This window comes from Adiantum capillus-veneris, chromosome 9 (genome assembly GCF_014529385.1).
Source record: "Adiantum capillus-veneris isolate H3 chromosome 9, ASM1452938v2, whole genome shotgun sequence".
In the NCBI taxonomy this organism is placed as follows: Eukaryota; Viridiplantae; Streptophyta; class Polypodiopsida; order Polypodiales; family Pteridaceae; genus Adiantum; species Adiantum capillus-veneris.
In genome coordinates this window covers 159984108-160056196 of record NC_140939.1, presented here as the reverse complement: position 1 = coordinate 160056196, position 72089 = coordinate 159984108, and the positions used below count along the sequence as shown (strand labels likewise).

Genomic DNA, 72089 nt, shown 5'->3' with positions numbered 1-72089 from the left:
GGACATCCATCATTCACTTGCTTCCCTCTCAACCTTTCTCCCTGACCTCTTAATCTCCGATCTTAGGGAATGTATATATAAAGCCTTATACTCACAAAAACAAGATAAAAAAGTAAAAGAGCAAGAGCCATAACACAAATCATAAAAACAAATTATGCACAAGAACACGACCCTTGTAATATTTGCACTCTAACCATCATCTATTTGCGTGTACAGATATGGCTAGTACGCTAGAGTCATCCACTCCTGCCTTGGGTGAGAGGTACCTGTTACTTTTCACAAATATTTCACATGGTCTTTCCAGTGCTTGCATGTGAATGGGATTTGATAGGTACGCTAGCATGTGAGAGGAATTTTGAGGAGTTAGAATGGTTGATACGTCTCTTGACCACGTCTGATCCATACTTAGCAGAGAGCGTTTCTCCCATTGCACAAGCCTACCCTTTTGACCAAGATGACTATAGGCGTCTAGTGACCTTCTTAGTAAACATGGGCACCTATGATGAAGAAGAAAATTTACACGACTACACGGATGGCACATATGGTCTCATGGATGATGACTTTGTTTATCTCGACGAAGAGGATAGGGGTTTAGCCTTAGGGTTTTCCCCCAACCTCTACAATATCCTATTCCCTTGACTCTCTAGGGGTAGTGCAAATAATTAGGTTAGGGTTCCTTATGTTTTTTGTTGTGTTCAATAAGTGTTAGTACCTTTTTCCACTAATGTGCCTCCTGGAGGTATTCCTTTTGTTTCCTAGTGTGTACAGGAGCGTGTTGCTATTGGTAGGATTTGGACCTTCAAGGAATCTTTATCTCGACTCACTCTTCAAATCAAGCGCGACCATCGACACAAACAGGTGTTTCTTGTCCATTAGCATTGCCCCTTATCTTTTTTGCATCTATGATTGTCAGCTTTAATTGTGATTGGTAGCCTAATATTCACCGCATTTGCTTAATATCAAACATTTAATTCAATGTAATTTTTTGTCATAATCACTTGTCTAGGTTTAAAAATCAAGCAGTCCGACAAACTAGTTTGATCAAGTTAGGTGTTAGAAATCTTCTCTTAATACCATGGGGAATGCCTTCCTAATAATTAATGGTTACTTAGGTTCTTAATTCGATTTAGGCAGCATTGTGTGAAATGTACTAGGGCTTTCTAGTGGGCTTGACCCTATTAACCTTTAGCTTAAGTATTATAAAGGGAGTTTACTAGTGTGATGAGCCTGGGGAGGTGTATCAGTGTTATATGACCCCCCAAAGTTACAAAATTAAAATGCTGAAAATGAACAAACAAAAAATCAAAGTGCCACACTGTAAAATCTTAAGCTGGAAGAGAAATCTCAGCTTGATTTGGTACTTCACTCACATGTATTGCCTATGGTACTAGAGCCCTAGAGGTTCCCAGTATGGGCGCTTTTAATTGAAAAGCAAAAAACCCAAGGCATACAAAATAAGCACACACATCAAAATTGAATCACTGTGAAAAGACTTTGGGGGGTCAAAGAAAAAGTAATCAGTCAGGCGATGATTTCATGAGAAATTCCTTTTATGGTAGCTTAACTACAAGGTCTTCTAGATGTAGCCTCTAGTCAGCCCTCGAATATGAATACTTGGCTCTCGCGATTAAACAACTTAATTGACCCAGAAAATTAGGAAGCTTACCCATGGTATTAATATTCGATCTCTAGTGCCTTTCGACCGTCAAATTAGCGACCCCAGACTTGTTTAATTTTTTACCTTTACATCTGTTTATGCATTTGATTACATTGCAATTTAATGTTCATTGCTGACAAATTGTTTGAAATTCTTTTACCAATCAATTTGTCTACCTAAAACTGCATATGCTTTTTCATCACTTATGAGAATGCAATTACTGTGCCAATGTTGTTTGATTTTGCAGTGACTGAAGAAGGCTAAGGACATTCATCTCAAATGCTCTTCCACCTCGACGAACGAGCTTCAACTCAATAGCTTCCGAGGACAGAATCTACATCAAGAAGGGGGGCATGTTAACCCTCACGGCTCACGGACACCCCATCACCTACGACGGACGTGTATTATGTATTTGGTAGAGTCAGGTACCGGGCTTGTCGGACCAATAGGAAAAGGGTAAGAGTGATCGCCGATGAGAGGCGCACTCTAACTGGGACATTCAAGGGATTAGTTGGCTAAGCATGGGTGCCCAAGTGTGAATGGGGTGAGCTCATATAAAAGCCAACTAAACCTAAAATTCACTCATTCTCTCATTTGTGCAATAGAAGAGTGCTCTTGCTCCATCTCCATCTCCATCTTCTTCTTCTTCACCTCCTTGCGTGTGTGTGTGTGTGTGTGTATGTGAGAGAGAGAGAGAGAGGGAGAGTGTGTGTGCGATCGAGCATTACGAAGGCACGACGGCGGCGAAGCGGTTGAGCGTGGCACGACTGTAGCTTCTTCTTCATCGCGGCGAGGAATCCTCCATGGTAGGAGCATAGAGCGGTGAGTGACACACCATTGCCCTCTTTTGAGCTTGCTAGATTAGTCTTGTTGTGTGCTTGGAGCCATTTGTGGCTCGCACACGGTGTATCGGCAAGTCCCTTGCTTCGACAGTGCGGCAAGGAGTGCACATTTTGCCGCACTGTCGAAGCAAGGGACTTGCCGATACACCGTGTGCGAGCCACAAATGGCTCCAAGCACACAACAAGACTAATCTAGCAAGCTCAAAAGAGGGCAATGGTGTGTCACTCACTGCTCTATGCTCCTGCCGTGGAGGATTCCTCTCCGCGATGAAGAAGAAGCTGCAGTCGTGCCGTGCTCAACCGCTTCGCCGCCGTCGTGCCTTCGTAATGCTCGATCGCACACACACACTCCCTCTCTCTCTCTCTCACACACACACATACACACACACACACACACACAAGGAGGTGAAGAAGAAGAAGATGGAGATGGAGATGGAGCGAGAGCACTCTTCTATTGCACAAATGAGAGAATGAGTGAATTTTAGGTTTAGTTGTCTTTTATATGAGCTCACCCCATTCACACTTGGGCGCCCATGCTTAGCCAACTAATCCCTTGAATATCCCAGTTAGAGTGCGCCTCTCATCGTCGATCACTCTTACCCTTTTCCTATTGGTCCGACAAGCCCGGTACCTGACTCTACCAAATACATAATACACGTCCGTCGTAGGTGATGGGGTGTCCGTGAGCCGTGAGGGTTAACAATGTCCTTTCTCGAAGGCACTAAGGGCTTATGCTATGATTTATCAAGCCAGCCCTCTTGAAGAAGTGCTTCATGGCTTCTATGCTAGGGTGATGTTTCTACCATCCTACTACATGCAGACATTTGAAGAAGCATTCTACACAGGCTTCTTCACTTATCGGTCCAAGATCTTTGGCCCCATCATCACCAATTTGCATGCAAGATTCATCAGTTACTCCACATTTGAGCAAATAAATAAAGTAACCATGCAGTTTATGTCCACTAAAGATAAAGAACTCCACCTCAGATAGCAACAAGGTCTCGAGCAGCACGCACAAAAAACACCAGTAAGAAAGCCCGACCACTACTTAGCACCCTAATTAGTTGTGTCGCGGACAACACAGGCAAGGAGAGGGGGAATGTTAGCTGCTCTGCTAACAAGAGCTGGAGAAAGAGCATCAAAAGGGATGCCACTCATTTTTATTAAAAAAATCAATCAAATGTATTAAATTCCATTGTATCATTAAAAAATTCCACAAAGTCCAAAGCCATTGTAATATTATTGATTGCCAAGAAGTCTAAAGGGGTTGAGGGCCTCCAAGTTTGTAATCATATGCAGTTTCTAAGCTTTGTATTGAGCCTAAATAGCTAGAAATCCATTCTTCGAACCTTGGCTAAGGTATAAAGTCAACTTTTGTAATTAAAAACCTAAGTTTTTGGATAATGGAATTAAGCGTTTGCTTCAGAAGCTCAACGTGAGTCTACTGTTTCTTTGATTCTTTGTGTCTCTCTCGTATGGTGTTGCATTGCTATTCCGAGCATAGCAACGCGTTCTTCGTAGGTGAAAGATCTTCCATTTAACATAAGTTTCTCGTGATGAAAGTGTGATTTTTAGTCGTGTTGTCTACAAGCTAATTTTGTTGTCTATGCACCCTACAGGCACCAAAAAGTGGTTTTTGACCTTAGGAATAGGTAGAGCATGTCTAGAGGAAGCTATAGAGAGTGCTTCAGAGTCCGAAATTGAATGGCCTAAAATAGGTTGTTTATCTTAGGTGCAATTTTGTATGAGTGTTAGAAATGACATTTGAATACACAGGAGCAAGATACTATTCTCATGCTAGGCATAAAGTTTCATTGCATTTGGAGACTCGTAGCTATACCAAATCATTACAACAAGCTTGCGGGAAGGAAAGTAGCTTTTGATGTCTGACACACATTTGAGATTGAGATAGGTAGGAACGGCTTAGACTTGGGTTTTTTGAGAGATTAGCTATCTCTTGTAACCTCCATGCACTAGTCGGGTCAGCTACATCCCATAGATTGACATTTTATGTATGTGGTTCTCGCTTTGCTAGCATCGATATGGTGAGGCTTGGCAGTCGGCCAACATGCTGGCTCAAATCTCAGTGCCACATGAGCGTTCAATTTCAAGAAAGCTGCTTTCTAACATGCACCACATTTGGCTTAACAATAAGGCATTTTCCATGACCAATTCTGAGATCTCTTACACTCTGGGAGTTGGTGCTCCTTGGTCAAAATTGATTTTCCCCTCCCAGATTAGTGTTTTCCCAAGTACCACATGCATTCAAGATGCAATTTCAAGTGATTGCGTTTGGAGAGTTGCCCTCGCTTTGCCAATCCCAGAGCTTGCTGGTCCCCCCGCCTTTTTGGGCAAACCCCACAATGCCTCTTCATCAAAAGCCTCTGACTACCATGTTCCAGACAAGAAGTTCTTGAAGCACCTTTTGTACTTTCTGACATGCACCACATTTGGCATACAAAGGGGGCATTTTCCATGAACATCTTGTGTAGTGCCACATGCCCTCAAGATGCAAGCATACATGAATTCGTATGGAGAGAGACCCTCAATTTGCATCCAACCAAGAGTTTCCTAGCCGAGGGCTTCCTGGCCCGACACTCCGATGCAAAAGAGCCTCAAACCAGAATCAGTTAAGCATATATAACTTGGATAGACAGGTAGAGAATCACACAAATCACACAACCATAGCCAACACTGACAATAGCTCACAAAGAGCACATGTGATCGCATTTGGAGAGTTGCCCTCGCTTTGCCAATCCCAGAGCTTTTTGGACCTGCCCTTTTGGGCAAACCCCACAATGCCTCTTTATCAAGAGCCCCTGACTAACACGTTTCAGATAGGAAGTTTTTGACATGCACCACATTTGGCATACAAAAGGGGCATTTGCCATGAACATCTTGTGTAGTGCCACATGCCCTCAAGATGCAAGCATACATGAATTCATATGGAGAGAGACCCTCAATTTGCATCCACCAAAAACAGCCAAGAGTTTCCTAGCCAAGGGCTTCCTGGTCCTACCCTCCAATGCAAAAGAGCCTAAAGCCAGCATCAATTAAGTATATATAACTTGGATAGACACATAGAGAATCACACAACCATAGCCAACATCAACTGATAATAGCGCGGCACAAAGAACACCACATACAACATACATGACCATAAGTTCATAAAATGTGAGCATTTAATGCATCTCGTGTGAAAGGCACATTAGAGGCATCCGCACATCCAAAAGATACCAAAAAACCACATAAAATCTCGCTGCCACGTGAGCCTTCAATTTTAAGAAAGCTGCTTTCTGACATGCACCACATTTGGTCCTGATGCTGGCTCAAATCTCGTTGTCACATGAGCATTCAATTTCAAGAAAGCTGCTTTCTCACATGCACCATATTTGACATACAAATAAGGCAGTTTCCATTACCAATTTTGAGATCTCTTACACTCTAAGAGCTAGCGCTCCTTGGTCAAAATCGATTTTTTTCCCAGATGAGAATTTTGCCTAGTACCACATGCATTCAAGATGAAATTGCAGGTGATTGCATTTGGAGAGTTTCCCTCGCTTTGCCAATCCTAGAGCTTGCTGGCTCTGCCCTTTTGGGCAAACCCCACAATGCCTCTTTATCAAGAGCCCGTGACTAACATATTCCGAACAGGAAGTCCTTGAAGCACCTTTTGTACTTTTTGACATGCACCACATTTGGCATACAAAGGGGGCATTTTCCATGAACATCTTGTGTAGTGCCACATGCCCTCAAGATGTAAGCGTAAATGAATGTATATGGAGAAAGACCCTCAATTTTCATCCACCAAAAACAACCAAGAGTTTCTTGGACGAGGGCTTCCTGGCCCTACACTCTGATGCAAAAGAGCCTCAAACCAGCATCAATTAAGCATATATAACTTGGATAGACACGTAGAGAATCACACAACCATAGCCAACATCAACTGATAATAGCGCACAAAGAACACCACATACAACATACATGACCATAAGTGCATAAAATGTGAGCATATAATGCATCTTGTGTGAAAGGCACATTAAAGACATCATCACATACAAAAGATACCAAAAAACCACATAAAATCTCGCTACCACATGAGCATTCAATTTTAAGAAAGCTGCTTTCTGACATGCACCACATTTGGTCCTGATGCTGGCTCAAATCTCATTGCCACATGAGCATTCAATTTCAAGAAAGCTGCTTTCTCACATGCACCACATTTGACATACAAATAAGGCATTTTCCATGACCAATTTTAAGATCTCTTACACTCTAGGAGCTAGAGCTCCTTGGTCAAAATCGATTCTTTTTCCCAATTTCAAGAAAGCTGCTTTCTCACGTGCACCACATTTGACATACAAATAAGGCATTTTCCATGACCAATTTTGAGATCTCTTACACTCTAGGAGCTAGCGCTCCTTGGTCAAAATCGTTTTTTTTTTCCCCCCAAATCAGCATTTTGCCTAGTACCACATGCATTCAAGATGCAATTGCAGGTGATTGCGTTTAGATAGTTTCCCTCGCTTTTCCAATCCTAGAGCTTGCTGGCTCTACCCTTTTGGGCAAACCCCACAATGCCTCTTTATCAAGAGCCCCTGACTAACATGTTCCGGACAAGAAGTTTTTGAAGCACCTTTTGTACTTTCTAACATGCACCACATTTGGCATACAAAGGGGGCATTTTCCATGACCATCTTGTGTAGTGCCACATGCCCTCAAGATGCAAGCGTAAATGAATGCATATGGATAACGACCCTCAATTTACATCTGCCAAAAACAACCAAGAGTTTCCTGGCCAAGGGCTTGCTGGCCCTACCCTCCGATGCAAACGAGCCTCAAGCAATCATCAATTAAGCATATATAACTTGGATAGACACGTAGAGAATCACACAACCATAGCCAACATCAACTGATAATAGTGCACAAGGAATACCACATACATCATGCATGACCATAAGTGCATAATATGTGTGCAAAGAATGCATCTTGTGTGAAAGGCACACTAGAGGCATCAACACATCCAAAAGATACCAAAAGAACGCATCAAATCTCACTGCCACATGAGCATTCAATTTTAAGAAAGCTGCTTTCTGACATACACCACATTTGGCATACAAATGGAGCATTCACCATGACCATTTCTGAGATCTCTTATGCTCTCGAAGCTGGTGCAACTTGGTCAAAATCGATTTTTCTTTCCCAGCTAGCATTTTGCCTAGTGCATTCAAGATGCAACTACAGTTGATTGCATTTGGAGAGTTTCCCTCACTTCGCCAATTGCAGAGCTTGCTGACCCTCCTCTTTTGTGCAAACCCCACAATGCCTCTTTATCAAGTGCCCCTGACTAACATGTTTTGAACAGTAAGTTCTTGAAGCACCTTTTGTACTTTCTGACATGCACCACATTTGGCATACAAAGGGGGCATTTGCCATGAACATCTTGTGTAGTGTTACATGCCCTCAAGATGCAAGAATACATGAATGCATATGGAGAGAGACCCTAAATTTGCATTTCCAAAAACAACCAAGAGTTTCCTGGACAAGGGCTTCCTTGCCCTACCCTCCGATGCAAAAGATCCTCAAGCTAGATCAATTAAGCATATAGGGCCCAAGATTATGCTTTTTGGCAATGCTTCACATTTCACTCCTCTCTCTCTGTCCCTATCCTCCCCCCCCCCCCCGTGTGTGTGTGTGTGTGTGTGTGTGTGCATTGGTCAGTAGCTCACATCACCTAGCATTCACATCTAAGCTCAAAATGGATACAACTACCATACTTGTCCCCATTGTCGGCTTTAAGAGCACTATGACCTAGAGGAGGGAAACTTTTGACAAAGCTAGCATACATGGTGGAAACAAAGGACGTTGGTTGGGCAGTGGTTAATAGCTACAGTGCATTGAAAGGATAAACCTTTACTATGTAATGAGGATAAGAACCAAAAACAAAAAGACACATAGCAATAGAGATAATGTGTCACACTACATTGTGGAGATAGAAGATTGCTATAATAGCACACGTACATTGGAAAGCTTGCATGCACACATATATTATTGTAAATTAAAAATTGTGAGGGGGAGGGGGGGGGGGGGGGGAGGCATGAAGCAATGAAATGGGGCGGCCATGAAGGACACTGTACACACACACACACACACACACACACACACACACACACACACACACACACACACACACAAACTTACTTGATGAAAGCTGCAAGTCGGAGGCACTGGTGGGCACTGTAGAGGATGACAGTGATGGAACATCTCCAACACTGAGTTGGTTACCAAATATTCAAAGTCACGGCGTTTGTCATCGCCATCACAAAATTTTTCTTTTTAAAATAATGTTATGGTTTTACCTACGACACCCACGTGGCACTTCCTAGAGAACCCTTAAGTTAGATGCTTGACAAAATGAAAGTATTGAAGGTTAGAATTGTGTGTGTAGAATTTGAAAATGCCATTAGCTCCATCCATGAAACCTTCAAGGATTTCAACGTTACGAGCACCAAAGGTTTAGGCGTAGAGTGGTGTGTAGACTCGATGTTAATTTTCAGTCATTTGATATTTGTAGTCTACGTAACAAATAACATCAGGGCCACCAAATGGTTTATCATGCACCTTTTCAATAGTTCACAAATGGAAATCTAATAACGTGAAAATTGTGAGTGCACACATGGGGTGCGTGTGTAGAGAGAGAGAGAGAGAGAGAGAGAGATTTTATTATCATCCTTGGAGTCAAATATATGACCTATGGGACCAAAGTTACATGTGATGTAGTATGTGTATGGCTGATGAGTGACTCTCGATGCTCCAAAATTGTGGTGATGAGAGTCACAATGGAGAGTCCACACTGTGGCTGGAGAGGAAAGTGTGTAGGTCTAAGTTATGGCTGAGAATGTGAGAGAAGAAAGTTCGGATGTGACCAAAAGCTGAGCACTCTAGTAATGTGTGGTACTCAGACTCTCAAACTTGCAGTGAGCATAATGTGCACAGTCGATTTGACTCTTCTTCATTTCCCCAGCGCCCTATCTCGCATCGAGGGAAATGGGAGCTAAGCCGAATGGCTGTGATAGCGCGTATCGTTGACAAGGGGATAGGCTCAAGCATGTAAGTGTGAGTACGATTTCCTCTTTCAGCACAGAACATGGTTTTGTAGTTGGTGGCAATATGGGTGGTGTAATGTATGAAGCGTGACCCACCGGATTTCTCCCAAGCCGTAATACATTGCGTTGTAGAAAAGCTTCATTCACTTGAGAGTCAATTGAAGCATCATGTAGCAAGTGTAATGCATTCCATCTCCCAAACCACTTCTTTATGTCTTGCACTCATCCTGTGCTCAAGATCTTGCTTTTATGCGTCTTTTGAACTTTTTTGCTTGCTTCCCATGCAATTGTAGGAAGCCAATGTGAGGGGTTTTGACGCATCTTTATCATGTACTCCACAACCCTTTCCATGCCCATACCTCAATTGGAAGAGATCCCGACTCAAGAAGTAGGAACATATATGGTGTTTGTGTCTTAACTTGGAGAAAGTGTGTAAGAAAACGATTTTGGACATTCTCAAACTCTTTCCAAGTAGACTTTGAGATGCTCCCGCCCCACACCTCAACTCCATATAGAAGAACAGGTGTCACCAATGCATCAAAAAGATACTTCTTGAGAACCCAACACTTGATGTTTCCTGCATTACACATGTTCTCAAATGCATAATATGCTCTCTTTCCCGCTTCCAAACGACACATAGCACATTCATTCCACTTGTGATTGGACGGAACCTCAAGGCCAAGGTACTTAAAGCTCTCAACAACTTCAAATGTCTCATTGTTGTACACAATGCATGGCTTCTCCTTATGGTTGGTATTCACAAGCATAACCTTTGTTTTGGATCCATTCACAATCAGCCCACTATGCAAGCAAAAGTTCTCGAGGACAACCATAAGCTTTTGTGTATCTTCTAAAGTGTGTGCTAGAAGCACTACATTATCTGCATACAACAAAAGATGATTACCGCATTGCAAATAGTGACCTCTTCAATGCCTTCTTCTTGCATTTGCTCCAATTAACCGATGCATAGACCAAAGAGAGTTGGTGACAACGGACATCCTTGTTTAACCCCAATATTTCTTACAATAATCTCCAAAATTTCTCTTCCCATGATGCAATTGACAAATCACCTTCTCATAGCTTCGAGAAACCGCAAGCATAAACTCACTTGGCACTTGGAGTTCTTCCATCCTTCTCCACAAATTGTTACGTGGAATCATATCAAAGGCTTTCTTAAAGTCCACAAAACAACAATACAATCATTTGCCTTTCAATCGACTTTCCTCCATGAGAACACGAAGAGTGACAAGATGATCAATGGTGCTATGGCATCGATGAAAACCCGCTTGTCCCTTTGCACGCTTGTCATTCTCTTCAGCCCAATCACTCAATTTCATCTCCATTATGTACTCAAACAACTTTGCTATAAGAGACCCAATCATTATAGTCCAATAGTTGTTTACATTCTTTACATCCCCTCCTTTATGCAAAGGCTTGGCCCAATTAGTACTCCAATCATAAGGTATACCATGTTGAAGTGCAAGGTTGAACATATCACACATCCACTCATGGGTAAAATCTCCTGTCCATTTGATCATCTCTGACTTGATACCTTGAAGATCTTTTCAAGCCCACCGCATACATCCTCAATAGTAAAAAAAGAGGGCATACATGGGAGTGAACCATAAAATGGTATTTTTTTCAGCATTTGCTTGCTCATATAATTGCCTACAATGTGTGTACATATCCACAAGACTCAAGTTACCAAAATTCTCAACCCGATTGCCCCTCAAGTTTCTCCAAAATCTTCCACGACTTGAAAAAGTTGTTGCTTTACTTCCCATCTTCTTCTCTTCTTTTGAATCAGTGCCTTGTACGTATGCAAATGACTTTGATAGTTTTCTTTGTCCATCGTTGCATCAAGCTTTATCAAGGACTTTCGAGCATCTTGACATTCTTTATCAAACCACCTTTTGCGTGATCTATCGTTGTTGATACCATGGAGATGCTTTATGTCAAAGCATCTTGAAAGCTTCCCATTTAATTTCCAATGGTGCATCATATTGAAGCTTTGTCATCCATAATTTTTGCTCAACCATTTCAATGTACATTGGTGCCTGTTTGAAATTCATACATAGTGATAATTTCTCTTTCCTTTGGCTGAGATTATCATGCTTAGTTGCTTTTCCACATGAAAGGTCAATACATAAGGTGCGATGGTCGGTTTTTTGGGGTCCATTGGCCAAACATAAAACTCTTTATGCAATACATAATGGCTTCAGAGAGTAGCATATAGTCAATCACACTATCCCATTATGTCTCCTACATGTAAATCCATTGGTTCCACTCCACAAAGAGACACCATTGGCAATGAGCATACTCGTGCTATTACACATGTGTAAAAGTAACTTTTCATAGTGATCCAGCTCTTTCTCATCCATTGAAGGACGATCATACAAGTGAACTTCCTCCAAGTCCCTTGAAATGTATGGCATGTCAAATTGTTGAGTATCATGTTGCAATGTTTTTGTGCGAGCATTCATATCCCCAAATACAATAAAATCACCTTCACCTTTGAAATAAGCAATGTCCTCTTCTAAATCAAAAAATGGATGATCTGTATCCATGCAAGCATAAAAGGGGGAATCATGATGAGGAATGTAGCAACCGGCTACAAAAATGGGTGCTCTTTTTGGTGTCATAATTTTAAGTCGTACATAATGTTTGTACTTGTCATCTTTCACAATTGATACAAAATCTTCCAATCCTTTCTTAACCATACATGCTACCCCTCCTTGTCCTCTTCGTTGCTTAAGATTCTTTGACCACATCAATGAAGGCACATTGTAATCCTCCAAGCTTTTAATCCTTTGTGTATCATGCTCCCAAGTTTCAACAAGAAGTACAACATCGGATTTGCTTGTTTGTTCATCAATGCCAACCCCCGTATTCCATGGGTATCCATTATGATTACAAAAGCATATTTTCAATTGTACCTCGGTCTCATAGGTCACGCATCCCTATTTGCTCGAGGGACTTTCCTCCTCCTTGGTGGGCACATTTTCTTCATGAGAGGTCTCCTTGTTTTTCTTATTCTTTTCCTCATATGCCTTGCGATGCATATTTTGTTGCTTAATAGTACGATCTTCACATACAAAACATTTTGTATCCCTCAAATAGATATAACTATTATCAAGGATAATGTTTCGCTTGGTCTCATCCGGCATGGTGCATACAATTGGCCGTTCTCCTGAGCGAGGAGCTCCTTGCTTCCCCACTCTATGTGCTCCATAGACCATAACTCCCGACATGCCAAAGTGGGTTTTGAAGAAATCTTCGATAACAATGGCAAGAGAAGGAGGTGTCTCTAACTTCTCTTTGGGAATTCCATGAATAACAATGTTCTTGGAACGTTGCTCCCGTTCCTTCAACTCCTCCACATCCACATTTTCAACATTCTTTGTTGAACCATAGCTTGCATGAGTGAGGAATTAGAAACCACATGGCTACCACATACATTAGCCCAAGACTTGTTTGTGCATACATTTTTCATATCACTTACATCCCGGCTCATGGTGTCAAATTTCTCCTCTTTCAATACTTATCCGCTCCTTCAAAACATTCAAGTCCACAAGTAAGCGTTTACATTCCTTGACTTCCTCTTCAAGTTGCATCAAACGTGTTGTTTGCATTCAAGTGTCCTCTTGAGATTCTCATTCTCAACCACAAGTACCCTTAGTGTGCCATTCTCCATTGTAAGTGCTCGTAAGTCTTCCCCCTTGTTTGTTTACGATCTCTTGCAAAGATACCAAGTATGCCATAATCATGGTTTTTGATATCGTTGTTTGGGTGGTTGTGTTGCTATCTCCACACTTCGGAGATTTTGGATCATTTTCCACAATGGTTGTGGACCTTGTTGAAGAAGAAGAACCCTTGCAAGTGCCAGAAGACATTGTGTGTAAAACAAGAGGTGAGAGTCAATTTTCTTGAACCTGTTCACTTCGGAAACGCTACTACAAAAATGCCTTCCATAACTTTGAAAATTTCTATTTTTAAATCAATGCGTAGAGGGCTTAGTGCTCTTCAATTGAGGCTGTAGATCACCCAAATCAAAGTTTGGATGAAGAAGTTATGATCAAAAGAGTGAATTGTTGTCTACTAGGTCAAAAAACGGCTGCATTTTTTGTTGGAGAGAGAGAGAGAGAGAGCACATGATTTGGGTGGAGCAACTGAACACAATGTGTGAGAGAGCCTCTTTTTCCCTACATAAAGGAATAAGGTGTGAATAAGTGATGGGTGGTCGGACGCGTCTAGCATGTCCAACGAGTAAGAGACACAACACCTTCACCCCAAAAATATTCCAATTAAAGAGAATGTGTTGATAAGTGATACTACTATAGGACCTAATAGTATGTACAAGAGATAAGTGATACTACTATAGGACCTAATAGTATGTACAAGAGATATAGGGAGGAACTCATCTCAACCTATGTCCACTAGCTCTCTGGAAGTTGATGCATGCTGCCATATAGGCTCTAGCGATGTGCAAAAGTGTGTATCCCTACTAGAATCAACATGCATATTTTACACGAATCTTGCAATGACCTGCACTACTCCATGATGCATCATGCTAGTGTCAACCATCGCTCGACTCACCACCTCAACTACAAACGTTCCCAATACAACTGCGATGTCGAGTCTCGACACTAAGAGGTTATACATGAGAGTCCTGAAGGCTGATGATGAACATATAATCTCTATCAACATATCTGTGCCAATCACATCAACGCCGTGCACAGTGACCTCTGCCAATCTATCCACATTAGGTATCTCAACGGCCACTACATCACCACCAAAACTAGTTGCATATGGATTGCGTCAAGCCTGACTCCAAGGTAGTCATCACTCCCTCATCGTCCATAGAGACTATATCCACATGTTTGAGCATCACCATATCCACATGTTTGAGCATCACCATATCAGTCTCTAGCATGAGCATATTAAAGGGCTCCATATCGCTCATCTCCATGGTAGGAAGAATCTCTATCCTAAGAGGATGAATCTGATGTGTCTCACTAGAGAATTTTTGCTCTAACTCTGCATCTACGGACATGTCGTGCATAGCACTCTAGAGCTCATTCGTGAAAAATATGTGACTAGTCCTTGCCAACATGACTTAATGTAATCAATACTATGCCGTCTCGCACCTTAGATACATGCATAGGTTAGACCAAGCCAATCCCGGCTCCTCTCATAACGAGTAGCGAGCCACAACGCATCTAGAAGAATTGCTCTCTAAGAAATACCTCACATCCTTTGTCTCTGAACTGTCTCATCAAGATCAAAGTCTGTGCGATCTCAGGAACATAACACACATATCATGGGATGTAAGATGGGTAATAACAAGCATACATCTCCTGCACCCTCCCTCCCTGTTCATCTGCAAAGCTTCAAGATTGATAATTCGATCTTGTAGCATCCCCTATTGTGTGGCATTGACTCACCACATCCCTTTTAAAGCACCCAGTTGTTGCATATACAATGGAAACACAGCCTCCTTACCATAGACCAACTTGAATGGAGTAACATTGGTCGTTGCTTTGTAGGACGTGCTGTACACCCATAAACACTTTTCGAGGTTTGATTCCCACTCCGTTTCCTGCTTGTAAACATACTTTGTCAGCATCTTTATGATTTGAACATTTGCACTCTCTACCAAACCATTGCATTGAGGGTGATAGGGTGAAGAAACTGGCCAATTTCTCCACCAAAGCCTTCATAAGTTTTCTTCTAAACCCGTGTCCTCTATTTGACATGAGAACCCATGGTACTCCAAAACGACAACAAATGTTATTAAAAACAAACCAAGCTACAACATGAGCATTGACCTCCTTCACATCTTTGGCCTCGACCCACTTAGTAAGGTAGTCAATAGCCTTCACAACGTATTTCTTCCCACTTACTGATCTCGGGAGTGGACCAATTACGTCCAAACCCCATTTTTCAAAGGCATTCTGAGCAATGATAGCTCCCTACAACTCGGCCCTATTAGCCTCCTCTCACCCATAGTTTGGCATTCATGGAAATTTTTGCACCAATAGTGAACATCCCACACTACTGAAGGCCACCAAAAGCCTGCTCTTAGAACTCGAAACAAGACCTGGTCTTTACCCTGATGTCCACTTTCCTCATGACACTCCTGCAGCACCATGCCAATTTCTTTTTTGTAAAGCACCCTCCGTAGCACTTCATCCACTCCATAGGTCATAGGATCCTCCCCTATCAATGTAAATATGCGAGGCTTCTGCACTATCCTCCGCTTTTGTAGCTTGGAAAACCTTTTTGAACACTGGCCCATGCTCAAAAAGTCCTCAATATCCTTTAAAGTCTCACGACCTGCACTGAGTGGTTTGGGGCCACATATATACCTGTAACTTGCACTTGCACTTTTCTACTTGCAAGCCGATCCGCCTCTTGGTTTTGTTCCCTTTTAGAATGCTTGAATTGAACCTCTTCAAAAAACTTCAACAACTTCTTAATGGCATAGAACCAATGCTTCAACAAATCTCGCTTCACCTACCATTGGCCTAGCAACTTCTCCTTTCACCACCAACGTGGAAATACCAAACTTGAAACACTGCTTCAACCCCAAGTGCAAAGTGAGATACTCTGCCTCATTATTGGTATGAACATCTTCCAAGTCGTAAGCCTTTGAAAAAACCACTTTACGTGTGGATCTCATATCACCACACCTCCACCTGCTTTCTATATCACCCTTCTATATGCACCATCAAATCACATGGTAAAAGCTCCCACTAAATCAGGTTCCTCTTTAGCTTCATCTCATACCACCCTGGGATAGATTGACAAATCAACGACCTTGCTGACCAAGATATCCACTAAGTGAGACCAACTTGTATGGTCGATTTTGAACTTAAAACTCAAATTCCTGTAATTTTATCACCCATTTCATGATTCGCTTCCCTGGCTTCAAATGCAGCACCACTTTTGACAACAAATTGTTGGCCATCAAACACATAAAACTTTTGCACGATGAGATACACCTTAAACTTCTTGTAGGAAAAAACTAAGGCCGTGACCCACTGTTTTGCTTTGGTGTAGGTCGCCTCTCCAAGACTTATTACCCGACTTTCAAAATAGATGGGTTTATAGCGCCTTCCTACCTTTTGCAACAGCAATACTACTCCAATGACCACCACATCTACCGTCATGGCAACGTAAAAATCATCTTCTCGATTGGGGGGACACACCATTGGTAGCTAGCACAAGATTTCCTTCACCCTGTCAAAAGCTTCTTTAGCCTCTTCATCCCATTCAAAACCATGCACCTGCTGCACCCTCTTTTGAACGGGGTATACATACTGCGCCAACATCTAAAAAAACTTGATAGATACTTCAACTTGTGCACGAATAATGTCAAACCCTGAGCATTGGAAGGGGTCTCCATCAGGACTAGAGCCTTGACCTTTTCCAAATCCCCCTTAATTCCATTTTGTGACACCACATGGCCTAGTAATGATGCTCAAGGCTAGGTTAACTTGCACTTCTTGGGGTTCAATTGGCCTCCTTCTTCATCACGCCTTTGAAAACATAGTCGCAACTTCGACAAATGATCCTCCCTTGAGCTATAACAACCTATGTTGTCCATAAGAACCCTGATAAACCTACCCAAGTAGGGACCAAACACCCTATTCATCCAATCCTAAAAGATGGCATAGGCATTCACCAACCCAAATGGCATCTTGCGATAGGCAAAACATCCCCATGGAGAGATAAATCTTGTTTTCAGTTGATCTTCAAAAGCAATCCCTATCTAAAAGTACCATGAAAACCCATCCATGATGGAATACCTCTCATGGCTAGCTACCTGATGTAGGATCTCATCTTGAAACGGCAATGGGTAGTGATTTCTCTTGGTTGCTGCATTCATCCACTTGTAGTCTATGCACACCTGCCACTTGCCACTCTTCTTGGGAGTGATAACCACCGGGGAAACTCACTCAGACTCCTTCATGGGGTACATAATATTTGCATGCAATAGTCGATTGATCTCCTACCAAAGGGCTTCCTTTGGATTTCACCCAACCTTCTCAACTTTTGCGCCTTAGGCTTGTACCCTTCCTTGAGGATTATCTTGTGCTCAAAACCTTTGGATTCTTGTGGATCCTTCTACTCTGTCGCAAATGAATTTGGAAGGAGGCACACAATTGGACATAGCTTTCCTTTTCCTGCTTGGTAAAATCTCCACTTAGCATATTGACCACTTCTTTCGTACCTATGTCATGAACCTTCGGGTGCACCTCCTCTTTTGCATGAGAGTCTTCCACCATGACCCCAAACAAATCAACATCAATCTTTAACATATTGTCTTTGCTTTCCTCTTCCTCCATATTAATATAGCCCTCATCAAAGGCGGTCTCAATCTCATATTCATAGCGCGTGGTGCCATCTTCGTCTCTTGCGGCCATGGGATGGAAATGGCTCTCTTTGGTCTTGAGGTCTATCACCACCTGTCTTCCTCTCTCTTTGTCAAGAAAGGTAAACACCCTACTCTCTTTATCTTGTTTGGCACCTATTGCCAGCAGCCATGACCGACCTAAGATGATAGGGTATGCATTATCACCTACTTTCATCACAAAAAAGTCAATTAGGCACTCAATGCCCATCACCTTTATGCTTACATCCTGAGCCACTCCCAAACACCTAGCTTTAGCATGGTTTGCCATCCTCATGCGCACGTTTGACTTGGCCTTCGCGTTAACACATGTTTCCCTCATTGTAGTCTCTATCATGATGCAAACCTGTGCACCACCATTTATATAGGCCTAAACCTGCATCCTCCTTTTGGTGACAACATCTACCAAAGGAAGAACATCAGCTGGGCTACCCACCCTGAGTGCCATAATTTGCACCACATGCACATTGCCTTTAGCTTTTGGTAGCCTTCTGCTCACACTCGCAAACCATCATCTTCTCAGTTTAGGGTTCAGAGCTAACAACTGACCAAAAGTTATGTTAGCCTTTTGGTTATGTACATCACTTACCAAATCATATTCGGGGTAACCACGCCCTAGCTGGAAATTTGCTTGCTTGATCTCACGATTTCTTGCTAGTTTTTGGTTGCTCCCTGCCCTCATGCACTTTCTCCTTATCTTTACATGCTCTAGTTTCTCACTCGATTTCTGTTTCCCTTTCCATTCTTTCCCTTTTGTTGGCCAAAACTTTGGCATCCTGCTTATCCACGCCAATGATCTTCACCCTAGGAACTTCACCACCATTTGGAGGAGCTGGCTACATTGGATTCTCAACCGCCTGCTCTCTCGGGCCATTAAGTTGTGGTTGACCTCTCCCTCTACCAAACAACGGGTAGATACCGCCTCTTTCCCTTGGTAGATGAGGATAGCCTGGTGCATAATGCCCTTTCTCACCGCAATTATAACGCATGCGAGGCAACGCGGTCTTGCCCTGTCCCTTGCTCCCCTTGGCAGAGAAGGAGATTGGAGCCAACGAGGGCCTCGACAACATATGGTTTTTTTCTTGCCGCTCTCAAAGAGGGGAGCCGCACGGAGGTGAAGCCGAGATTGCCCAAAAGTTACGCTTGTCGTGCTTGTTGCCGATGGAGTCATGTTGTAGCAGTAGGTTTCATGGTGTTATAGTAGTGTTTTGTTGCCAAGATTGAAGTAGACCATAACCAATTTGTGCAATGTTTCTTCCCCTACCCCCCCTTCTTGTCTTTGCTCTATTCCCACTGTTTGGTGCCGGTTTGAGATGTGTGTGCCTCCTTGCATGTGTGAGTGTGTAAGAGAAAAAGAGAGAGTTGTGTGTACCATGTAATGATTGTAAACAGGAAAAATTGTGATAGTGTGTTGTCAATTAATTATGCAAAGCATGTTGCATTGGTATGTGTGCAAGCGGTGATCTATATGCTCACACGAGCCACAGGTCCTAGATAAACATACAGATCATGACATGCCCTTTTAAACTTTATACGAATATCTTTTCAACAAAACTAACCATGCTGCTCATGGATTTTATATTCATAAAGATAATTGGTGCACCATTCAAACTTCTTGGATACACAGTCCATTGGTGTTGAAATGTATAACTTTAGGCCATGCATTTGGAAAAAAATATTTGAAACCAATGCTGGTTGAAAGGCTTTTTCCACCTAGGAAGTACAAGAGTAATTTGAAAAATTTATGACATTATGGCCAAAATTTGGACATTATGCCAATTTTGGTATTAAAATTTTACCAATCATAGCCATTGTTTGTAAGGGCAAAGTCAAAATTTTTACTCATTTTCCATAGTGGTCCTTTTTAAAATTGGCTCAAGCACTTGCCAAATCATTCATAACCCAAGAATAATAAGAGCAAAATAAAGCTGAGGAGCATTTTTAATGTACTTTGGAAGGACCGCTTTTGTCTAAAAGGAAGGAAGTATGTTGCTTTATTATTGAAGCTCAAGCACATGCTTTGTGTACAAAGGCTTGCCAATTAGACAACACAATGCTTGGATTCCATATCATCCACTACAATCAACATCTTTCAACTAACAAGGCATCCAAATAGAAATTAGCGCACTATACCTAAAACTCACAAAAAAAATTAATAATGTCTATAATTAAACAAAGATAATCTTTTTTTATTTGAAAATAGCTCAATGGATTGTTGAATACTGGCTTACCTTTCAACGAGCGACATACATGTTTTTACGATAGTGCATGCCAAATGCAAGGCACAACTGTCTAAAAAATATAAATTGCACGGCAAAAAGTGACGCAAAAAAGTAGATTTTTGACACGAGCAACTTCTTTGTAGACAAGCAAACGACTAATTTGTCAATAAAGCGAGATGATTGTTGAATCCGAAGCTCAAGGTAGACCTATTTTGCAATTTTGGGACACTTGTATCTCAATTCTGGACGCAAAAATTGACTATGTCTAAAGATTTTTCTGCAATTCTTATAGGTTTTTCAACTCTAAATTCAAAATTTGAAAGAAATCTAGGAACTAATCTTGGGAAAGGGGATTAAGGAAAATTGGGCTTATCTCAAGCTCAAGTGATTTAGAGCTTTTCTTCTCAAAGTATATAGGTATTGGAAGTGGTGTCTTAAGATAGAAGGCTAGGTTCTATGCAAAGGCTTCAAACTTAAAATGGGGGCACATGGTCCACTTGAAGCTTTAATGGAGAGGGTGGATACATGGGTTTGACAAGTCTAGATTCCTTTGTTTTTTTTTTTTTCTCTCTTGTTGCATGGGGTGAAACAACCAAGCCCATGCCCCACTCCCAAGAAGGATGCTCCATGTTGGAAAGGTGTGCCCATCATATTCCAAAGTATGATTAGGACTTGAGAGTTGGTATTAGGCTTCAACAAAGAGCACCCACTTCATTTTTGGATAGCAAGTGGCCCCATCCCAAGGGCAAGACTACCTTGATGTGATATGCTCTTCATTTCCTGCCCCCAATCCTTGTGTTAATGGAAACCTCAAGGCTCAAACATTTGTTATAGGCTAGAAGAAGATTTCCAATGCAAAATTCACACCCACCCCAAAGCTTTTGCATGATGATGATGATGGTGAGATGATGCAAACAATCCTCTTCATTTTAATATCTTCTATGTAGATCCTCATAGTTTCCATGATGAGCTCCACAATTCCAATGATTTTCATGCTTAGTTCTTAGCCCTAGGCATTGTCCATCTTTAAAAGTTACTAGGTACTAGATATGCATAGTTTCTATTATGAGTTTTTGCATTTGCAATGATTTCCTTTGTAAGTAGTATTATACCTAGGTAGACCTTTTGGACATTGTCATAAAAATAATTGTCGGGCTTCTATATGAAAAGTTCCACTTATTATGGTCTCCATAGAAAGCACCTAAGGACATGTGCATACATGGATAAACTACGCACACTCTTGCCTTTTTTGCTAGCCTCAAACGTCCCTTTAACTTTGGCTCCACATCCTTTATATTTGGACCTCCACAATGCATCACCATCACCCACCTTCAAAGCCGTTGTAGGTATCCATTAATGGAAGCGGTGAGACTCAATAAACTTCTTCACTCCATGCCTTGAATTATGAACGTCTCCACATTTATGTTTTCATTGAATTTACTACTATCATCATCTAGCTTCCTAGAAACAAACAAGTTCTTCCAAAGGAATTTAGTGTTGTTCTCAATTAGCTCCTCCAACAGGTTCAAACACCCAACAATTGTTGAAAACTTTCGAACCAACTAATGTCAAACACGACCGCCCTTTGATGGGTCACCATTTTGGTGATTTTCATGCTAAAAATGGCCCAATTCAAAGATAGGGGAACCTCTTTCCATGCTTTAGAGTGCTTTTACACTTGTTTATCTATACTAGCCTCTTGTTTCTTACATAATTGCTTTAGAGTGCTTTTAAATCTATACTAGCCTCTTGTTTCTTACATAATGTCTAACTTTTCATGCTCTCCAAAGTTGCCAATGTTGTCTTGTGCAAAAGCTCATTCAATTCAATAGTGAGCATGCCATCAATGTATTCATGCCAATCAATGTCAATCCACAGAACCACTCCAAGCAAAATGTAGCTCTAGGACATTTCATGCCAACTCTCTAAGCCTTATCAACAACTACCCCATTTGTGATTGAAGTTAGTCAAACATATTTCTTTTGTCCTAATGTGTGATAAGATGAAGCTCCCATCAAAGCTACCCAACTCCACCTCTACTCCATTCCATGGAAACATCCTATTCAACTCACTTCTGGCCCCAACATGGCCTTTTCTATAAAGTTACATCCCTTTCCAATTCTTGAACCACTATTAAAGTGAGGTATAGCTTTCAAGAAAAAAAAGTAGAGAAAAGAATTATACGATTCTATTAATAAAATCAAACCTAGCTTTGTGCTACTTTATGTGTCAATTTATTGGGTGCTTATTCTTTCCTTTCAATGACATTAAGATATGTTACACACGACAAATGAAGCTACGCGTTGTGGTTGGTGGAGACCGTCATCCAAAGTTTGACAATAAGGTTGGATTCATATGGGTGTGAGGTAAAGTTACTATTTGAGGCATTTAGATGACATGACATGATGAGCATCAAGTTAATCTATCTTAGTTGACCTATTAAATCTTGACGAGTAGCAACAATAGAGGCGTTTGCCAAGTTTTTGTCCACTCAAGGATACTATTTTTTTTTGGTGTGTGTGTGTGGGGGACTGGGGTTGCTTCAATAGAAGGCTATTGCCAACATCTCATCACATCGTGCTTCCCATTCCTTTTTCCCACCTTGTCTTAACCCACCCTAAGATTCCACTGTTGTTCCACCTTCCGAATTTGTAATCGAATAATGTTTTGCTGCTTAGTCTTCATGACCATCTTGTGTAAGACCCCCCAGATGCATACTTGCAGAAAGGTGTTACAATTGCTACTGCACTATAAATCAACATGACTCTTAACACCAACATGAAACTTAGAATAATGTAATTTTTGAGATTATGTTCTTACTTTGCCTGTTTTGGCAAGCGAGATTCTCCAAACTAGGGGAATAAACCCACTAGTGCTTCTATGGACTATGTTCTTTCTTTTGGCGGTGTATCTAGACTAATGTGTATAGAAATTGAGTAGACTTACTAAGTCGTAGTACAATTCGCTAGCCCGGCTTGAACCTACCTTCTAACACAACTCACACATCCTCTAGGAACTATTTCTTGATGTGGAACTTATGGGAGGTCCTCAACACTAAGTCCCACGGGGTATTAATGGAAGTGGGAACAATGGGATCTATAGTTCGTAGTGTCAAACACGTATCACAAGACCCAAGCACATGTTCGATATGTTAAGGAACTAAACTTGGACATGAAAAATAATCTCAGATAAGGGAGGGGGGCTCAAGTTCATCATAACATTGTCGTGTTATGTTTACCCACTATGACAAAACACATGTGACACATAGCCTAGTAGACAAAGTTGTCGTCTGCCATGCAATTTCTCGTGACCTCAACATTCTTGAGATCCGTGATTATCCCCTATAGTTGTCAATCCCACCACCTAGTGACATTTAATTGCTCGTGAGGCAATGTTGTGGACGGGGGATGGCACCTTGAAAAATGTGGACATGGATAAGCTAACACTTATTCCAAGTGTTAGCAAGGAGGATGGCATGGCATGTAAAGAAGTAGTGGGACAGCATGTGAGCACGCTCTTGTATGCTCTGGAGGGTGTGTGGGGGAGAGCAAAGGCTAACAACATGGCTCTCAAGACAAGAGGTTAGGAAGAAGGGGGGGCAAATTTGGTTCGAGTGTAAGGCCAATTTGGATCTAAATCTCTATGGCGCGCGCACTCCCTCTCTCAGATTCTCTCTCTCTCTCTCTCTCTCTCACCCACACCCACAAAGACACGAGACTACGGTCGAGATAGCAGTATTCACCTTGGCCTAGGGAGGAACAAAGGGTATCCATGTCGAAAACCATGTGAGAAGCTTCTGAGTCCGAGGTGAACTCTCACTCACTTGTCCCTTGCATGGGTAAGCTTTGGCTATGGTGCTGCTGCAAGATTTGGTAGCTCATTTGACGAGGACGGCCTCCTCGGCTCCTCTTCAGCTAACTTGGGCTTGAGCGTCGCGATGCTAACTTGAGCTTCTTCTGGCCTCGCATGGCCGCCAAAGGCTCAGCTTTGGGAACGGACTGACAAAGCAAAGCTTCGTCTTAGCGTCCTTCCTCATGCCTTGTAAGCCGGTGACCCTCTGCTCTTCTCTTCTGTCTAGCCAGAAGAAGAAGCAGAGGGAAGCAGCCATCGCGGATGTAGTAGAGCCTGTGAAGAGAGGAAAGGAGAATGGCATTGTGTTGGGGAAAGGGGTTTCGCTCAAGAGGGCACCATCATCGACCTCGTCATCAACAGCAGCGACTGTGGCAGCAGAGAAGGGCAAGCCCTTTCGCAGATCTAGCTCGCAAGTGCATCGTGAGTTCCTGCGTGCAACTGCAGGAGTCAGTGATGGCAAGCTCATCTCCTTCTTTGACACCCTGCCCTCTTGTGAGGAAGCATATTCTCATTTCATTCAGTCATACCCTCGATTTGCAGAAACCCGGGCGCTAGACCATCTACGACTGCAGGAGTATACTCATCTTGAAGAAGAGGAGCTTGCCTGCCTTGATTACTGTGGCTTTGGCCTTTTCTCACAAGCTCAGCAAGATGACATTGCAGCAGAAGAGGAAGGATTTTCATCTACCTTTGTTCTTTCTGAGATCTCTGCTAACCTGTGGTCTCATGCCCTTTTTGGGTCTGCTCCTGAGGGTACCATGGAATGTGCTATTCGCGCACGCATCATGGAGTTCCTCAATGTGCCTAGCTCCGAGTACAGCATGGTTTTCACAGCTAGCCGGGGGGCTACATTCAAGCTGCTTGCCGATGCGTATCCATGGAGCACCAACTCGCGCCTTGTCACCATGTATGATTACGAGAGTGAATCTGTGGGCTGGATGGAGCAAAGAGCTGCTGATAGTGAAGCTAGGGTTTACAGAGCAAGGTTTCGATGGCCTTCTCTTAGGGTTTGCTCGACTGAGCTCAAGAAAGAGCTCATGGCAGGATCAAGCAAGAAGATGAAGGCCAAGTCCAAAAAGAAGCAGGGTGTGGATGGGTATCAGATCTCGAGCTCTTCATCGCGGCTCACTGTTGCATCATGGTTAGACAGAGTCTCGCTACAACAGCAGCATCCCATGAAGGAAAAAAAGAAGGGTTTGTTTGCCTTCCCTGTTCAGTCGCGCGTTTCTGGCGCAAAATACTCATACCAATGGATGTCTCTTGCGCAGCAAAATCATTGGCATGTTCTGCTTGATGCCTCTGCGCTGGGCCCTAAAGACATGGATTCATTGGGCCTTTCTCTCTTTCGCCCCGACTTCATTACAGCTTCATTTTACAAGCTATTTGGAGGTGACCCTTCTGGCTTTGGCTGTCTGCTAATAAAGAACTCAGTGGCTCAAAGCATTCAGGACTCATCAGGAGTACCTGTTTCTGGAATGGTGCGAATTGCCCCTTTGCCCTCTCAATGGACTTTTAGCTCCTCTTGTACATCAGAAGATAGTAGTGAACGGTACGATGAAGGTCGAATGATCAGCTCTTTCTCAGGACCCATGCCTGCAATCGATGAAGTTGATATCCAGACTCCGCTTGAACTAGAGGCTGATGACAATTACAGCTCTGCTTGTGAAGATCCTGAGTTTGCCTCTGTAGGGGGTTTCAGCCGCAGCCCTGTGTTTAGTGAAGATGGCCATGACGACCCTTTCTCAGCTGATGCAGGCCCGAGTCCGGTAGGCACGGGGAGCTGTGCCTCTGCTTCTGAGGAAGGTTTCAGCGGTCCTCTTCAGGAGGATCTCTCCCATATTACCATTCAAGAGAGTCACCGGTTGCCAGGTCGAAGAGATGGTTTTTCTTCAAAGAGTAGAATCAAAGGGTTATGCTCTGGGCTGCTTCACTTGCACTCCGGACGAGTGGGTAATAGTGGAGACAGTATTGGAGAGGATGTCTCTGTTTCGAGAGATGTAGAGAAAGTGAAGAAAACAACTTTGGTAAAGCATGTGGCATTCCAGAGTAAAGAGGTAGAGGAACAAGGGAAGCCTGTCCTGAATGGGGTTATTTTGTCAAAAGTGCAGTCCAATAGGCATGATTTTAGTGAATCAGGTGAGCACATCCCGGAGCGCTTGGTGCTTGTTCTCAAGAAGATAAGAGAGGAGCAGCTTAGTCTAGGAAATGGAGAATTGAGTCTGGGCTCTCATGTCAAGGAGCATGAAAGAAAAATCTTGGCAAGAAGAGCTAATGAAATCCTTCAACATAGAGAGGAGGAATCGCCTTTGGATATGGTGGGCCAAGGGGGCCTGGAGACTATTGAAGAGATTGAAATGGAGGGGGAGTGTCTGAAGTCATCCGAACTGAGTGACCTTGGAGCCATCCGTGGTAGTCCATTAGAAGCTAGCAAGTCGATTATGAGCATGCTAGATACGACAAATCAGGGGTCTGCTGTGCAGAAGGGAAGTGCCATTTGCAGGGAAACAGAGGGAGGTTTTAGGCTATTGGGCTGTAGAAATGCTGATCCGTTTTCTCTAGGTAGAATTTTCAATGCAGGCCCTGGCGATGATTCATTCGCTTCGAGATCGATTGGTTCAGGTGGCCGAGACTTTTCGTCCATGGAAAGAAGCATTGGGTCAAAAAGCGATGAAGATCAGGTTGAAGGAGATTTTGTTGAAGAACCTCAGCTCCTATGTAGGAGCTTGGATCATGCTGATATGATGGGTTTGAACAAAACCAGCGTCAGGCTACGATATCTTATCAATTGGCTAGTCAGCTCTCTTCTCTCTCTTCGTCATCCAGAGAATGATTCCACCCTTGTCAGAATTTATGGCCCTCAGGTTAGGTACGATCGAGGTGCTTCGATCGCCTTCAATATTCTTGATAGTCAAGGGAAGCTTCTACAGCCAGATCTGGTGAGAATGCTGGCAGATCAAGTTAATGTATCACTTGGCTTGGGATATCTTCGAAACATCTACTGTCGTGGTAATTTTCTGGAGGTCCCTCGTTCTGGCTCTTTAAATGTAAATGCAAATGGGGTATCAAGCAAAGTGGCGACTGTCCCTTCACGAGTTGAAGTAGTTACCGCTGCGCTTGGCCTACTGTCAGATTTTCGAGATGTATACAAGTTGTGGTCTTTTGTTGCAAAGTTTCTTGACCCGGGCTTTGTGAGCAGTGAAGTTGGATCTCTTCAGCCGTCAAATAGTGGGCATCGCGCATGAGGTCTTGGCTAAAGGCAGTCTAGCATTAAGCTGGGATGTGGATTTTGGGTGAAAAGCTCTGATGGCTAGCTACAAGTTTGCTTTGAAGAGCAGAGGGTTATTTTGAGGTCATCGGTAGGGAAGTGGGGGGTGACTTGGCCTGAGCTGTTACATGTACCACGTGTTTGCTAACAGCCTTGATTACCAAGTTTCCATCCTAAGCTCTGGCAAGAAAGCGCAAAGGTTTGGTTATGGTTCTTGGGCTTCTTTACTGATAGTCTGCGGACCCTGCAAAGCTCCGATCTGCAAATTTTTGCCGTCTTACACCCAGTAAGATGTTGAACAGAGTATGTATAATTTGCTTCCCTTTGTCTTAGGGTGTTGTGAACACCCCCTTGTTGTCACAAACCCAACTCACAGCAAGGAGCAGTAAACAGAGTGCATTTCACCCCGTCATCTGGATTGCTGTTCACGTTCCATTATCTCAATAGAGCGAGGGAGGGGTGAAATGCACTCTGTTTCTGCTCTTCCACATCACATCTCTTGCAGATAACTTACATCTTCAGTACTACTGAGGGCTCCCACGCTTGTATAGATTGGTGGGTTAGCATTTTGGAATGGTCTCAAACCTAGCAGTTCATTTCCAGACCTTTGCTGTAGGAAAGAGCTGCCATTTCTCGTTCTCTTTTGTACGAAAGAATGCTGACAAATATCTATTTATTGGTTATATTTCAGCTGTTGTTAGTCTATGGCATAAAACAGGGAGTAGCTTGTAGGTCTTCCTTGCGTTTCACTGGGTATCACACGTAAATTTGTGACGTAAGGTGCAGGTTCCTCTAGCTTTTGGCATGATCAATAGATGGGTGCATTGGATGAGCGATGGAGTACTTCTGCAAAACTGGAATTTGTTTTGGAGTACTTGTTGATTCGCTTGAAGTGACTGTCGATATGGCTATGGTTATGGTTATGGTTACGGTTTCGGTTTCCGAAGCAATGATCTTAAGACCCATATGAATGTACTCAAAACTCTTGAGTTGCTCCTAGCTTATGATAAAATCTATCATAGTCATGACAAGGGCTTTGGTTTTCAGATTGCTTTTGTGTAAAGGTTGTTGGTTAAAGTCTTCAGCTTGTAGGATTTGCAGCTGTGGATTTCTTGCTTGGTCTTGAGTTCAAAACTTGTGAGTGTGCCCCCTCTTTCCATTCTCACTTGACCTCTTTTTTGTGCGGGGATAATTTGAAATATTTCTCTCTTGTTTGTCTTTTTATACCTTTTCATCTTCTTTGTCTACTTTCACACGGTTGCAGAAGGGGAGGATGAGCCTCATTACATGCGGGCCACAAATAATCCCATAAGGTTGTCCAAGAGCACGTCATACGGCTTCTCAAGAGACCTAGAGTGAGGTGCCAGGGTTTGCATTCTTGAATGGCTGCCACCAGCCCCAGTCTTGCATGAGCTACTACCATCCACATGAATTAAGAGCTGAGTCGCACCATGGGCTAGCAGGGTAGTACTTACTAAATAATACCAAGTCCATGTTTTTCTCCTTAAATATCTAAGCTTTAATTTAGTCCCACTACCACTTGAAAATCGAAGGGTTTAAGCTATCTTTTAGGAAGGGAGACGTTCTCCTCTTTGGTAAGCCTCTCCTCTCCATTCAAATCCCTCCCATGTTTCCCTTAAAACTAGGTGTTACCTTTTTTTTCCATTTCAAATTTGGGTGTGACCATGTTGAATGAAATTTCCACCTTGTCCCCACTAGCATAGGTTGCGACCCGGCTCTAACCATTAGCCTTTTATTGGCAATGGGGCCATGCCAATTGAATCAACGATCCCGATTGAAACGGGGCACATTAGACGATCGAAGCAGTCAATTGTTAAGTGGGGAGAAAATTCAATGTTGGGTTGCCGTGCCTAAGGTTCTGAGGTATGCTGTTTAAGTATTAGAAGAGCATTTCTCAATCCAGAGTAAGGATGTTTCCACCGCAAAAGTAAGAAACAAAGAACAAGAGTGAAGGAAAGGTATATTTGTAAAGGTGTTGAGCTTTTCTTTTCATTTGTCTTAGCCAATTGTGGCTCATTTGAAAGAGTCAAACAGATGCCTTTCACGTTTGGTGATTACAAAAAAGAAGTTAAAGAGATTGTGATTAGCTTGTTGAAAATGTATGCCAGGGGGGTAATCGTTTTTCAAAGGATGATTGGACACTCTTTGTACACACACACACACATAAAATGGAAGAAAAGGGGGACTTGGCTACTCTACTTACTAGGTGGGAACGTAATATTTGGGGATCGGGATTACTTTAATACGAAAGTAATATCGGGTTTTTGTCTCTTGAGCTTTCATGCAAAAAAAAAAAAAGAGGGGGGCAACATTTGCATCACAAGAATGCGTATGGGCGACATGGTTAACATTAGTCATGTAAAAAAAAGGCCACTTTTGTGGCTTTTAGAGACTCTTATTGAAAAAATCTTCAACACTGCGTAAGTTATGAAAATAGAAAATGCTTTCAGGGAATAATGCCCAAATAGTACAAAGCTAAATAACAATATAGAGGCGTTTTTCCATGGCCATCTCCAACCACTAATTTTTGAAGATGGACAAATTTTTTATACTTTCCTTTGAAATTATTAAATAAGTAGGCTTAAACTTCTTTGGAAAATCCCTCAATATGTATGTGATAGATGTACCAAGTTTTTTTGACCCATTTTCATAAGCTTTTTATCTCCCCATTTTGTAGGGTTTGATGGACAAGGCGGTTAATGTGGCAGATCATCTTCCTTGGTGGAAACCCCTATGCTGGTATTGGCCCTAGATAGAATTTCTTTTGATTGGGTGGCTCCCATGTCAAGTGTACTCCCTCTTTCAAGGTGGCTCCCTATATTAGCCGATGTAGGGGGATGTAGGGGGTTTGGAATGTTCTTAAATACCATGGCTCGATGTGAACATGGTTTGCTTTGTAATTTTTTTTGGTTTTAATAGATTTCTCACTCACAATTTGTGAGTTTTGCCCCAAAAGAAAAAGCTTTTAATGTAAATTGTGTATTTGAAAACACACGCGTACACACACACACACACACACACACACACACACACACACACACACACACAGACACGGTAGCTTGTGCAAACCCACTTCTCCATCTGTAAATTCTTACAAATGGATGTGGGGAATGAGTCATGTAATGAAAAATTTGACGAAATTCTTTGTGGCGATTAATCTAAAAGCATTTTCAAGGTCAAGGACAATAATATGTAAATATTTTTAAGGACGTGCTTTCATATTTTCTATGAAATTCTTTTCACCATGGAATACCTACGTAGCTTACATCAAGGCATTTTTAAATTCATGTCGATGCATTAATAAAAACAATCCTCACCTGCCAACTAGTCAATGCAACAACTTTGATCTCAATATGTCAACAATGTCCATAATCAACATAAATAGAGATAATGTACACAAGTATCTCACACATATAATGATAGAGCACAAGGCCAGGTTAGTGAGTGCACGATCCTCAAAGATGCATACACCTTCCAAAGTTAGAATGGACTATATATGCCATAGAGTAGGAACACCCAAGTGGAGTGGATCGATAAAGTGATTGCGAACACCAATGAAGTTTGAATGCCCATGCAAGGTACATGTAGAGTTCATAGAGGAACATGATGATGTTCACATTGTCATCAATCCATTCCATTAAGGATATGTTCCAAGGTCAAGAATTTATCTATATGATTTGCCAATTCACCAACGTGTCATAGAATGCTGCTTAGATGACTTATTTGATGTTGGAAGATCTCACCATGTTGCGCAAACGTCATTGTCCAACGAAAAGATTCAAATGAAAAGGGCTTTTATACTAGAGCACACAATCTATAGATTCTTTATGATCCCAAGGGAGATCCAAATGACGTCGAATTGATCTCGCATTCACGGTACCTCTAAAAAATTAAATGTGAAAAAAATCCTCAAAAAGTGCAGCAAAATGTGAAAATTTATGGCATATGTGGATTGTTTGTATAGATAGTTAGTAATGATGATTAGGAAACAATGTACATGGAAGCCTTAGCCTTGAAAAAACAACATAAGTTAAGATATGTCTTGATAAATTCTTGCATGTAAGTGTTGTCCATCCAACCATATAATCCAAGTGCCATGTATCCAAAATATAAACCATTCATATGAATATTACAAGATGAATGGATGCTCAAGATAGCTATGCGTGTTTTTTTGAAAATAACTAATGGGTAGTTGATAGTTCCTTAAAAAAAAATGCATTTGGTCTACCTTTCTTTGTGGCTATACTTCCCAATCAACTTAGTAGTAGGGTATTCCAATATGGTTTATGTTGTGCACCTTAGATGTTGATGGCCTCCATGGTATTATAGCTTTAAACACCATATTAGAGAGTTTGAGACTTTAGAGCCATTTTGGGAATCAGTAATGTCTTAAAGATTTGACTATATGGACAAATCTCAAACTATTTTGTAAGGCCAAATCCTTCCACAAGGTAGTACTTGAAAATCTGTTTCGAGCCATGCTCTCAAAACTTTGGCTAATATTTGTCAATGTGGTCAAAACTAATTTGTGAAAGTGGAAAGTGGAAAATTCCTAAATTTACTAATATGATGTTTTTAGATCTAACACTTCATAAAGTGTTCTCTAGAATAATGTGGCATATCTTTCTTGGTGCTCTTGTTATTGGAAAATCATAACAAGAAATAGAATATTTACTCACATTTTTGGATGCATGAGGCAAATGGAAATCGATGCCAAATTATTGCTTGTTGCGATAGAAGAAGTGTTTGTAGGAAGATACCAACTATTGCTTTAAAGATATGCATCCTATTAGAATAGAGGTTGATACATCACAAATGGTTTCTATGGTGATAGTTGCATGTGGAGAAAATGATGGCCAAATTTGAAAGGCTTTTCAAATGTGGCAACGTGGACACTACAAATTAAGTAGATGTATTCTGGAAGTAAATAAAGTATACCCAATTGGAAGCATGTATCAATTGATCAATTTTAGAGTTATTGCATGCCCTTGTGGGAGATTCAAAGACAGGCATTTGCTTGGGTGGAACCTTGTTGAGATTATTCAAGCAAAAGCAAGAAATAGATATGGTTTTGCAAAATTTTCTTACTTATTACATGGAGACTATTCTAATATGAATGATATATGTCTTGGTGATAGCTGATGCAAAGCAATTTGGGCAAAGTGGATCATCTAAAAGGCACACACATTAGTTAGAAGAAGGGGAAAATCTTTTGAAAAGATTCCAAGAGGACCTAACAAGCTTGCAAGTTGTGGATGAGATGTTATTGCAATTTCAAATACAAAGATTTACTACTACATCTCTATAATACTATATGAACTTGCAAGGTAGATATTGTGATTGTCAAGATTGGGCTTTATAAAGTAAACACTTTTACGGAATTTGCCTAGTAGTCATGCGATACCTTCCCCATTTTTTCCATCGTGGACAATGCCCATGAGACGATGTGTGGAGACAATGCCCATGAGACGATTGTGGAGACTCAAACAACATTGATGATGGTGAAAAATTACAAGAGAAAGAGGTACTCACGTGCTTTAAAGGAGCAAGAACTCCTTTTTAACCATACAAGAACATGTACCCAAACTCGCTTAAGTCATGGTGAGTGTGAAAGAGCCAAAGAAGATTTCGTTCAACCCAAAGCTATGACCAGAGCTACTGACCAACATGTAAATCCACCTCATCAGATGGGTCGAATCAAGTGTGATTTGAAGGAAGAGCATGAGTGGGGTGCCCTCATGGTTGTATTAAAACATAAATTGTAGATCCCATCAATAGATTTTCCTGTCATACATGTCATGCATTATTGCCTTTAGCAAGAAATAATTTCTTTGATGGTGTTGAGAAGAGCATTGTGGGACAAGGTGCTCAGTTTGGGATGACTCTAATAACTTCTATTGTCAAATAGTGGCTTGTGACTATCTTGATTTTCAAAATGAAGAGTGCATATATACATATTGAGGCTTGAGAATGAATGTAACAAGGTTAGGGTTGTTAACTGTGATGAAAAACAATGTAGAAAATACTAAGACAACAGAACATATGCACACATAGAGACAAGACACAACAACTTCCTTCCTTTTCATTCATTCCCGTGGATCAAGAGTACAAGGTATTTTTTAAGAAAAACTAAACGACGTAACTTTTGAGATCACGTGAGACTCTCAAGACATCTACATGAAATTTAAGATCAAAACAGACTTTAGACCTTATAAGTAATGGCTAAGTATGCCCTTTACATAGGCATTGGTCGATGGCTTGAAATTTTCACAAAGTGTAACATTTAATGGCCTAATAGCTTATGTGTAGCGGAAATTAGCATGAACATAGTGGGCATTTCATTAGAATAGATTCCTAATGAGAATTACAAGAGTGCTTGGGTGGAGAGAGCAACAAAAAGCATAACACCTAGTTAGATAGCATCGACAATACTTTCAAAAGAGAGAGAAATTAAGCTATTGACAAGAGTTGAGGACCGGATTTGCATGGAGCCGGTCCCCCCTCCAAAAGGCTTTGTATTATGGTTTCTCCCATCAAGAGAGACATTGTACAATACAATTCTTTGTGTTCCTTCAAGACTAGCTAGTGCAATGAAGATGGAAGCTTCATACACCAAGCAAAACACTTAATCAAACACAACTTGAATTATCCCCGTTCTCAGACCCAAGACCTCACACACCTTCGAAGATGGTGAGAGCTAGCAGGGTATGAGAGTAGATTGAGAGGAAGAAGGAGTATGTTACGAGAAAGATGTACATCTCCTCACATAATCACTCATATTAGCATAGCTTAGCTTAGTAATTAGCTTGGTAGAGGAGATGAGCATGCATTGAAGCTTGGCTCTTGGTTGGATTTGCATCCACATGCCAAGAGAGTGTTGATGTAGGCTTCTATCTCACAAGCTTGGAGTAGGTGATGAGCTCTCCATTAAAGCTTGGGAGGAGATAGGGTATTCCTCCTTCACACATGGTCCAATGTGAGTGTGTGTGTGTCAATGCCAAGCAAAAATCAGCCCCCTCTCTCTCTTGGGCGAGCCCTAGCTGCTAACTTGGTCTGGCTTTTGCCTCATTGGACCTCCCCAAGTCAAGCCAATAGGTATTAAGCAGCATAAGTGATAGCCTTCTGACATGTGTCCCCCTTTCCCCTTTTGTGAGAGCTTTAGGTAATTAAATAATTAAACTAAACTCTCATTGGACCCCTTTGTCTCTTGGCCAATAGAAATCAAGCAAGCCATGGGGCTTCTGAATGCTCATTGGACCCTTTGGGAGACTGCCCAATAGTCTTCTAGGAGACTTAATTCTCATTGGTTTCTTTTATTAAATGTTTTTAAATTAATTAAACTACATTTACTCTAGCTTAATTCTCATTGAACCACTTCAAGGGTCTTGCAATAGGAATTGGGCACACCTTGTGGGCATCTGGCCTAAGGAGCTGACATGTGTCCCTCATTCCCTTTGTGTAAAGGGAGCCTGTGTGTGTGTGTGTGGCTTTCTCTCTCATCCCTTACCTTTGGGGCTTGCCCCCTCCCATGTAGGGATGTGCAAAGACTTTTAGGGCACACACAAAGCATCCAATTTTCCCTAGGGTTGACCTTTGGACACAACCTTTGAATTTTGGAACCTTAGCATTTCGGAAGTCTTAATGGGCTGAACCTTAGGGTCTTTTTAGCCCATTGTTGCATATGGCTCTTTTGCAGATGCCCCCCCCTTTGGATCCCTATTTTTCCTCCTTTGGATCCCTACTGTGGCCGGTCTGCTAGCTTAACCAATATTCTGCTTTTTCTCCCTTGGCACTTTCCCACATTAAATGATCAGTTTAATATAAGAAAATCATTTAGGAGAATTAGATATTGATTATTATGACACAAATTTTGACATGACCCCCACAATCCCTTGATCTGAGATCAAAGCACTGTTTTAGGTGGAGTGCATCCCTGCGGATTTGGATTGTAAGCACTCTGTCTTGCTAGAGCATTTGCTGCTACTACAGAATTGCTACCAATGGTTGGAGTACTCTCTCCAGACTATACAAACACCGACTCCATCTTCTTCTCCACATGTAAAATCTGACTGCCCAATTCCGGACTCTCCTTTATTGCTTTTTGAGTGGTTAAAACCACTATTTGCTCCACCAACATTGCCTGTTTTGCTTCTATACTCAAAACCCATTCTTTCAAAAGAATGTTATATGCATGCAATTACTTTTCCTCCAGCATCAGCTCTTTATCCTCAAACTTGACAAACAACTTTTCCACATCTTGATTTCTGCATCCAATCACTAAGTGTCTTCTTCACAACATTCCACAGCTCTTTCGACTTGTTCAACTTCATCGGTGGTAAGAACCACCCCTTGTATCTCTATAGTGTCCTCTAGCACTTTTGCCTTTGAGGCACTCAAGGCCTGTTCCCACCGATCACGTAGTAGCGTATTCTTCCCTTGAACTTTTTTGAACTCTCTTTGCAGCTCATTAACCTTCGTCAACACATCGGCCTCAATAACATCAATGCAAGCTTTAAATTCATCCAATGTTACCTGGAATTCCAGTAGCCGGTCATCCTTAGACACCCTTAGCTTCTTGATCTCCTTCTCCAACTCCGCCACATACTTATGCAATTCTCTGTATTGCTGATCCACCACCAACAGAGCATCCTTCGCGCCACTACTCTTTTTCTCTGTCTTTTTCCACCTCCAGGTCCACCTTCTTCTTCAAAATAAAATTTTGAATAGACTAGATACACTCCACTGCATCCTCCACATCTATAATGACCCACATAGAGGTGGACACTCCACCCACAACAACATTCAACTCCTACACCTGTGTTTTGGCAACCTCAGGTTGCTTCTTCTTCTTCTTCACAAGCTTGATCTTATTCCCGAACTTATTTCCCTTAGCATGCTCTACCTCTTGAACTCTAGACTCCGTTTTTGATGGAATATCCTCTTCCTCTGTGATTTGCACCTTGGGTGGCGGTGTCTTTGCCTAGCTCAGTCTCCCTTTTCTCTCCCCACCACACTCCACTTGAGCCTTTTGAACTTTCTCAATAGTACCTGAAACAAAGGCATATAAACCCATTGAGTAAGGTGTCAGCCGGCCCAAATGCCTATTCCTCTGATCATACACAGGTAGCCTCTAAAAAACCCAAGTAGCCCAATCCATTGGCACATTTTGCTCTGATGTAAACAGTGGCTAAAAGGCATCCTTGCTCATATATGTGTTCTTTGCCATCAAACACACTCTGTTGAGATACCACTTAAAATGTCTCCTACACAACAAATCCGAATGTTGCCCCATGTAGTAGTTCTATGACCCTGTGGGTGCCACAAAATCTGTCCGTATGACATGATCCATCACCTTCATCATTAGAGAATTTTCAACCAAAGGAAATCCAAACACATTGGACATGACCTCATGCATAATCTTTACTCCCTCCAATGTATCTCCCTCTCCTTGCCTCTCCAAGATTTCCATGGCTTGCTTGTAAACTCCCAAAGCTGATTTGATTTAACCACTCAGCTATGTTAGGCTTAGCCTTATCGATTTGAGACTCCACCAGGCTACCTTGCGTGTCATATCCCCCTTCATCCCCAATCCCAAGATTGTAATCTCCTGCCCTCTCAAAAACCCAATAGGTTGAATCCTTTGTTGGTGTGCCATCTTTACCTGAAACGGAGCAGGATCCAATGGAACATCCTTCAGCTTCCTGTATTTTGATTCCGGGAGGATATTTACCCTTGACGCACTATCCAAAATACATTTCCAAATCTCTTATTCTGATACTCTACTTGAAAAGTAGGTACCTAAAAATCAACATCCTCTGCTTCCAATCCATAAGACTAAATATTTGCCTTTTCTTGTTGAAGTATACCTATCTTCCTCATCATCCTCTCCTTAACATTAGAGCTGTGTCCAATAACTACCCAATTGTGATGTTTGGTGGGGCATTCATTAATTCTTGAAAGAACTCATCAACCCCTCGCTTATCTTCTACAAAAACCCCTTCATCCTTTTTATGAACTTTTTGTAGCTTCTCAGTAACCTCCTTCCGAACCTCCTTCTGATCTCCCCAATTCAATGAGCTTATACTTGGATCTTGTCATTGCCATAGCTTGCCCTTCAACACTTCTTGTAACACAAGTAGAACAATCACATGCTGCTGAGATCTGATCAGTGCCACACTTTTCCTTAGGGATGATCTTCGTAACTACCGAGTTTGCTTGTGGTGTGGGCGGAAATTCCTGGCCCACTAGAGGATTAAAATTGGGAGGTCCTCTTGGTGGTGGAACTTGATTTCCATAGTTCCTCTACCACGGTGGTAGACAAACTCTTCCTCTACCCCATTGATACGATGGTGGCATATTATCCCATCTTGGTGGATACTCACGCAAATTTCCTCTATGAGTTGGAGGTTCCCAATTCCTTATGTGATCCCTGTAGGTACCAATTCTGGTCCATTCTCTCATGTACTTCTGTATCTACTCGATTTGTTGAAGGGCCTCTTAGTTGAGATATCTACGACACATTTACCGTAAACTATGGATTATACCAGCAACTTGTTGTCCCGTGTCTTGGCTTATCACAAATCTCACAAAATAGTTTGTTATCCTTACCTTCTCAAGTCCCTAAATTCTTCAATTGCTGCACCAAGGAACTAAGCTCCACCACATCCTCCTCCTCCTTTTTTAACTTCTTGCGATCTTTTCTTGATTTTTTGTCCTGCTTCCTTTGCTTCCCTTTCTTCTTTTTCTTCCTTGATTTTTTGGAGTTATCTTCAGTCTTTCTCTAAATTTGATTCAAAATTTGATTCATCTTCCTCATCCTTTGAATTCAAATCCAAATTTGTATTTGAACCCCTATCCCTGTAAGTCTCAGCCTTTTTTCCACTCTGACTGCCAAATCAATCAACCCATCAAATCCTCCAGCCACATTATAACTTACCAATGCATTCTTTAATTCCTTCCTTAATCACCACGTGAAATATTCCACCACCATCTAATTAGTTGGTCTTTCATCCACCTCCAACCTGTTTAAAACTGTTTTGAATTTTTTGGGCATAATCCTCCATCTTCAACTACTTATGCTTTATCAATCTAATCTTCCTTAGCAATTCATTGGGAGTCTTCTCCCTCCACAAAAGTCCCAAAACTACCACTTTTAATGCATCAAAAGTTGCAAAAGTATTTGCTGGAAACCCATTGAGCCACTACATGGCCTTCCCTTCCAAGGTTTCTTGTAACTATTGCAACTTCTCTTGATCCCCATACAGAAGGTCGTATCTGTTGGCTGCCCATTTTGTTTGCAACTGGACTATATGACAATCATGGTCTTCATTCTTCTTGCCCTTGATCTCCCAACTTAACCTTAAGATTTGAGATTTGGTTTGGTGCCACAACCATCCTCCTTGGTATGGGTCGATTTCCTAAAGCTGTTGGATTAAACACCAACTACCTTCTTACTGCAATTGCCGCTTTGCTTGTAGTGCGCTCTTAATCCGCTCTGAGCAAACAAAAATCCACAGGATTGCTAGTAATAACTGTGATGAAAAAAAATGCAAAAAATACCCAGACAATGTCAATTACAATACTGAAAGAAAACAATGCAAACTTGTTAGTTACAATACTGAAAGAAAACAATGCAAACAATGTTAGTTACAATACTGAAAGTAAAGGTTACAGGTTATACCATCCTCAAACAAAATGCTACTTTGGTTGCATGAGGTGTTGTGCTTGTGGAAGATTCTGCTCAGCCTTTGTTATCATGTACGAGAGACAGTAATGTAAGCTCCCAAGACATTTATGACACTTTGCTGTCTCTTTTTAATGGTGGAAACTTGAATGTAAATTCCAATGAGGCACATATGCAGCCTATGGGGAATGTTACGGACCAGACTATTAATGATGCAAACATACATATTGTACTTGATATGGAAAGGGTTGAGAATAAGGAGGCTAGAGGCATGCCAACATGAATGGTGCATACTTTTTGTGATAGTAAATTGGATGCACCTATGCATAGTCGTACTTGTTTATGTTCTCACCATGCATCTAATGCATCACATTGTTATGTTTTGGTTGTTCTAGTTTATGTCATATGGAGGAATCTCTTTCTTTGATGGAGCATATAATTTAGAAAATTTGATGGCTACCATGCAATCAGAATATGATGCAATTTTAAAACATGATACATGAACTTTATGTAAATTGTCTCTAGAAAAAGGCTGTTGATACGAATTGGGTTTATAAGTTGAAACGTAAGCCAAATGATGAGATTGATCACTATAAGGTTAGACTTGTTACTTTGATTATCTAATACCAATTTCTGGAACGGTGCAAGAGGAGGCATGCCACTTGGCATCCATTGATTTGAGGAAGTTAATTTTGTTGCCCAAAGTGAGTCAAAGCTATACTTAGCTGGGGGGGGGGGGGGGAGAGAGAGTGCTACTTGGCCAGGAAGCGTTGTGTTGTTTTCCGCAAATGCGAAGTGAGAGCCTCTCCCCATACACGATCACCTACGCTCGCATCTTGCAGGCATGTACCTACGCGTGCATCTAAAGAGATGGCGAGCACCTGAAACGGCATGGAAAGAACCGCCACCCTTTGACTGGGAGAAACGAGATGAGGGACAGGAGTCGCCAAGAGGGGACTGATTTAGCAATGTCGAGATGGGGAGGGCTCGAGTTAGAAATCCGCCTCTCTGTCGAGGTGGCATCCATGCTGGTTGAGTCACCTGAGGTAAAACAGACCCACGCGGAGCACTTTCCTGTGTGGACCCCTCCCCCCCCCCCCCCCCCAACCACCAACAACGGCTTTGTTCCAGCGGCCCAGTGCTCTTTTTCTGCAGGCCAGAATCAACAGAACTGTAAAAATTGCACCTTCCAAGCCAACCGAGTACTCCTTGCTGCGCTCTCTCTCTCTCTCTCTCTCTCTCTCTCTCTCTCTCTCTCTCTCTCTCTCTCTATGGCCGCATGGGTTCTAGCCATTGAGAATGGATGCCGTGGAAAGAAACCCCGATGGGCTACAAGGGGATCATGTGCCTTTTCTGACATTGGAGGGGAAAGCTCACACGGAATGTGAACTCCGTGCGTTGATGAGACGGATTGTAGCCGGCACGGGAATCGCAATGATCCGATTGTGGTTACACCAAGTGAGAGTGACCTTGAAACTGTCTCATACCCGATCGCGATTGAACATGACGGTGCCTTTCGACCAAGAGGCAAAGAATCGGGGCTAAATGGTAGCCATGAACCGGATCACAACATTGAGGCGTCTTGGTTTCGAGGAGAATTCCAAGTGCGTATGAGCCGATTGTGGTTATGCCAATGGAGATCGAGCTTGATGATGCTCGACGAGCAAGAGACAAAGAACCGATGAGCAAGGGCGTCCATGAACCGGATCATCACATTGAGAGGGCGCGGCTCCGGGGAGAATTCCAAGTGAGTAGGGAGAATGATGAGGTGCACATTTCATCTCCTTCAAGTTAATGTGAGGAAGCTTTAGCTTTAATAAAATGTGGGGTTGTAGGCTTTAGCTTTAATCAAATGTAATTGTTTACCCTTTCAAATGGTGTAGAAAGAAAGGGCAACTTTGGCAGGCTGTGTGTTTGTTTGTGTGTGTGTGTGTGTGTGTGTGTGTGTGTGAGAGAGAGAGAGAGAGAGAGAGAGAGAGAGAGAGAGAGAGAGAGAGCAAACAATTACATGGAATTTTTCATGGCCGGCTAACATTACAGTGTTGTGTAATTATTATTAAGGTTTGTGTGTGTGTGTGTGTGTGTGTGAGAGAGAGAGAGAGAGAGAGAGAGAGAGAGAGAGAGAGCTAAAATATTGCATGGAATTTTACATGGCACGCTAACATTATGGTGTTGTGCAATTATTATTAAGTTTTTTTGTGTGTGTGTGTGTGTGTGTGAGAGAGAGAGAGAGAGAGAGAGAGAGAAGTTGAAACTATCTAGGGTGGGCTATAGGGTGGGCTACTTAATTAATTTAGTGTAATGGAACTTAACTTGCTTATGGAGTCATGCATGTGGAGCCTTAAAAAGTGTTCATGCATGACTCTGAATAACTCCTTCATGCATGCTCACACATTATGTGAAACACACATTCCTCCATACCTTCAATAAGTGAAGAAAGTATTTTATTGTGTTCAATAAGTGAAGAAAGTATTTTATTGTGTTCATGCAGTACAAGGAAATCTTGTACAAATCAAAAAATAGAAATGTTTTCTATTGCAAGCGCGATGAGTGCAAGGCTAAACCGGCTGGCCTTAAAGGCATTGCTGGGAGAGCAGGCATGCTATGTCACTTTGCTCGTGAACACAACACGGAAGTCTCGATTCCTTATATTTGCTATTTGGGAAAGTGGCCTCGAAGAGAGAGCAATTTGGATGTGCAACAAGCTCGGAGTGCTCTTCACATGTATGATTCAAGTATTTCTTTTGATTCTAAATGTGCTCAATTCTTTGTGGCGGGATACGTAGAGTGTGCAAAGTGGGAGAAGCTCGAGGGTCCAAGGCTTGAAGGTAAACCCTCTCTTTTAGAGTGTGATCATTGTCCTTAGAAGCTTCTCTTTTTTATTTCTCTTATATGTTATTGATGGTTCTTTTTGTGTGGTGTAATTAGTGGATTTGGTGGCTCCTCCTACCAAAGACGTATGTGTAGAGCATGATGTAGCCGAACCTCTTCCCATGAACAATGTGGGTTTTGTTATATGTTATTTCTCTTATATATTATTGATGGTTCCTTTTGTGTGGTGTAATTAGTGGATTTGGTAACTCCTCCTACCAAAGACGTATGTGTAGAGCATGACGTAGCCGAACCTCTTCCCATGAACAATGTGGGTAAGAGTGACAACGAGCACCATGATAAAGTGACACGTGCCGAGGTGAGGTGCAACCAAGAAGTGGGTGAAACTACGGGACACCACAAAACCAAGAGGCAACACAAAATGAACCAAAATGTCAACATTATGGTGCCTCAAAGGAGATATGCTAGACTCAAAGGGATACCTTCCAATGTAGCTTAAAGTGTCTCTTCTTTGTCCAAGAACTTTGTTTTTCTTCTTTAAAATTCAACAACATTGTAACTGCTATTTAATGTATGGTTTTCAAACCGATTTGCAAATTAGTTTTAGTCATGCTTACTCGCTCTTTTCAATTAGCACATTGTGTTTGTATGTGTGTGTGGATTGATGGCGCGCGCACAAGAGAGAGAGAGAGAGAGAGAGAGAGAGAGAGAGAGAGAGAGAGAGAGAGTTTTTTGTGTCCATACTTTTTGTAATTACTTGAAAAACACATTCATTTGTAAATGAAACTAACCTTGGTACCAAAACTATATATTGCAAGTGATGGAGACCATAACCATGCTACAATATCCCCCCCCCCCCCCCCCCCCGCCCCCCCTCTTTCATATACATTGTGTATCTCTCTTGATAAGTCACATACACAAATGTAGCTACATAACAACGAAAATGTTGCAAACTTCTCTCTCTCTCTCTCTCTCTCTCTCTCTCTCTCTTTTAGATGCACAAAATATTGGAGATTCTTGCCACAAATGAAGTAATTTGAAAACTTGAATAAAAAGATACAAGGTGAGTTCAGCTACAAAGTCCTCAACATGACTCTACATTAGTGTTGTGTTTCTTGGCTTTTGCATCCAACTTTGATTGCATGGAGACTTTGGGTTGCTTTAGGGGCTTTGTGAATGGTTGGATAGTGGGTTCTTGGTGCTTCCTTCCACCCTTTCTCTCAATGAATGGCCGAGCACGCTTGAGTGAGTTTCCGAAACCATCCTCCATGGAGATGAATCCGGCACTTGCTTCCCGATCCATCTCTTTGCGTGCCTTCAGTAGGTTCACATGACCTAGGGTCCGCTTTAATCCTTCACATGCCTCCTTTATGAGCACCTTGTCCTCACCCACTAGGCCGATCAACTCCTCAAAAATGTCTCGAAGTGGTTGAATGCTTGTCGCATGTGTCGATGATTCAACCAAGCAGGGCTCCCCTTCCAAGACATTACAATCCATTGTAGGGCTTGATGCCCCATGATCACTATTTGTCCCTGTAATAAGTGTGGGCCGGTTTCCTCTAGGTATTGAGGACATGTTCGAAGCGCTATACATAAGCAAGCATCGTGCTATCAATGATGAATGGGAATCACCTTTCATAAGCATTACCTTGATTTAGTGCTTGCAAACATTTCCTTGTTCAGCCCACCGACAAGTACAACATGCCCAATCACACTCGGCATTGAACACTGTGTGGAAATGCCCTTGTGTGGTAATACTTTGCACCAATGCAACACCTGAAGAAGAATCTATATGCCTTACATATCCATCAGGAATGCCCAATACTCGTTGGTAGGAGTTCTCAATGGCATTCTCTATTGCATTGTTGCGCTTGAAGCCATTATCTTTCACTTGCTGCATGAACCAATAAAATGGTAGGCATGTTGTAGTAAGCTTGTGTAGAAGCCAATCAACTCTACGGGCCATTAACCTCTTTGATGAGCCTAGAAACTTGTACTTGAGATGGCCGTGGTAGGCCTCAATAGCGCTGTTCGTGTCTTGCCCTGCATGTGAAGAATTGCGGGTTGCACATATCCACATGCCTATGTGCCAAAACATGAATCTTGTAAGAGAAATACAATGAGAGTACACAAGAGAGGAAGTTAATTGTGTACCTATCTTTGACTCCCAATATGTTTTGAAGTACAAGATGAACTCCTCCTCTTCGTTGTACTTTGAGTAGAAGGACTCCAACAAAAGATTTGCATCCTCCTTTGTGGCATCCTCTGATGAGGTAGGCTGGCCATACATATTCATAATCATGCCCAATGCGCGGAACATATCCGCCCTCGTTGGCCAATCCTTCACCTTCTTGATGAGATGCTTTAGCCAACACCTCTTGACATGCCATAAACATAACAGAATAGGTACATGGAATACATTCCTGCAAAACGTATAAGCATATGTGAGATTAAAGGACAATTATGGTCGCTCACATTACATGTCATCTAAAAGGTTGACATAGCGTAAAGCCCCTATTTCTGTTTCAGCATCGTCAACCATGAATGCTCCAGGTTCCCAAGAGTTAAAGTGATCCAACATATGGTGTCTAAAGCTTGTGAGCCATGTACAAGTCGTTTGAAATGTACCCGAGGAAGTCAAGATCCATGCAATGGGAACACCATTGCGATAACTATCAAAGACTAGTATCATGTAGAGATAAAACTACAACACAAGAGTGCTTGTCATGATAATGCAACAACAAAGTACACAAGTGAATTTGATCAAGCATAAGATGAAAATGCTAATATTACCCACCTTGTACTTATTTGTTCCGAAGGTTGCATCCATTGCGAGAAGGTTTCCATTCCCGTACTTGTAGCAAATATCTCTTTGCCATGGAGTTTGGATTTCTAGCATAAACTCCACATTGTGCATTGCATCTTGTGATTGATATATGAATATGCTGAGCATATTTTCACCAACGTCGCACACTTTTCGCATCATTATCATGCATTTGATATTGGTCAATAGAGAGCTTGCTCCCTATATTCATTATATCAAGTATGCACAATAAGTCATCCCTCACCAATTTGTAATTAAGATCCTCTTCCTTTTGGGTGTGTAGTGCTTGTATATGCTTTTCCATGACTTGTTGGGGAGAAAAACCACGATAAAACATACTTGATACCCATATCTTTTTGTGCAATGAAATCCAAGGGGAGAACTTCAAAGATGCATTTGGATGAGAAGAACCACGACATACCTCATCCGAAGTATTGGTGTGATAGGGATGGATGTAAGAAATCACAGCTACATCTTGCTCCTTGGCCAAACGCTTAATGCTAAAATGGCACTGACAACCTTTCAAGAGAAAGCCTTTAGTGAGCGGCGCACGCCTCTTCCTTGTACTAACGGGCACCGAGTTTGATGAATCTCCAAAGCGGTCTTCTCCTTCAAGCACACTTGGATGGTGTGGTGTTGTCTCCGATGAGTCTTTTGGGCCATATGCACACCAAAACCTAAAATTGCACACCAAAAAATGCATTAAAATTGCACCCTAAACTCGCAGCCGAACTAGGAAAAAAAGATAAGAGATAGAAATTAAACTCACACTTTTCTCTCAATCCAAGTTTTGCTTGTGATAAGCTTGAGTTGTGAAAGAGTACATCGATGGTGTGTGTACGTCTTGAAGGTCATCGGATAATCGGTGGATTTGGCCTCCTCGACAACAAAATCGCTCACACGCAACCATGGAATTCGTGCTTCATGGACAATCTTGTATTTAGATTGATTGTTGCGTATGTGCAGCCACTCAAGTGAATGTGAATTAAAATACCGAGGCTAGGAATTTGGATATGCATGGTGTAGCGTGAAAATGGGAGCTACCTAATAGCACCATCAATAAGCATCAAACAATGTACAATGAAGAGATCCATTGTATGTGTGTGTGTGTGTGTCTTCCATACCATCAACCTAAGCTATAAGGAAAGCATTGTGCGGATATATGAGAAAGCTCATAGAGAAGGGACACATTTTTGTGTGTGTGTGTGTGTGAGAGAGAGAGAGAGAGAGAGAGAGTTTCATTACTAATAGCTTAATCCATGGTTAATCTTTGAAGGAAAGTTCATTTTGTGTGTGTGTGTGTGTGTGTGTATTTTTTGTGTAGCATTTGAATTTTGGGAAAGCATTGTGTGGACAATTTGTTTTTAGAAAAGTATTGTGTGGAGGGGAAATTTGTACGCCTGAGTGTGAGGACAATTTTCTTTAAAGCAAAGTCTAGTTTGAAGTTTGGGATAAATGAAGGCTAACTGTTGGAGCCTATGTAATTTTAAATGCATGGCTTGGAGGCTTTTAAAGCCAGCGATGTTGCATTAATTTTGAAGAGAGAGAGAGAGAGCAAAAGCCTAGATAGAGAGAGAAGAGGCTGGGCCCATTGTAAAAGTGGGATCGGAGGTAAAACTCCCCCGCCTTTGGCGCTGACATGGACGAAGGCTAGCACTGACTTGGAGGTAGTGCGCTTTGCTGACTAGGACAAAGAGTCCGAGATCTAGCAAGTTGTTTGGAGAGTAGGGTGGCCAATATAAGGAGGATGCACGAGAAGGGGTCGCGAGCGAGGGGCATGGACATGAAGTGCGAGGAGTGGTAAGAGCCAAAGGAGGGCTGCCGCCATAGTGTGTGTGCCCCCCATGAAGGTGATAGCGCTGCATGATGAGAGAGAGAGAGAGAGAGAGAGAGAGAGAGAGAGAGAGAGAGAGAGAGAGAGAGAGAGAACAAACGAACGAGCGAACCTCCTCTGTAGTGTTCTAAGATGGCATGATAGGATTGCCGAGAGAGGCCAGGGGATTATGATCAATAAGAGAGAGCCGAAGGGGGTTGTGAGAGGCAACACATCCTCCCCATTAAGATGGCGCTGGTGTGTATGCATGGAGTTTGAGAGGGGAGAGAGACTTGTCGCAAAGGAGAATGAAAGAGAATAATATCGCGAAAAGGAGCCGAGAGCATGAGAGGGACAGTCTCTTTGCAAGCAAATCGAAAGAAAGAGGAGGAGTTTTTTTCCTTTTCTGCAGATCAACAGGAGGAGTTTTCTTTACCTTGATTATCTAATACCAATTTCTGGAATGGAGCAAGAGGAGGCATGCCACCTTGCATCCGTTGATTTGAGGAAGTTAAGTTTGGTGCGCAGAGTGAGTCAAAGCTATACTTAGTCGCGGGAGAGCGGGAGCGGGAGAGAGAGAGAGAGAGAGAGAGAGAGAGAGAGAGAGAGAGAGAGAGAGAGAGAGCTACTTGGCCAGGAAGCGTTGCACTGTTTTCAGCAAATGCGAAGCGAGAGCCTCTCCCCAGACACAATCACCTACGCTCACATCTTGCAGGCATGTACCTACGCGTGCATCTTGCAGGCATGTGCCTCTACTCAAGATGCTGATATGGGCACAAAAATTCAGAGGCTGTTGAAAAGAGATGCCGTACTTAGCACTGCCTTTGTTGACATGTATGCCAAATGTGGTGTACTACATAAAGCACAACAAGTGCTTGAGGGGCTTCTTGTCATCTCTTTGAATTCCTCGATTGTGGCCAAGAAGCTTTGCGTTGTTTTTAGCAAATGGAGACGGCTTGCAGTAGAAATTTGCAACAATCAGGCAAGTGCATTTTGAGGGAGAGTGTATATACTGTTTGAGTCATGGTGTATTTGGTGGCGGTAATCTTGCCTAGGAAACTCACTCGGTCTGCTGGTTGTAGGTTTGGCCATGGACGCCATAGATATCACATAAACGATGACGCAAAACACATACTACTGGCAAGGTGGTGTAATAGCGTAAGTAAGGTTTAGGAGCCGATCCATCCAAGATTGTGCTTTGATGCAAATGACCAATACCAAAAGTACATTTCTATTCCGTATTTCGATTTCGTTTAAGTTATCTCAAAAGCATTATGTGCACATTAAAGCAATGAATTTACATTAGTTTTATTGAAAACACTATAGATGAAGGTGACAAGGACTGAAGAACTTATGCGATGTCTGACAAAAGGACACATGGGGATTACACCACGGCATGGCAACCTAGGATGATACATGTTATCGGTAATGAGTTCTTCTTGGTGCAAATGCGGTATTTTTATCATAAAAGAGTCCCTCAAACACTTGAGGAGAAGCATAAGTCCCCCTTCAACACTAGAGGGGATAAAAGTGGCGGGGGAAGGGCACATTCCCTATGGTATTATTATAAATGTGGAGAACGGTGCCAACTCCACACATATGTATGTATGGTTTTCTTTTTTTTTTTTGATGGGCACAAGCATCCCAATGCAGGAAATGCATTTTCTTTCATCTTTAAAATTTATTATTTGTAAATTTTCTCCTCCACACATGCGTTAATGCCAAATTTCATTTGTCTTGCGAGGTCGTGGAGCTTTTGGTAAAAGCTTCGGGAGATGCTACGAAACCTCGAAAATAAGAGACGATATAAGGTGAAAGGTACAACAGTGCTCGTTTTCTTTAATTCACACCATTTCCACAGTGCATCAATCAAGGCAAACTAGTTGCAATAGGTTATGCACAATAGAAAGACATTGACAATGAAGAAACTTTTTCTCCCACTTGTCGTATGGCTACTATTAATTTTTTATGTGCATTGGCAACTCATTTTGGATGGAATGTACATCAATTAGACATTATTATTGCTTGCTTGAATGATGATATATTTTAGGAAGTATATGTAACACAGTCTTGAGGTTTTTTCGAGAAAGGACAAGAAAATAAAGTGTGCAAATGTAAAAAAGCTTTTGTATGGGTTGAAAGAGTCTCCTCGTGCTTGGTATGAGAAAGCTAACACTCAATTGGTTAAACAAGTCTTTCATAACAGTCCAATTGAAAGTACTTTGTATGTCAAGCATGAGGGTGATGTATTTCCAATTGCACTTATATATGTAGATCATTTGTTGATTATTGGTCCAAATGAGACTCACATTCCTGAATTCAATGCCGATTTGAATGCTCTTTTTAAGATGAAAGACTTGGGCCATACAACTTAAGTAGTGTGGTGGAGGTGCCTTGTGTCAAGCAAGCTATAGATAGACATTACTATGTAAGTTTGGACTTGAGGGTTTGCATCTTTTTAAAACTCAGATTGGGCTAGTTGTTAGATATGCGAGTGTCCACAAGTGGTTTTTGTTTCATGCTCGGTAGTTCATGCATATCATGGTTGAGCAAGAAGAAACCTATTGTGGCCACTTCCAATCAGGAAGCTGAGTACAAGGCAGTCTTTACAACTACAATTGAGTGTATATGGATCAAACATCTTATGGCTGATTTGGGTGTTGGACGGTGTTGTGCCGCTCTTCTTCCATGATAGGAAAAAGAACTACAGGATGCAGATTAGGTTTATTTGAGGACTATATGTTTATTGAGAAGTGACCAGGGATCAATAACAAGCAAGTTCAATGATATGTATACCAAATATGGTGCACTTCATAGAGCAATAAGTGCTCGAGGAGCATCTAGTCAAGAATGTCATCTCTAGCAGTGCTTTGATAGCGGGGTATGTTGGTGGACCTGTGCTCTACACTACCGTGGTAGAGATATATGCCTAATGTGGTGATTTGGCAATGCTCGATTAGCAATAATTTAGCTCGGTGCAGGTTTAGTTGATATACACGCCAAATAGGGCAATGGCATGAGAGTTTTGGATGGCTTGGCACTAGATCCGAGCCTAATATGATTCTTTAGCATTGAATCTATTGATATGTAATCAAGTGTGGTGCCCTTATATAAGCATGTAAAGCTATTAATGAGCTTTCAGTGTCAAATATTGTCTATTGGAAAAATGTTGTGTTGGCGATGCCTTGGTCATTATGTATGTTAAATGAGGTGCTCGTAAGAAAGCACATAAAATTTTTGATGAGCACATTGGTTGCAGGAAATGCTCAACATAGCAATGGAAGAGGGTGCCTTGGTCGATTATGTTTTGCATTAAAGGCTTCGGAGAAACATGATGTGGTTAGCAAGGCTTTGGTCAATGTATACTCCAAATGGGGTGCCCATTGGGAGGTATAATGTCCGCCCATAACCCCCAAGGGCTCAAGCATCAAAGACCGCCCATTTTACTAAACATGAGGGTGAAGAGTGCTTATGTGTGAAGGGAGAAAAAAGAAAATTGTGCAGAGCAGAGACGAGCCAAATCGCTGATGGCGGGAGCTGTAAAGCTCTACCGATGGCGAGCAAGAAGCGAGATCTCTTCGGTATGTAGGGGCGAACACTTTTGGCAGCGGTTCCGACAAAAACGGTGCACCTCCACCCGTAGCTACCACGTCATTAAGCGGCTTGTCATGCCGCCGTGACAAGCAAATGAGGGGCAATGTAATGTAATTTTTGGCATAAGGAGAGGATGAACGAAGAAATTATCTCCCTCTCTCGAATAAGGCAAGGAGATCTCTTCCTCTCTCTCGACGATGGTTCAACAAGACTTTCTGTCTCTCACACAAAATCTCATCGAGATATAAAATCTCAAAAAGGGTTAAGGGTCTCTCTCTCTCGGCAAGTAGGGGAAAGGGGGGGGGGGGGGGGGGGGGGAGATTGGCTTCAAGCGGAGCTATTCTTCTCTCTCGGGCATGCCATAGAGCAAGGTCGGATCCTCTCTCTTGGCATTAATGGAAACATCAAGGAAGGGAAGTATCGAGGACCTCTAGGGCTGAGGGTAAAGAAGGCACCAAGACGAGATTTTTTTATGAGCAGCGGTAGGAAGAGAGATTCTCGAGTTCCTTTTTTTCAATTGCAATGTTAAATCAGGTTAACCTGTTGTGTAAGGACTGTAAACTCCTCAATTAGGACATAATTCAAGTAATGGTTCCATTAACGATCCATTTTGGATAATCAAGCTTCAAAATCTCATCTATACTACCAGATTCAAGTGTTTAAGCTTCGTCTACATTGATTTTGTCTGTTGTTCTCTCTCCCTCTCACATCTCTCACAGTCAGGGTCCACGCCTTCTTGGCTCATGTTTCAAACACAAATCCCCCGACAACGGGACACTACCAACATCATCTGCACTGACAGTCAGAGTGCATTAGCAATTGCGAATGACCTAGTTTTTCATGCTTGCTCAAAGCACATTGAGGTGCATTATCACTATGTCAGAGAGAGACTCTTAGCATGAGAGATCAACTTGACTTATGTGCCGACACAGGACAACCTTGCAGATTTGTTCACAAAAGCATTGCCTCGTGAGAAGTTTGAAGCTTTCCGCAAAGCATTGGGCTTGCTTCCCTTTGTGGATTGATCATGTCCTTAGGGCATGACACTTCCCTGTACACTATGTGCCAGCTCTCATTCATTGCATCACTCCTAGGGGGTTTATTAAAATATATGTGGTAATGATGTGTTTGAAGACACTTAGGACGGTCGGGGCATTTTTTCCCTCACTAGGAGGTTTTCTCACTCATGCATTGTATATATGCCCATCATTCTAGGGCTAACTTATCTTTCAATTGTGCACTAAGCAATATACTCTCTGTTGTGTGCCTTGAGCTTCTTCTTCTTGTCCAAGATGTGTGTACATCCCCACAACCCTAATTCCAACAGCTTTCCCTCCTTGGATCCTTTGATTGATTTTCCATCTTTGCTTATTAGGATCTCCTAGTTGTGCTATTATCTGAAGCTTAAAGCTTAATAAGGTTATTAATCACTCGAATCACTTTTATTATAAATAGCTTAATAATGTTAATGACCACCAGCTTGGGTATGCAAGGTTGCAAGAGGGCAAGAGAGAAAATGAAAGAAGAGAGACCAACTAAACTTGGAGGGTAGCAGGTAGCCCTCATAGGTTGTGCACATGGGATGGGTATTTAGAGGCATGGCTATGGCGGGCTGAGAGAAGGCACAGAGGGAAGCTTGCAGCTTGCGCATGAGGCAAGGGCACCATAGCAGTAAAATGCCTCAATTGATAAGGAAACAAGATTTGCCAGCCTTGAGAAAAGTGAAGTAGCCCAATAGTTGATTTCATGACCAACTCTAGGCTATTTTGCTTACTTTTGCAGGTTTGTGGAAATTAGCATTGAACAATTGTCTTGTTTCTAATAATCTCATTCGTTGATCCCATCTGCCCCTATCCACGTGAGATATAGATGAGATCCCTTTTCTTTTCGTATGCGCGTGAGACTCATCCCATCAATTGTCATGTTTTGTTTCTTTTAGAGTTACCTCCTCCCATGTGGGGGAACCTAAGTGTACTAGTTTTAGCAGGGCTTAGCTTTATTAGCTCCTTTTGAAATGACTAAGGCTAGCCCATGATCACATGGAAGGCGTAGTTGTAACTTTGCATTTTGTTTTGCTACAAATGGCATAATGACATAAATGTTAATTGTTTTTTTGTGTGTGAATTGTATTAACAAAACCAAATTCAAGTCATTCTCGTGCCGAGCCATGACCTCCCCAGATACATCGGCTAATAGAGGAGCCACCCCACGACACTTGACAAGACTCTCGACTAAACAAGTAGGTGCTAAGCAGTCAAAACAACCCCAATTGCTCATCCGCTCCCCTATGGTGACAATCATTTTCTTACTTTCCATTTTTTTCAGGACATTTACATTTTGTAAATGTGAATTCTATGTAGAAGCATGCACTGACTAGTCTTCCATGGTATATTGTCAAATAGGCATGTTACTCTCTATGTTGGAAGAAGAAAGACTAGAGATGCATAGCTAGTCACTAACAGTGGCCCGTGCATGACCCGTGCATGACGATGCAACATTAATTTTCCCCCGAAAGACTCACTTAAGTTCACTGTAACGCATCATTCACATGAGAGCCTCTAATAAAATGTAGATTTTCTTGTTTGTTTAGGTGTGCTTCCAAATTAGACCTCCGCTGTGCCCATTCCACATCACACTCCTTAGATCCTTCCCACATTTATCATCCTCGCCATTCGGCCACATCCTCCACCTAGACGACATATTTTCATAGCTCTCTTGCAAGGCCTTGCGATGCCACCTGCGCATAACCTAGATCCACCTTCTCCCCCACATGCGAAGAGACAAACATAGACATGCACAAAGTGAGAAATATCTAGGTCCCCAAATGAGAGAGACACATACACCTAGAAAGCGCACATGAGAGAGAGAAATCTGCATTCACTTTTACTATTAAATTGCACAGAGGCAACTTTTGAGTTTCCTTTAAACAAACACATGACTTTCTTTTCCTTTTTATCTTTCAAGGCATCTTGCAAGATTCTCTCTAATGAAACAACCCCCCCCTTCTCTCTCTTCCATTGAAAGGCTTCGCTTTATAAAGTCAACTCATAGAGTAGACCTTGCACATCCCATTGTTATGCTTTTGTTTTTGACCAAGAAGCCACAAGGGGGTGGTAGAGAAAACATGCATTTCTTCTTTGCACATCTCACCATCCCTAATCATCACCGTCTTATTAACTTTGAACGAAATGAAAATGTTCAAACAAGTATAGCAAGGCTTGAAATGACTTGAAAGTGAGTGAGTGTGTGCGAGTGCATGCATGTGCATCTCCCTCTCTCTCTCTCTCTCTCTCTCACACATTCTCTCATCTCTCTTCATTAAAGTGTTAAAAAGAATCGACATACAAAATTTCTTTCTTGAAATTGTCAAGATTTTTTTAAAAAAAATTAGATTTACTTTTCAAGTTTTTACACTATTTTTCTCTACTTTTGAGACAAGATTTCTCCATTTTCCCTTGCTCTCAATCAACGTTTTTGAAATTGAAAATGACACGATATTAAGTTGAGATACATTTTTTTCGAACATAGATCATTAATATGTCAAATGTGTTTTAATAATTACTCAAAAAAATATTGCCTTCTTGAGACCATTGTGAAGTGTTGTTTTTAATGGCAAATCTCACGACATGTGAGAGGTTATATTTACCGTAAAAGAAAGTACCCATTGGAAATGCTATGAAAAGAGAGAGGATCTAAGAACAAAGAAATTTGACATTTATTCCTAGATCCCTTGAATGATTGAAACTTTATTCCTTGACCTTTAGAAGAATTAAAGGCATGTTTTACGTCTTTGAAGCTGACTAAAGCAAGGAGCTTTATAAGTTTTTTTTTTCCGACCTCGAGGACAAATTCGAGGACAAATTTTACAATATGTGAGAGCTTATATTAAGATACGACCATTACATTAGCACCATGTTCAATTCGAGCCATGGTCACATACATTTATTGCTCGATCCCTTGAATGATTGAAACTTTATTCCTTGACCTTGAGAAGCCTGTCAAACGCATGTTTAGAAGAATCAAAGGCATGTTTTACTTCTTTGAAGCAAGGAGTTTTAGAAGTTTTTTTTTTTTGGGGCAAATCTCACAATATGTGAGAGCTTATATTAAGAGAAAACCATTACATCAGCACCATGCTCAAGTCAAGCCATGGTCACATACATTCCATAGGGAACCGATGATAAGGCTTTTCACTAGGAGCCCCACCCTTGCATACATCAAATCATCATAAATCTGACTGTGAAAGTTATCCTATTCTAATCCTATTCTACTCGTGTGAGATCTCGCATTTCCCAATCCCAATAATAGTTACCCTGCTTTCCTGAATAATCTCTTAGTAGCTGGCTACCGAGAGATCCTGTCAAAACTCTGGGTCGTTCCTCGCCTTCCAGATATGGTGGAAGAAGTAGAATCCAACAACTTGAGCACATATTTGGAAGCACTTGGCTTTTCATCCCTTTCCCTCCAAGGAGCGAATCACTCTTGGAGAACCCTATCTTCCACATCCTTTGGATCCATTTGCACACCTTACTTTCCAAGCCTCTGGCCCCTGGGAATTCCATGAATAAGTGGGACAGGTCCTCCCTAGCTGTTCTGTAACTCGAGCACCTATCAGAGCCTATACCTCAAGCTAAGATCTTGTCGCTTGATGGGAGAGCCCCCCATAACACCTTTCATAAAAAGATCTTCATTGACAAGGGTAATGGAGGATTCCATGTGTTCTTTGTAGACACTAGCCATTGAGCCTGTGGCCATTGCTTGCCCCAATGTTTGTTGAGGGGGGCAAACCAATCCGCTTTGTGCATAAGAGCTAGGTATATGCGTACCCAATTTTGAATGGAAAACTTGGATTCCTTTAGAAAATGCTTCTTGAACAACTTCCCTTGTTGTCATTGCACCACATGGATGCTTGCGTGATTGCTAAGTGGCACGAGTTCTTTAAGCTACTTGTACATTTGGAAGATTGTGGGGTTATTGGCATGAATTGAGAGGAGAAGGAAGGGTAAAATAAAGATGCACACTGCTCCCTCTATGACTTGAATCCTCACCCTTGCTATGAGAGGCCAAGGCACTACAATCACGCTTACAATAACATGTTTTCAAAACAAGCCATAGAGGAGAGATATAAAGGTAGTGTTGGAAGCGGTAACCATGGCAGCCTTCATGATAATCAATAATAACATATTCAATGAAGTAATAACAAACGAGAGGTGTAATTAGTTCTAAACTCAATGCGATGAAAATTAGATGACATAGGAATACACACAAAGAGAAAGAGACAGAGAGCGAGAAAGAGCAAGAGAACATGTGTAGGTGCACCTCCTAGAGCAAAGTGCTACACAAACATGAAGAGAAGAGGGGTGATGGAAGAGAAGAATGACACAAGGTGTTGTGTGCAATCTCCCCCGTGCAAGAGTGAACATTTTCCTCTTGCACGTATTTATTTTTTGATTTCTTGAATGCTCAAAATGAATACAGACTATTTGTGCGGACATAATAATGACCATAGCTCATAAAGAACATATAAATATAGAAATTTCCATAACTGTGCTATCCTTTTGCATACTCCATAGTTTACTTATGCTTTTGCACTCATTTATTTATAGATTTCTTGAATGCTCAAAATGAATACAGACTGTCTGCCCGACCATAATAGCGACCATAGCTCATAAAGAGCACCTAATACTAAAATGTCTATAAATGTGCTATCCTTTCGCATAGTCCATAGCTCACTGAAACTATGAGTTTTTAAGCATGATACTTCTAACACATAATTTTTACCATTTTTTTGACAAGTATGATTTGCAGGTTCTTAACTTAGCAACAACTGGGGACATTTGCTTTTTTGACGGAGAGGTATGTAATGATATTGATGTATAATTATTTATTGTAGTTTACAGGTGGCAAAAGCATAAGTGAACTATGGACTATATGAAGGATAACACATTTTTGTGCATTTCAATATTTAACTGCTCTTCATGAGCTCTGGTCATTATTATGTCTGAGCGGACAGCATTTTGAGCATTCAAGAAATCTTAAATAAATACGTGTAAGAGTAAAATGCTCACTCTTGCACGGGGGAGATTGCACCCAATGCCCCGTGCCATTCTTCTCTTCCCTCATCTCTCTTCTCTCCGTGCCTGTGTAGCACTCCACGCTAGGAGGTGCACCTGTACGTTTTCTCTTGCTCTCTCTCGATCCGTGTTTCTTTTAGATCGTGTATATCATCAATTATGTGCTCATGCAATCTGTCATGTATGTAGATCAATTGATTTTATTGTCTGTACCGTGCTATTTGTGCATTTTACAAGCCATCTGCACTCTCGTCTATTGCAGGTAGCTTATCTCCTATTGATAAACATGGGTCCCTCCAGTGGAGGTTAAAAGTATTGAACACTAATAATAAATCATGTATTTTTTGAGAGGGTCTTGACAAAGACATTCATTTTCTTTTGTTTTGCTTTAGTGGAAGACATATACATAAATAAAGAAACTTTTGTTTACACCTTCTCAGAATTAAAAATATTCAATTTTGTAATCATGTTTTTGGTGATTTATTTTTTCAAAAATGATAAGGAGCGCTTTGTCTCTTCTCCTTTTTTGGCTAGACTCCCATCCCATCCGGTGGCTACATGGCTTTATAGCACTTGCTGTGCTCAGATTTCACGATTCCACATAACACCGATGGCATATCTAGGACTTCACCATGACACTGCAAGCACTCCAAGGAAGTAGAAATTTTTCCATTAGTTGTAGCGCATGCTACTTGTCCAAAGGGTTGAAGCTCTTTTTCATAGGCCGTATCACAAAAATTGGTGAAAAGTATCAAAGATGGAACCTTCTATCATCCTTTCAAGATAAACTGCCTTAAATTGGGTCTATAATGCATGCCTATGTTAGGCATTTGAAGTAGGTATGGGACATAGCAAAAGCACAACTTATAGCAGAAGCACAACTTAGCACTTCCAATGCATGTGTAGCTTAAATGTTGTAGCCTATATTAGTATTATAAGCTAATATAAACTATTAAAATAAAGAATGGACATGATGCTATATACATGTACTTATCTTTCTACATAATGTCATTGTCCTTGTCCATATGTCATTGCCCTTGTCCATATCTCAAGTCTAGTCTACTCCATTGTATAGTTTGATAGTTTGTATAATCAAACTATTGTTAGGTTTCTCATTTTAAAAACACACACACACACACACACACACACACACACACACACACACACACACACACGGCTAGTTATAGCGTGTTGCTATTTCCTTGGCATTATTAGCTGGGGACTGTTGGCTTGGGGAACCTTTGGTGAATCACTAGCTTGAATTCACTTGGTAAATTTTGAAAATGTATCATTAGGTGGTATCCTAATGGTACCTAACCCACACACACACACATGGTATTGGTATTGGTACTGGTAATGTACTAATACTGGTGCTACTTATGTACTGGTAATAGAACTGATACTGGTACTGATGCTACTTGTGTACTGGTAATAGAACTGGTACTGGTACTGATGCTACTTGTATACTGGTACTGGTACTATATTATACTGGATTGGTACTGGTGCTACTTGTGTACTAGTAATGTATTGTAATAAACTAGTATTGCTGCTACTGTATGTGTATTAGTACTAGTACTGCTTGTGTACTGTATTATATTGGAATGATACTAGTGCTACTTGTGTACTGGTAATGGTATAATTTTTTGGGACCGTTGGCTTGAGGTACCTTTGGTAAATAATCGGCTTGAATTCACTTGGGTAATTTTTCTTTATAAAGGTGGTACCTTAATGGTACCTTACCCGTAGTTGATAAATGAGTTATGGGCAGGCTAGCCGACCATGTAAATGCTGTCTTCTTCTGCTTAATAACGAGGTGGCCCCCTCGTGGCGGGTCTGTGATTCATCGCTCTAAACTCTCTCTCTCTCTCTCTCTCTCTCAGTACAAAGCGGTGCTGGTGCATCATCCCCCTCTTGAAGCCCGCTCGCCATACGACTATGAAGGAAGTTGGCTACCTGCTCCAAACCCTATAAAAAGGTGAGCTTTACATGCTTAGTTAGCACTGGTGGTGTGTGTGAGTACTTGTGAGTAGTTGTCTATACATTAGGGCTGTGAGGATTTTACCTGTAGCAAAGGGATAATGTTAAGTGTTGAATCGATGAAAAAGGGCAAGGATAAGCAAGCTATTGTGGAGTTGGCTACTCCGAATCAATCTTAGGGGACTTATGGTTTTGAAATGGAATGTTGTCCAAACTATTTGATGGGTTGTAATTCACTTGTTGGTATGGTAATATTCTTCATGCTATTGTGTATATGGATCTTGGGCAATATTGCTTAAATGGGCCGAACGAATGGTTGGTTGTGAACAATGTTACGATGGATTGTGGCCGAATATGGTTATGATGGGTTGTGGTAAATATGGTGTAAATGGGCTACTCTTGAAGGCACTGTAAATGGTTGCTTATTGCATCGATGTTATTGACTGCATGAATGAGTAGTGTCACTGACCCATAAGAAATAGTGAGAATTAATGCCACACTCTGGAAAGGCAAGAAACAGGTATATGTGGCCCACTTCGAGGCTAAATTGCCTCATAAAACTCGTCTCCAGCCTTACTTCATGAGACCTTGTACAACACAAGGGGCTCCATACGGTTTTCCCCCTTGTAAATGAAACCATATCTGAATATATGATTAGCTTTACCTTTCTTATTATTTATGTTTGAAAGCAATTAAGTTGGGTGACATTTATAACATGTGGGATACCCATGCATCACCTACATACGATGCCAATGCTAACTAAAAGTTGTGTTGTTTCCATGGGTGCAGGTGAGGGTTACCTTCTCAACTATGGTTTTCAAAGTTCCTTCGCTTGAAGATGGGGGACTATTATGTCTTCTAGCTCTTGATTTCAACACTTATGTATAAAGACTGTCCTGTACTATGAATGGGAATTATACGACCTTTTCATTGACATAGGTTCTAGTGTCTTTTGTAATTTGAAAGAATTATTTGGTGTGTATATCATAATATTATTATTGGAACACACATACACACACCTAACACCAAGAATAGTAGTGATACTATTCAAAGACCTAATTACTATATTTTAATCCCGCGATGTCCGTCCTAGATAATTTTACCTTGGACTAATCCTTGAGGGATGGGTCTCTCTTCACATGGCCCTTATAGGTTCTTTTGGTCAGTTGAAGGCTGAAGAGGCTACCAGTTCTTACCTTTGGTGGTATATAAAATTTTCTAAATAGCTTTTTATGGACTTTGAAGAACTTAGCACTACAAAAGCTGGCTAATTGGCTCCCTCACTTAGATTTGGTTGAGTATTCTCAACACACACACACACACACACACACACACACACACACACACACACACACACACACACACACACACACACACACACACACACACACACACACACACACACACACAGAGAGAGAGAGAGAGAGAGAGAGAGAGAGAGAGAGAGAGAGAGAGAGGTTGTAATGGTGCTAAGATTTTTGAGAAAATGATGGGGTATAGAATTAATGACAAAGTTGCATTGTCACAAGTTGATCGGTCTTTCATTTCATTTCTTCTCATTTTTGACATGCAAGATTGAATCATGACACTTTGATTCTTCTGGTATAGATTATGTTTTGTTTGTGCTTGGGCTTTGGTTTGACTTCCAGGCTTAGGTTTCATTGAATTCGGTGCATGGCTTGGTTTTTTCTGAAACCCACTTAGTCTCACTCTGATCACTACGAGGCTTTGGGCTAGATGGGCTTTGTTTGGATGCTGATGTTACTGGTATTCTCACTTTTGGGTTGTTTTTACTTACTTTGGAACTATTTTTCTAACCTATCCTGGCTTACTCAAACCCTCGACATCAAATTGCTAAAGTGGTTGCAGGTGGTATTTGAAATAACTGGGAATCACCCTTTGTGGGTAACCATGATTTTTGTCATACTTGTAGGTTCTATTGGTCTCTTACCCTATACTTCTGCTAGGATATGGTTTGAGGAAGCTCTTAGAAACAAATGGAATGTATGGCTTTGACCAAATATATCTTCCTCCTATCCTATTGAATAAATGGGAATTTTTGGGTGGGATTTTTTCCTGGGTCTCTCGGATTCTTAGTCTGACTAGGTTATGTTATCTGATTCTGACTTCTGGGAGTGCTTGGTTAATGAAGACATTCTTCATATGGATCTTTTTGGTTGATGAAGGCACTCATGCTGATTACTTTGGTATTTGGATGATTGTCAATAGATGCTATATACTTGATGTTAACATGCTGGTCTTCTCAGCCAAATTTTAAGAATGCTTTTGTATTCTACAATCATGGATGGTTTTGGTTGGTGGACTCACTTAACCAACGTGAGGGATGGCCATCTTGCTGGAAGCTTGTACTTAGCAAGCTGCTGAGTGTAGATAATTGGGGGTGGCTTGGCTTGGAACAATTTTACTAAAACTTAAGAATCTGACCTTTTTGAGGGCTGGTCTACAAGCTGCGTTTACCACTTGGAGTTGATGTTTTCCCAAATGGTTACTGCTAATCTGTATGGAGATATCAACCTGATTCTTGAATCAGGCTATTTGCTGAACTGGCTTGAGCTGACTTCGGCTAGTTTATCTCATTTTTTGACTCTGAATACAACTGATCCTTTGACTAATAAGGATTTCCTTTGAATGATAAGGCACCTTTGACTCTAACCAGCTTGTTGAGCTTGTTGGTTTGGATTTTTTTGAGAACACATGAGGCTCGATTGAGTGCCTGATTATTTTTTATTTACATATTTACTTCAAAATGTGTTTGGGTCTCTCCTTGGTGCTATTGGTCTCTTACTCTAACATTGGTTATGATATGGTTGGGATAAGTTTTACCTATGATAGTTCTCACTTGGAGTGTCACGCTTTTCCCTTCTTAGTTTATACTGACCCTGGATAAAAAATTGGCAGGAGTAATTCATGAGGCCTTGATACTTCTGGTTATTCTTTTGTTTATGCTTTGGTTAAAATTGACTATCTTAGGATTCATTGAATCTACCTGCTGATTGTTGTGAGCTTGCTGATTACTTTGGTTTTGAAATCTTGGTGTAGTTGGTCCATGCTTGCAATGTCAGTTTGACCCACCGGGTTGAGTCTTTGTTTTTTTGGTAGCTGCTCTAGCTCACTTTCTAATTGTTTTGGTTTTGCATTCTGATCTCTACTTAGGTTTACTACTTTGATTTATTAACTGGTTTTTTTTGGTCCTTGGGGAATGGTTTCTCATGAATGGTTCTTGCCTTATTATTGTTTATGTTGCTCCAGTGTGTAAGGATTGATGGCACTTGGCTAGTCTTTTCCATATCTGCTATTGAAATTTCTTGCTGCTATGAGACATACATTAAGTTTTATGCTGTTATGGTTACATCTGGTGAATATGTTTTTTTTTTTGGATTGATTATTCTCGGTCGAGTATGTACCCATTGGTGGGCTTGCTCTTACTATTCATTGCTTGCTTGGCCCTGGGGATGCTAGCCTTATGCTGGCTTTTCTGACTAAGTGAGGATCTGCACTTAATTAATAACTTGGGGAAAATTACTTATGGATACCTAGTTTTAATGACGGTTCTTTGATTTGTGGAAGGTCCTCCCGTCTTATACCTTCTTGGTAATGTTGTATCTCTATATTTTGATGAAATAGTTGGGCTTGGGGTCATCCTCTTTTGACTATGATGGGATGTTGTTGATTTTATTGGGTGGTGCCTCCCTGTAGCTTGCCTACGATGAACTTGGTGATGTTTATAAGGATACCTTGACTGGTTTGGATTAGCAAAAGGATTTTCCTCAAGATTTCCCTGTCAACCACCTCTAATGTTGACTCCTAGTTTCACTAACTTGATACTAGTGTCTGGCACAAAAAATGTTGATTAGGTTTGGCTTCTTGCTATCTTGGATTTATGGTTTGACTGGCTGTTGGGTTACACTTTGTGATTTCACCTGATGGGTTGACTGGCTGATGTGGTTACACTTATGGATACATCTATTGAATTGGTTTGAGTTGCACTTATGTTTTCACCTATTGGTGATTCTAGCTAATTTTGGAAGTCTAAGAGAATACTTCTCTGTTTACTAACATGAATCCTCTAGGGATATCATTTACTTACACTTTATTCTGTGATATATTTGCAGTCATTTCATTGATGGGGGTACTAATGTCGGTAGGATACACTTGGAAGTTGTATTAACCACTTGCTTGTGGTTCTTGAAAGATAAAATCTAGTCTTAGTTTTGGATAATCTTGAATGCTGGATTATGGCTTATGGAAAAAATTTCTAGCTATGAAGTTTTGTTTACAAAGTTATGGCTTGCTTAAGGATGATTGGACAATGTTGTACTCATTGATAAAGAAATTTGGCTACCTCTTTTTAGGTTGTTGTTATGATTGGACACTTCAAAAAAAGTGGGAATTAATTTTGCTTTGCTTATACTTTTTACTATTTTGAATTGTAGCTAGATAAATAATTTTTAAGTTGGACATGGATAACAACTGATAGGTTCTTTGATACTTTCCATATGTAGCCAAATCTAACAAAATCTGTTTTCTTGACAATATGGATGCAGGTGAGAATTCTATCTTGGCTTAAAAAGGTTTAGCTGTGTTGCTGTCTGACATTGGAGATGGAGGCGTAGTTCTTCCTGATATTTTGGTGTAAGCCCTGCTATATATGATAATTGGAATTTAACTTCATTCTGATTATATTGTACAAAAATGAGTCGAGTAAAGAGTCATTATTGTGCAATTCATCTTCCTGTTGTCTACAGCCAGTTATCTTTTGCACTTTATGTTCTTTTGTGTATAAGTATTATCTTAATACAACACACACACACACACACACACACACACACACACACACACACACACACACACACACATAGACACACACACACACACACACACACACACACACACACACACACACACACACACACACACACACACACACACATGCTTGAACCAAAGATCTGTCACACAGATCTTGAAGCCTTTTGTTATTGTTCTAGTATAGTAACTATGACGTTCATTTTTGCACTCTCCTCATGTCTCCCCCCCCCGCTGTGTGTGTGTGTGTGTGTGCGTGTGTGTATGTTTTTATAACCACATCTTCTCTCCCTCTATGCAACACCACATAGTCTTCTCTCTCTCTCTCTCTCTCTCTGTCTCTCTCTCTCTCTCCTTAGTTGGAGCTACAATCAAAGGAACGGGTTGTAATGTATATGAGGATCGCACTCTTATGCAACAAAATGTTTTCCGCAAAGCATATGAGGAAAGAAGCAAGAAGATTAAGGTGTCATCTCAAGAAGAAAATTCACTTGAGGAGGATGCAAGTCCACCCAACAAATAGGGACATGTGATCTATGAGATCAACTCACGCTTGCGAATAAGCTTTTGGAATTGTAACGGGTATCCATGGAATGCGAGAACTGGAATTGGTGAGCTTACCAATGACTCCGATGTGATACTTCTTGTTGAAACATGGGAGCATGATGCGCAACGAATTCTTGGATTTGACAAATACGATGTGCATTCTTTGACATGGGCCAAAAATGCAAAGCAGCATAGAGGTCAAGGAGGTGCAACATGTATGACCAAAAAGGGTTTGAAAGATGTTTCCAATGTCAAAGAAGATAAGTATAAACGCTACTTATGGTTGAAAATTAGCCCACCAAATGGTCAAGTTATGTTTGTGGCTTGTTGCTACATTCCTCACTATGACTCTAACTTTTATGCTCGCTTGGATATGGATAGAGATCAGCCCTTTGTTGAACTAACGGAAGACATTGCTCATTACAAGGACCATGGTAAAGTCACTATCTTTGGAGACATGAATGCTCGCATAAATACGTTACAACACGACACACAACAAGTTGACATGCCGCATGTCTCAAGAAGAATGGATGACTCATACATGTATAATTGAAGTTCTAATGATACAAAAGAACTAGATCAATATGGAAAGTCACTTCTACATATGTGCAATAGTACCGGAATGCTCATTGCAAATGGTGTATCTCTATGGGAAGGCACTAATGACTTTACATGTAGAAAGCATAATGGTGATAACGTGATTGACTATATGTTGTTTTTGTAAGACACTCTAGAATGCATACAAAGCTTTACACGTGGTGAATGGAATCCGGAATCGGATCATAGGATGTTATGTATTGACCTCAAGTGTGGTAAAATACCCGAGCATGTAGCCTCCAATCATGATGTGAATCATTTCTACCTACATCTAGACTTCGAACGAGCACTTATATATGCTGATATTGTAGACCAAATGTTAAGCATGACATGGCATCAAGAGAGCCCAACATTAGAATGCACATGGAAAGTTTTCAAAGAAGTGATTTGCTCTTGTGCGAAGGAATGCTTTTCGGTGAAACACATGTCTTGCAAAAGGTCTAAGAAGGGTAGCACCAAGAAGAAATGGTTTGACATGGAATGTAGTCAAGCCCAAAAACACTTGCTAAGGTTGGATGCAAGCAAAGACAAGGAAGTTTACTTGGAACTTTCACACACATACAAAGCACTTGCTCAAAAAAAGAGGAGAAGGTGGGAAGTCAAAAAACAACTTCTTTTAGCGCAAGAGAAAGCACATGCATGTGGCAAGTTTTGGCAAATCTAAAAGGCAAGCGTGTTGAGAGCTTTGGTGACTTGACTCTTGAGGATATGTATACACATTGTAAGAACCTGTATGAGCAACCTAATGTTGATAAGATGGAGTGTTATAGCTCCCTTTCGTTTATGCCTCCCTTCTTTACCATTGAAGATATATGCCGCGCGCTTGAGAAACTTGCTACTTGCAAGGCAGGGGACCTTCAAGGTGTCAAGGCTGAAATGATTAAATGGACAAGCAAGAAAACACGATATTGGATACGCGATATGTTTAACCTTGCACTTCAGCATGGCATGCCTCATGATTGGAGTGCAAATTGAATCAAACCTTTGCATAAAGGAGGAGATGTAAACAATGTGAACAACTATTGCACTATAATGGTTGGCTCTTTGATGGCAAAGTTATTTGGATGTATCATGGAGATGAAGATAAGTGAATGGGCTTAAAAAATGGCAAACGTGTGCTTGGCCAAGCAAGTTTTGAAAGCATCATAGCACTATCGATCACCTTATCACTCTTTGAGTTCTTATGGAAGCGTCTGGATTGAAAGGAAAAAAGTTGTATTGTTGCTTTATGGATTTCAAGAAAGCTTTTGACATGGTATCGCGAGGAAATCTTTGGAGACGTATGCAAAGCCTTCAAGTGCCGAGAGAATTTATACATGCAGTCTTTCACATCTACCAAATAGTGATATGTCGACTACATATGGGAGATGGAATTTCAGAATTTTTTGCAAGCACCATTGGTGTCAAACAAGGATGCCCACTTTCCTCAACCCTCTTTGGGCTACTCATTGATGAATTGGAATGCATGGTTCTTTATTGTATGCAACAAGAAGGCATAGAAGAGGTTAAGATCGGAAATGCGGTGATCATGATTTTGCTTTATGCCAATGATGTAGTGCTCTTGGCACATACCTTAGAAGATGCACAAAAGCTTATGAGTGTCTTGGAACGCTTTTGCCTACATAGCGGCCTGATTGTGAATGGATCCAAAACCAAGGTTATGCTTGTAAAGACCCTCAATGACGAACATCCATGCATTGTATACAACAATGAGCAACTTGAAGTGGTAGATAGCTTCAAGTACCTTGGCCTTGAGGTTCCATCCAATCATAAATGGAAGGATTGCGCAATGCGTCGCTTGGAAGCTGGAAAGAGGGCTTATTATGAATTTGAGAACATGTGCAATGCTGGAGAGATCAAGTGTTGGGCTCTCTAAAAGTACCTCTTTGACACATTAGTGACACCGGTGCTTCTTTATGGAGTGGAGGTGTGAAGTGGTAGCATCGGGAAGTCTACTTGGAAAGAATTTGAGAATGTCCAAAAGCGTTTTCTCACCAACTTTCTCCAAGTCAAGACACAAACACCCTACATGCTCTTACTTCTTGAGTCCGGATCGCTTCCCATTGAGGTCTTGGTCATGCAAAGGGTTGTGGAGTACATGCTTAAGACACAACGTAGCCCTTTGTATCGACTTCCTAGAATCGCATATGAAGCAAGTCAAAAGGTCCAAAAGATATGCAAGAGCAAAATACTAAGTTTGGGGTGGATGCTTGACAACAAGAAATGGTTTGGAAGATGGGATGCATGTCACTTGTTCAAGGATCCGTCGATCAACTTCCAAGTTAATGAGGCCTTCTTACGACGCCAATGTATCATGGCCTGGGAGAAATCCGGAGGCTCTCGCTTTAGCCATTACACCACACACATTGCCCTAGACTACAAATCTCTCTTCTTCTTTGAACGAGGTAACCGAACCCATCCCTACATCCTTGAGCCAATCCCGTTGAGTGTGATCCACACCATTGCCTCCATTCGTCTTAGCTCCCATTCTCTACGCTGTGAGACATGTCATTGGGGCACTAGCGAGGAGTCTCGTCGACTTTGCACCTTATGCCCTCGTCAAGTGCGAGAGAGTGAGTATCACACACTACTTGAGTGCTCAACTTTTGACCACATTAGGTCCTCTTTTCCCCATATATTCAGCCATGAGCTCTCCCTACATACCTTCCTCTATTGCGACACTCATTTAAGCCATTTTTGAGCATCGAGAGTCACTTATGACCTCCACTCATATCGCGTGACATGTTCATTTGGCCCCATAGGTCATATTTGACCTCCGAGGATGATAATAAAACTATCTACCCATCTATCTATCTCTCTCTCTCTCTCTCTCTCTCTCTCTCTCTCTCACACACACACACACACACACACACACACACACACACACACACACACACACACACACACACACACACATGTATTGGGTGGATAACATGCGGGTGCATACGCATATGACTTAGTAGCTCATAAATTGACACTACGGTTGAAGAGACGGACCCAAGTGAATGTGTGGATAGAGCAAGCAATTTATTTCTCAGTCTCTTTAAAGAAAAGTATAGATGGCTATGATTGGTCTCTCTGTGTGTGTGTGTGTGTGTGTGTGTGTGTGTGTGTGTGTGTGTCTAAGGTCTTGAACTTGAGACCATCGAATAGATCTTTGAAATCTCATCAAATCATTTTCTACAAAGTTTTAAATTCTCCCCATATAAGGACTTGAGAGAGAGAGAGAGAGAGAGAGAGAGAGAGAGAGAGAAGATGAAACATGAAGAACTTTATTCTCACCCAAGTGATCATATATGATCACCCAAGTGATCATATATATCTTTAAGGATTGCTCCTATGGCATTTAAAATTATATTTCTCTCTCTCTCTCTCTCTCTCTCTCTCTCTCTCTCTCTCTCTATTCGTATTCAATTGTTGAAGACTTGTCATGTACAACGTTAATGTCTCTTTAGATTGTTCCTCTACCCTTAAACAATTTTCTCTCTCTTTCTCTCTCCCCTTTATCCTTACTCCGTCATTCATTGGGTGCTAAAAAATTGTCCTCTCTCTCTCTCTCTCTCTCTCTCTCTCTGTGGTTGATTTTTGATAGGCACCCTTGCTTGTCAAAATTGAGAACTTTATAGATTTTTAAGCATTGCCTACAATTTCATACTTTGAAAATAAAAAAACCTAAGAACTGGTAAAAGGCCCAGCAATTGGGCAATCTCTCTTCCCATTCAAGGTGCTAATATCAAGGCATTTGGAGGCATTTTGTCGTTCATTTTACTAATTTCAAGGCATTTTGGAGGCATTTTGTCCGTTTCTACGGATAATTTTTTTAGCTATCCTTTAAAAAATACAGTATAATGCCAAGAAAATTATATATCTTGGTAATTTGAAGGACAAAGGTGCCCCTAGTGATACATAGTCCGTGCGATGGTCTCTCTCTCTCTTTCTGACACACACACTCTCTCTCTCTCTCTCTCTCTCTCTCTCTCTCTCACTCACTCACTCACTCACTCACACACACACACACACACAAACAGATGCACATACATATTAGAAAGTGTGATAGTCAATAACGTGGATAACAACTTCATCATTTGCATTATATGTGCTTACAGCATAAAGATCCCCGAGTTGATACACGAACATACATACATTCTCTTATTTTTCCATCTCTTTAAAGAAATTAAAACTTGCACAAATTTCCAAAGACTATCAATATTGGTCTTTAAAAAACCCCTTAAAAAGATAAAACTAACTATATTTTTAAAAATATCATTAAATAACAAAATTTTAATTAAAGTTATCTTTTTTAGTTATGTATATTTAAGATAGTACATTTATTCTAAGTAGAGTAGAAAGTCTTTTTATTTTTACATTGTCACATGTCTTTTCATTTAGTATAGTCTTATACTTGACTTTTGAGTTTTAAATTAAATGTTATGTATGGTTTTCTTTTAAATGAACCTATGAATGACAGAGACAGAGGCTCTTTCTCCTTTCTTGAAAACTTTAAGCTCCAATATATAGTTTAGAAGTATAGAAGAAGTTTTTAATACCACTTTTGCATTTTAAATTAGATGCTATGTAAGGTTTTTTTTGAAATGAACTTATGAATGACACAAAGAGACTCTCTCCTTTCTTGAAAACTTTAAGCTCCAGCAGGTGCCCAAAACGATTTTTTTGAGGTGAATTAAGGAGTATTTCGAAAAATCCTTTGTTGTTTTGAGGGAAAACAGGGGTGGGGGGGCACGTGGTGGGCGGAGAGAGAGAGAGAAAAAGAAGAGGAGAATTTAAGCGTGAGGAGGAAAAAAGGTTTGCAAGGCACGTGGACAAAAAACAAATCTTGTTTGAGGAAGAAAAGGCCATTGCCACAGGGGCGGCGGGGCCCGAGGGGAGAGGGAGCTCGCGAGAGAGACGACTGAGAGAGCTAGAGCCAGCGGGAGAGTAGCGAGGAAGCCGAGCGAGAGGCATGGAGGGGAGACACAGGCGAACTCTCTCTCTCTCTCTCTCTCTCAAATTGCGCATGGAGCTAGCGCTTCGTGGCTGGCTTAGCTGCAGGTGGACTTGGTTATTTTCGGCCTGGTTTGATGGCAGCGAGAGAAGGCAGTTCGCCTTGCGAGGGAAGGGGGAATGACGCAGGTCTGCACGAGGCTGGCGATGGCACGCGGACTCTGCAGGATGATGAGGATGCTGACGAGTAGAAGGCGACCTACTTTTGCTTCCAACTTTTCAGATTCCAAAGATTCCAGGAAATCTGGAGCAGTAATTAATTAATGGAAGTGAATAGTAGACCCAATAGGTGCATCAATATATAGTACAGAAGTATATAAGAAGTTTTTAATGTTTTCATGTGAAAATAAAAAATACCATATAAACTCTTAAACAAAAAAATCTTTTACAAATTAGAATACTAAATAAATTCTATTCAATCAATACTTTATATCAAGTGTATCCTTAGGTCCTTCTTCACTAAAACTTGATTTTTTTCATTTTTATTTTTTGTGCATAGGACTCACAATTGTGAGTGATTGTATTATAATGTCACCAAGAAATATACAAATCAGCTTCAAACTCATGTCGAGCCTTGAGGTACACAAGGTTACATCCGAGATTATTAAAAGTACCTAGTAGCATATTATTACAAGCTCAATCGGATGGTGAGGGTCGCCCTAAGCCAATCATCTGGGTTATGTCTTTTACCTACCACATGTATTTACTGCTTGCTTTCTTGTACAATCTCTGCAAATCTATCCATAGAAAGGTTTCTATCAAAGACACAACTATTCCTTGCCTTCCAAATATTACAGAAGAAACAATATTTGACAATTTGAGTAAAAATTAAAAGTGCGAAACTGTTTGCCACCGACACACGGATCCTTCCTAAAAAACCCTGTCTTCCATGTTCTTTATATCCATTTGCACATCTTTCCTTCAAGGCCCCTAATAGCCGGGCATTCCATGAAAACGTGGGCGAGGTCTTCCCTAGCCGATCTGCATCTTAAACATATATCGGGCCAGACACCATGTACTTGAATCTTGACGCCTATCGGCAAGGCCCTTCACAGAACCTTCCATCAGAAACATTTCATAAATTGAGGCCACTGTGGATTTCAAATGTTCTTCGTAATTGCTACCCATCAAGCCTTCGACCATCGCTTCTTCCATCGCTTGTTTAAAGGGACGAACCAACCAACCTCATGTATTAACACTTGGTAAATTCCCTTAGTATGGGGTTTAGAGAGTTGGCTAATCATGAGCCATTTCAAACCTTTCCACTCAAATCACTAAAGCTTGTTTTTAATGTTTTCATATGAAAGTGAAAAGGGTACTTCTAGCTCTTAAATGAAACAACTTTATTATAAGCTGAATATAATTTAAAATCCAATCAATCAATATTTCACATCAAATGTACGCCTAACTCCCTTCTTCACCTAACTCTCTTCGTCACTAAGACTTGTTTTACAAATCCAAAACCCATAAACGTGCAGTGCATATAATCACACAACATAAGAAACAATGTGAGTAAGCACAAAGCTCTACTACGTTAAGAGGGGAATGATATTTATAGAGAGTAAACTTAAATGAGCACCTACAATCACATGGAATCTTTGTTGAGTTTTAATATAAAGTTATACTATCCATTACACATATATAGTCACAAATAGTTTATATATCATGAAAGACTCCACTTAAATAATAAAGTAAAAGATACACAGTGAGCGTTATCATTTGAAAAAAATAAAATAAAAAATAAATAAATAAAATTATATATTATATTATCAATTATACATATATTATCACAAATGATTTATATATTTTAAAAAATTCCACTTAAATAATAAGGTGAAACGTATACATTGCACATTATCATTTCAAAACAAATTAAAATTCAAAAAAAAAGAATAAAGAACACATTGAAAAATTCGAATAAAAGTCTATTTAATACTTTCATGAAAAATTAGATATATCAAACATAGAAAAAAATCAAACTTTTTTTTTTTGTGCAAAACTCACAATTGTGAGTGGATAGTATTAAGAACATCAGAAATATACACCAACCTCGAACTCAGACCGAGCCTTGAGAGTCAAAGGATTACAAGTTTTTTGCTTGACAGAGAAACCACAACTACTCCTAAGCTTTACTTATTACAAGATGTCATCATGACATGTATTGTTCTAGACCAGTCCTCTGAGACTTGTTTGCCTCCGATCCTATGGATCGTCCCTCTGCTCTCTTGTATGATTTCACAAAATCTTGCCACAACCAGATCCCCCTCAAAAACGTGGCGGTTCCTTGCTTGCCAAATATGGTGAAAAAAGTAGTACCTGATTATTTGAGTGCAGACAAGAAGAGCACGACTTCCCAACCTATTACTTACAAAGAACAGATCAGTCTTGAAGAACTTAATTTTCCATGTCCTTTGAATCCACTTGCATATTTTCCCAGCCATGCCACTGATTGCCTGGACTCCCATGAAAAGGTGGGCTAGGTCTTCACTAGCTATTCTGCACCCCGAGCAACGATGGGACCCGATTCCTCTTTCTTGTATCTTTATGTCCATCGGAAGAGCACCCCACATCACTTTCCACAGAAATATCTTCATATACTGAAAGTATTAAAAATAAAACAATTTAATGAAATGAATCTTTGTGAAGTAGTAAATGAAAGGACTTTTTAAAAATCAAAATATCAAAAAAACAAGTGAAAGGGTCACGACGGCTTTCAAAAACAATAAGAAAGTGATAAAATTGTTAGGTTGAATTAAATTGGTATCAGTGTTTGGAAAAGGATTGCCTCAGCTTAATCTTGAGCCAATTGAAAATCGAGACTAGCTAGCTGCAAACCATTATAAATGGAAGAAAACCGATGAAATATACGTCTAAACCTTTTGCAAATCTCAAAATTTTTGCTAATATTTTTGGTTTTCTTCTTTGTGAGGACGAAACTCGACT

General features: G+C 41.1%; 1 protein-coding gene and 1 pseudogene across 1 annotated transcript; one reads left to right on the top strand and one right to left on the bottom strand.

Moving 5' to 3' along the window:
* The first annotated feature begins 23770 nt into the window (after positions 1–23770).
* Positions 23771–28055, top strand: LOC147451472 (uncharacterized). Its single transcript, XM_086520365.1, has one exon. The coding sequence runs from the start codon at positions 24278–24280 to the stop codon at positions 27335–27337; it is 3060 nt and encodes a 1019-aa protein (XP_086376491.1). The 5' UTR covers positions 23771–24277; the 3' UTR covers positions 27338–28055.
* Positions 28056–42980: 14925 nt separating this feature from the next.
* LOC147451471 (uncharacterized) lies at positions 42981–54882 on the bottom strand (annotated as a pseudogene).
* Positions 54883–72089: the final 17207 nt, after the last annotated feature.

What these genes read in the sequence shown, in the direction of transcription:
- LOC147451472 (XM_086520365.1), top strand. Translation starts at nt 24,278, where the DNA reads ATGCCTTGTAAGCCGGTGACCCTCTGCTCTTCTCTTCTGTCTAGCCAG.